The 71,915-nt window shown below is 45.6% G+C and overlaps 1 long non-coding RNA gene and 2 other non-coding genes across 3 annotated transcripts; 1 reads left to right on the top strand and 2 right to left on the bottom strand.

Moving 5' to 3' along the window:
- Nucleotides 1-18,385: 18,385 nt before the first annotated feature.
- On the bottom strand, nt 18,386-18,520 carry LOC119621407 (small nucleolar RNA SNORA15). The gene has a single exon (XR_005237968.2). It is a non-coding gene; the product is annotated as a small nucleolar RNA SNORA15 (small nucleolar RNA).
- Nucleotides 18,521-23,198: 4,678 nt separating this feature from the next.
- On the bottom strand, nt 23,199-23,332 carry LOC119621408 (small nucleolar RNA SNORA22). The gene has a single exon (XR_005237969.1). It is a non-coding gene; the product is annotated as a small nucleolar RNA SNORA22 (small nucleolar RNA).
- Nucleotides 23,333-44,807: 21,475 nt separating this feature from the next.
- On the top strand, nt 44,808-65,855 carry LOC103246564 (uncharacterized). The gene is made up of 5 exons (XR_012091670.1): nt 44,808-45,091; nt 45,316-45,433; nt 46,070-46,256; nt 48,845-49,073; nt 65,731-65,855. It is a non-coding gene; the product is annotated as an uncharacterized lncRNA (long non-coding RNA).
- Nucleotides 65,856-71,915: the final 6,060 nt, after the last annotated feature.

The raw sequence follows: 71,915 nt of genomic DNA, 5'->3' as shown, positions 1-71,915 counted from the left end.
GAGCTGTGATCACGCCACTGCACTCCGCCTGGGTGACAGAGCAAGACTCTGTCTCAAAGGAAAAAAACAAAAAGTCAAGAGCATAGGGAGTATTAAAATCAGACAGAATCAATGGTGTCTCATCTGAACAGCTCCATTTTTTTGCTATCATTATGTGTTAAGGTCTACTTGCTACTAAACATTAATATTTGTACTAAAGTTTCAAGTGTACCACATAACACATTAGTGCTGACTTAGGTTTAATGTCCTTTGCTGTACACTATACTTGAATATTATACTTACATATCACAACAAAAGTATCTTTCTCTAAGGCAATTAATATTAATACTGCTTTAAAATTATAAAATGTGGGCCGGGTGCGGTGACTCATGCCTGTAATCCCAGCACTTTGGGAGGCCAAGGCAGGTAGATCACAAGGTCAAGAGATCAAGACCATCCTGGTCAACGTGGTGAAACCCTGTCTTTACTAAAAGTACAAAAATTACCTGCGCGCGGTGGCACATACCTGTAGTCCCAGCTACTCGCGAGGTTGAGGCAGGAGAATTGCTTGAACCTGGGAGGTGGAGGTTGTGGTGAGCCGAGATTGTGCCATTGCACTCCAGCCAGAACAACAAAAGCAAAACTCCGTCTCAAAAAAAAAAAATTATAAAATGTGAAGATTGTTTTTATAATTTCACAACACCTGAATATAATTGTCTTTAAACTAAATAATAAATCACCATCACAACAAAAGCCTCACAACATAATCTGTTTCACTTTATAAAAAGCACTGACATTTAAAAAATTATCATGGTCAATTTATAAAACTGTAATAGCAAATTATTTTTACTCAGAATAGTACTAAATTAACAATATAACAAAAATATAGACCAGGTGTGGCGGCTCATGCCTGTAATCCCAGAACTTTGTGAGGCCGAGGCAGGTGGACCACTTGAGGTCAGGAGTTCGAGACCAGCCTGGCCAACATGGTGAAATCCTGTCTCCGCAAAAATACAAAAATTAGCTGGGAGTGTTGATGCATGCCTGTAATCCCAGCTACTTGAGAGGATGAGGCAGCAGAATTGCCTGTAATCCCAACTATTCGGGAGGCTGAGGCAGGAGAATCGATTGAACCTGGGAGGCGGAGGTTTCAGTGAGCTGAGATCGTGCCATTACACTGCAGTCTGGGCATCAGTGTGAGACTCTGTCTCAAAAAAAAAAAAAAAAAAAAGATAAAAGTAGAGACAATAGGGGCATCTTGGTGAATACCAAATTTAACAAAGCAGATTAAGAGAAAAAATTAGTTTCAAAAAATAATATTCAATTAAATCCCTAAGATCCAGGGCTTTGCAATAAATATATAAATAAACCCCCAATATCCATGCTGAAAGTTTAAAAGAAATGCTAACGATAATTAAACAAATAGAACTTTTCCTCAGCTTTGCAGTAATCTAGAAACAAAGAATGTTTCTAATATTTAGACAGAAACTACAAAGCAACTTACAAGGAGAGACGTGTAAGGATGGTAGGATTCACCAGCAGCCCTGGGCTTGTCCACAGTACCCCCATGATAAACAATAACTCCATTGTGTATATGAACAAAGTATTACACGACTTTTCCAATTTAAACATATCGTATTTTCTTTCAGACAATTCTTCAACTTATTTACATAGATCAGCGATATGATTATTCCATTTCTCTGAAAACTGAGCAAAAGCTGATTCTCAATAATATGTCCCTAGGTCAGAGTGGCACTAACATATGACTTATTTCCTACATTTTACATACTAACAGTCCATATCATTTTACTGCTTTTGGAAACATTTTTCCCTTTTTTGGTGGTTCTTAGAATTAGTTTAATGGGAGACTATAAGAGAAGTTTTAAAGTTTAGTACCTCTTTTTAACCTTTTAATTTCTGAAAAGCAGGAAGGCAGAAAAGATCAATCAAATTAAACACGACAACAGGGAGGCCACAATGAGGAGGTCTCCGGGGGTCTTTTAGCAAACTTCCTAAAACATGTCTCAGTTGTGTGGAAATAAGATTTTACAGCAGCTGGGTTCAGTGGTGCAGGCCTGTAATCCTAGCACTTTGGGAGCAGAGGTGGGCGGATCACTTTGAGCTCTGGGCAACAAAGCAAAAACCCCCCTCCCCTCCCCAACCCCTTGCCTCCACCCCCATCTCTACCAAAAACACAAAACTTAGCCGGACATGGTGTCAGGTGCCTGTAGTCCCAGCTACTCAGGAGGCTGAGGCAGGAGGATCACGTGAACCCAGGATGCAGATGTTGCAGTGAGCCAAGGCTGCGCCACTGCCAGCCTGGGTGACAGAGCAAGACTCTGTCTCAAAAAAGAAAAAAAGAAAAAAAAAAAAAAGATTAAGTAAGAGGGACCCCAGACCTTAAAAATACAAGTTTAAGAGGGACCCTGACTGAGCGTGGTGGCTCATGCTGGGACATTGGGAGGGCGAGGCAGGCGGATCACCAAGTCAAGAGATCTAGACCATACTGGCCAACATGGTGAAATCCCACCTCTACTGAAAATACAAAAAGTTAGCTGAGGGTGGTAGGTGCGCACCTGTAGTCCCAGTTACTAAGGAAGCTGAGGCAGGAGATTTATGTGAACCCGGCAGGTGGAGGTTGCAGTGAGCCGAGGTAACGCCACTGCACTCTAGCTTGGGCAACAGAGCAAGACTCCATTGAGGCAAGGTTTCTCACTCTCAGGTCCGAGGGGTTCAATAACCAGGCCCTTAGGGAGGTGTGAGCCCCCTGAAACGATGCAAGGTTTTGTGTGGAGAGCGTGCACATGTGTTTCTGGGAAAATGGTCCACAGCTCTCATTCTCAGCAGGCTCCACACAAAAACGGTTAGAACTCTTGCTACAGAGCTGTGGGAGCAGCTAGGTGAGGGGCCTGCCAAGGGCACTCTGGGGACTACCTGGGCAGTCTTGAGCCCACCTGGGCAGTCCTGAGCCCACTGTCGCCTAGGCAGGCTGCGCTGCTTGGCATTTGCAGAGCTGAGGTGATGGGGCATGCAGGGACTGTGAAATCGCCCTGAGATGACCCACAGTCCTCAGCTGGGAAGTGAGGGGTGTGTATCCTGCAGCATCCTCCATCCCTAGGGCCATGGGGCCAGGAGAACTGGCCCTTGCAGCAAGTGAAAAGCCTATTATTGACTCCCTCCCTGGCCATGTAGACAGTGAACCAAAGGCACTCATATCAAGTAAATGCCTTGGTCTCTGTGACCGAGGTGCCCAGTAGGCATTCCCAGGTGCAGGGAAGGTCCTGACACCAACATATGCACCTGGTCACCTAAGGAAAGAGAAAGGACTATCCAAGGGGATGGGGCTGAGCTGGGTGTGGAGTGGTCCTTATGGGTCTTGGTGAGCAGGATGGGGAGGAGCATGAGCCAGGCCTCAGGGCAGGACAACCAGGAGACGGCCTGGAAAAAGTGCTGGACCCACGAGGCTTCAAGGCTGGCCAGAGAGGGAGGCAGGATAGGCTGGGAAGTCCCGAGGTCTGAAGATTGGCCCTGGCAGGCAGAAACCAGGTAAGATGGGCAGTTACCTGCATCCTGGGGGGCCAGATGCATCCTTAGCCCAGAGCAGGTGCCAAGATTTCTGGCTCTGGGTGTGACTTCAGTCTGGGGAAAAGCCCCAACCCCCACCAGGACCACCTGCCCCCCAGAGTACTTCAGATGCTAAGCCCAAGCAGGGGCAGGAAGCTGGACTGATGCCTGGGGTATCCCAACAAAGTCCCTGCTACCCCCAAGCTATGGGGCTAAAGGGGGATTACAGCCCAAACCCCACATGCTGGCTCTCAAACTAACACTGAGCCCTCAGTGCCCAAAGGGAGATTCAATCAGCACACTTTCCAGATGGGAAAATGACCTCAGAGAAGTGGAAGAGCCTTGCCCAATGCCCCAGACCAGGGCTCTAGCCCAGAGTGTTCTTTTGTCACTGTGTCCAGAGGGCAGCAGCTACTCTGATGTACCCACCTGAGCCTGGCAACTTTCTCCAACTTTGGAAGCCCAGGAGCATGGCCCGTGTCCACAGATGCACCTGGCATGAGGCGTACCCAGAGGGACAGAGGCAGATGAGTTTCGCTTTCTCCACTGGATTGTGAGGGCCTCCAAGGAGACAAAGATCTGCTTGTGAAGGCAGCGGACAGTGAGCAACCGGGGGTGGTTTAACTCTAGATGGATCTGAAGTGCCTGGATGGGACCTGTCTCAGACAGAGCTCAGTTCTGCAGGTCACTTCAGGCATGGAAAGGTCACAGCTACCAAGTGTAGGAGTCTGGATTCAAAGCCAACAGCATGACTCCAAAGTCCCTGCCCTAGCCTCTGGACCACCCACCACTTGGAGTCACCCTTGCAAGCTCATCAGATGCTCAGGCCAGCAGCACAGCTGGCCAGGGCAAGGGAAACTTGGGGAACCTCAGAGGACCCCTAGGTATTCCAACCTAATCCTGGCACCACTGCCCCTCACCATCCTTCTTCCTGCGTTAACCTTACCCCCTACACAGAGCCTGGGCCACTTAACTTGGCATCAAACAGATGCCTCAATAAATCAGAGTCTGATCTTCTTGAAAAAAAAAAAAAAGACTTAACAGATATACAGTTGTAAGTTAGAATACTAAAGAACATAAACATACAACAACTTAATGAACATATAAATTCAATATATAGCCAATCATTGTAACTATGACATAATAGAATATTAAAATACTATTTTCAAAATGTATACAAGCTTAATGATCTATTTATATCCAAAATATGAATCATCAACATAATTTGCCACTAATATCTCATTCAGTCCCTTCACAGGACACACGATCCACTAGGAGTTAACAGATTAGCAGCTGACAGGCAGTGACACACAGCAAAAACGAAAATGAAGAGATGAAATAGTTTTGAAATAAAGAAGGTTTTAAAGCTAAGAGAAACCATTGAATTATTAAGTTATTAGCACTAATTTTGAGTCAACTAACTAATTAATGTCAGATGAAACAATGTCCTATGCTTTGGTAAATTCAAACGATGTGGGCCGGGCGCGGTGGCTCAAGCCTGTAATCCCAGCACTTTGGGAGGCCGAGATGGGCGGATCACGAGGTCAGGAGATCGAGACCATCCTGGCTAACATGGTGAAACCCCGTCTCTACTAAAAAATACAAAAAACTAGCTGGGTGAGGTGGCAGGCGCCTGTAGTCCCAGCTACTCGGGAGGCTGAGGCAGGAGAATGGCGTGAACCCGGGAGGCGGAGCTTGCAGTGAGCTGAGATCCGGCCACTGCACTCCAGCCTGGGCGAAACTCCGTCTCAACAAAAAAAAAAAAAAAAAAAAAAAAAAAAATTCAAATGATGTTTAAACAATGTCTATAATGTGACTTTCAAAAAGCTCCTGGCTTTACAAAGGTGACATTATAATGTAGTAATACATGCTAAAGCATGTCCCCCTGCAGATGAGCATGTTGTAACTTTCATCAGTCACACTGAGAGTCCAGAAGATGAAGGAAAAGGTCGTGGATTTCACTGAGAACTTACCAGAGTTGAACTCCCTCACTTTCTGTTGCCCAACATTGGCAGGTTCTGGAACTGGTGGCTGTGGTGGCTCGTTGGTCTTTGGTCTCTTAGAAGATGGAGAATCATCATCGTCTTGCAAAAGAAAATGGTCATTACTGAAGGAATCATCTTAGGTTACAGCCACCTCCTAGTCAATTCCCAACATTCAAAAGGTAAGTGGCTTTAAAACTATTTTGAGTATTAATAATTATTCCTGTATTATGATCATTAGCATACCTTTTTCTAGTTGCATCTGAAATTTTATTTTTTTGGGATGTGCTCGAGTGAATACTGTTTTATCCTCTGTCTTGCTTCATTATTTTTTAGTTTGCTTCATTTGAATCATCATTACAAATCTCCCCTTGCCCTCAAATAACTCTGAAATTGCTGCCAAGAACTATATTCTATTTTAAGGCTTTTCAGAAAAAACTTTCAACAAAGACAGCCACCTAAAGTTATACAAATACAGAAGAAAGGGGATCTAATAAAGCTTAGACTGGAAAAAATATTTAAGCTTATACAAAATTCAAGCATACATAAACAAGGGAAGCTGGATAATTGTATGTTCAAATACTTTTAATAAGTGCAAAACATATATGCTTAAAGAAATAGGGCTGGCCGGGCGTGTTGGCTCATGCCTGTAATTCCAACACTTTGGGAGGCCAAGGCAGGCAGATCACTTGAGGTCAGGAATTCAAGACCATCCTGGCCAACATGGTGAAACCCCATCTCTACTAAAAATACAAAAATTAGGCTGGGCGTGGTGGCTCACACCTGTAATTCCAGCACTTTGGGAAGCTGAGGTGGGCGGATCACCTGAGGTCGGGAGTTCAAGATCAGCCTGACTAACATGGAGAAACCCTCTCTCGATTAAAAATACAAAATTAGCCAGGTATGGTGGCACATGCATGTAATCCCAGCTACTCAGGAGACTGAGGCAGGAGAATCACTTGAACCCAGGAGACGGAGGTTACAGTAAGCCGAGATGATGACATTGTACTCTAGCCTGGGCAACAAGAGCAAACTCTGTCTCAAAAACAAAAACAAAAACAAAAAAATATTAGCCAGATGTGGTGGCGCCTGTAATCCCAACTATCTGGGCAGCTGAGGCAGGAGAATCGCTTGAACCCAGGAGATGGTAGTTACGGCAAGCTGAGATCGTGCCACTTTACTCTAGCCCGGGTAACAGAACGAGACCCTGTCTCAAAAAAAATAGGGCTATATTATTTATGAAACAGATACTGTTGACTCAGTCACCAGAAAGCCAAGGTCGCCAACATTAGACAAATTAGCCGGAGGACCTATGTATGTGCTCTGAAAGACAAAACTGCTTTTGTAAAGAATACTGTATTTTAGAAAAACATAATCACATTAACAACTAATAACACTGTAAAATTAACTATCTAGAGACATAATCTCATTCTATTGCTCAGGATGGAGAGCAGTGGGATGATCAAAGCTCACTGCAGCCTTCAGCTCCTGGCCTCAAGTGATCCTCCTGCCTCAGCCTCTTAAGTAGTTTGGGCCACAGGTAGACACAGGTACACCTGACTCTTTTTTGCTTGTTTTGTAGAAGCAGGGTTTCACTACATTGCCCAGGCTGGTCTCAAGCTCTGGAGTCTCGCTCTGTCGCCCAGACTGGGGTGCAGTGGTGCGATCTCGGCTCACTGCAACCTCCGCCTCCTGGGTTCAAGAGATTCTCCTGTCTTAGCCTCCCGAGTAGCTGGGACTACAGGCATGTGCCATCATGCCTGGCTAATTTTGTATTTTTAGTAGAGATAGGGTTTCTCCATATTGGTCAGGCTGGTCTTGAACTAACCTCAGGTGATCCGCCCACCTCAGCTCCCCAAAATGCTTTGATTACAAGTGTGAGCCACCACACCAGGCCTATTTTTTGTAGAGACTGGGTTTCACCAAGTTGGCAAGGATGGTCTCGAACTCCTGACCTCAGGTGATCCACCCGCCTCACCCTCCCAAAGTGTTGGGATTACAAGCGTGAGCCACCGCACTTTCTTATGTTATTAAATAGCCCAGGAGGGTGCGGTGGCTCAGGCCTGTAATCCCAACAACTTTAAAAGCCAAGGTGAAAACATGCTTGAACCCAGGAGTTAGAGACCGGCCTGGGCAACATAGCAAGACCACCATCTCTACAAAACACACAAAAATTAGGCCAGGCAAGCACGGCGTCCGGCTAATTTTTGTATCTTTTGTAGAGATGGGGTTGCGTCATGCTGCCCAGGCCCGTCTTGAACTTCTGAGCCCAAGCTATTCTCCTGCCTTGGCCTCCCAAAGTGCTGGAATAACAGGGCCCAGGCAGCCTCATGTTTTCTTTAAGCAGTCCCTCCCGGTTGTACACTTGGATAGTTTTCCTTTTCTTTCTTTTTTTTTTTTTTTAATACAGGGTTTACCTCAGTCTCGCAGGCAGGAGTTCTGTGGTGGGATCATAGCTCACTGGAGCCTTGAACCTTGGTGTTCAAGTAGTTGGGAGGCTGAGGTTGGACTACAGAGATGGGGTTGCGCCATATTGCTAGGCTGCTCCTGGCCTGAAGGGATCCTCCCACCCCGGCCGCGCCCGGATATTCTTTTCTATTTTTGACCGACATAAATACTGCGCTGGGTGGGAGTTTATCAGCTACCCCTTTCCAGCCCGCAACACACAAGAACTGGCCGAGAGGTCGCCGTTACCAGGCTCCACTCTGAGAAGCCTCCCCAGCTCCAGGCACTGTACCGCCCGTGACGTGGCAGAACACCCGCCCCTGTGACGTCACCGAAGGCACCCCCCCCCCACCAAGATGGCGCAAAGGCCCGCCCCTCACGCAGAGCCAATCGGAACTCGAGGTGGGAGTGCTGGGTCTTCCAGGAGCGCGCTTGCGCGCGAGGGTGACTACCGGCGGCCGGCTGGTATGTCGTGTCCGCAGGCTTCAATCCAGCGGCTGCCACCCGTAAGCTACCAGGAGGAGCTTTATCACCACCTGGACTACTATACCTGCCTGACTTCCCGGCCTGCGGGGTCCGCGCAGCAAAGACCTGACGCTACTGGAGCAGGCGCTATGCACCTACCGGCTGGCGCCTGGTGGGTACCAGCGCAAGGTCGCCCAGAAGCTCCTCAATGGCCGGCGCAAGCGCCAGCCAGCACCAGCTGCAGCCCCGGCGGCGAACTCGCCTCAGCTGAGCCTGGGTACGTGCACCCCCCAACACTTTCCCCAGCCAGGTTTCGGGAACCTCGGGAGCGTCCCCCACCGCCCGGTGCCACCGGTGCTGGGCAGGGAGGGTTGGCCCCATCTGAGGCTGTCCCGCATTAGGGAGCTGCACCAGCTTGACCTCTGACTGCCGTTGCAATAGCATTAAAACCTTTGGAACTTTGTAGGTGGGTAGAAGGGGCTAGGAAACAAAGAAAACATCTTTTTAAAAATTTATATAAGAGATTGGCCGGGCGCAGTGGCTCACACCTATAATCCCAGCACTTTGTGAGGCCGAGGTGGGTGGATCACGAGGTCAGGAGTTGAAGACCAGCCTGGCCAGCGTGATGAAACCCCGCCTCTACTAAAAATACAAAAATTAGCTGGGCGTGGTGGCGGGCGCCTGTAATCCCAGCTACTCGGGAGGCTGAGGCAGAGAATTGCTTGAACCCGGGAGGCGGAGGTTGCAGTGAGCCGAGATTCGCCTTTGCACTCCAGCCTGGGCAACAAGAGCAAAACTCCGTCTCTAAGTAAGTAAGTAAGTAAGTAAGTAAGTAAAGTAAGTAAGTAAATAAGTAAGTAAGTAAGTAAAGTAAGTAAGTAAATAAATAAGATTTTCAAGGCCAGGCATGGTGGGTCACACCTAAATAAGCAAATAAATTGGACTTTCAAGGCCAGGCATAGGGGGTCATACCTATAATCCCAGCACTTTGGGAGGCCCAGGCAGAAGGATTGCTTGAGCCCAGGAGTTCGAGACTAGTCTGGGCAACAGGGCAAAACCCTGTCTCTACCAAAAGCACAAAATAAGCTGGGCATTGTAGTGCGCACCTGTAGTCTGAGCTACTCAGGAGGCTGAGATGGGAGGATGGTTTGAGCCCGGGAGGCAGAGGCTGCAGTGACCTGAGATCGTACCACTGAACTTCAGCCTGGGTGATGAGCCAGACCCTGTCTCAAAATAATAATAATAATAATAATAATAATAAATTCATACAGTTTGGTATGGTTTAGTAAGTTTCAGCAGGCAGATTGTCAGGGTAAGATGGATTGTTATATATATACTTACATATATAACAATATGTATATTTATATACTTATTTTAGCAGAGATAGGGTCTCCCTATGTTGCCAGGCTGGTCTCAGACTCCTGAGCTCAAGCAGTCCTCCTGCCTTGGCTTCCTAAAGTGCTCACATTGCAGGTGCGAGTGACCATACCTGGCCTATAAGGGGAATTTAAGGGACTCTCTACTATGATGTCCCTTCTCCCAGTCCCTTTCCCCATGTAGAAGAGGGTTCTGCTGAGTGACTGGCATTTGCTTATATTTCTCAGTGCTATGCACAGTGTAATGGAAAATGCACAGACTGGCTCAAGAGCCCAGGGATTTCAGTTCCAGGCCAAGCTCATCCACTGACTGAGTCAGTCAAACCTCTATGGATTTCAGATTCTTCATCTGATTAACATAGATAACACTTATCCCATAGTACACTGCAAAGATGACATGTGATGGTGAACAAGTTAGTTTCCCTTTAAATATTAAGAATTAGGCCAGGTGCAGTGGCTCACACCTGTAACCCCAACACTTTGGGAGGCTGAGGCGAGTGGATCACAAGGTCAGGAGTTCGAGACCAGCCTGGTCAATATGGTGAAACCCCGTCTCTACTAAAAATACAAAAATTAGCTGGGTGTGGTGGTGGGCACCTGTAATCCCAGCTACTTGGGAGGCTGAGGCAAGAGAGTCACTTGAACCCTGGGAGGCGGAGGTTGCAGTGAGCATAATCACACCACTGCACTCCAGCGCCTGGGTGACAGAGTGAGACTTGGTTTCAAAAAAAAAAAGAATAAAAGAAAAAGAATGAGATTGGAGAGGGCCTTCATTCCTCCTAGAAATATGGATTACACTGTCGCCTACCGCACAGGGCCTTCACCATCTCTGCCGTCTGGAGAATTTATTCCCATTGGGAATCTCCCACTTGGCAGTTGGACCATGCTAGTAGCCTGTCCATTTCCTGCAGAGAAAAAAGAGAGTTATTGGTAATACATGCATATATATAAAACAAGTGATAATATTTGGATCGTATACAATACTCATGATAGTATAACAAAACAAAAAACGTGGAGGCTTAAAAATCTGGCTTTAAATTCCTTTTGTGTTTTGTTTGGCTTCACATTCTTGTTCTGTCACTTAATTTGATGGGAAACCTTAGACAAATTACTTAATCTGAGAATCAATTCCTTTTCTTTTTTCTTTTTTTTGTGACAGGATATCACTTGGTTACCCAGGCTGTAGTGCAGTGGTGCAGTCTTGGCTCAGTGCAACCTCTGCCCCCATGGGCTTAAGCAATCTTCCCACCTCAGCCTCCTAAGTAGCTGGGACCACAAGTGTGTACCACCATGCCTGGCTAATTTTTGTATTTTTTGTAGAGATGGGGTTTTGTTATGTTACCCAGGCTGGTCTCAAACTCCTGGGATCAAGTGATCCTTCCACCTCAGCCTCCCAAAGTGCTGGGATTACAGGTGTGAGCCAACACGCCTGGCTGAGATTCAATTTCTTCATCTGAAAAATGGGGATATCTATGGACAACTGTAGCTTGTTCATAAAAGAAAAAAAAATAAGTAACACGGAACCAGGTGCAATGGCTCAGAGACAGGGTACAGAGGCTAAGGCAGGAGGATTGCTTGAGCCCAGGAGTTCAAGGTTGCAATGAGCTATGATCATGTCACTGCACTCCAGCCTGGGTGACAGAGTAAGACCCTGTCTCAAAAAATAAAAAATAAAAAGAAATAAAATAGCATGGGTGAAATGTTGAGCACACGATAGATTTGCACTTACCTCTTTCTTCCTCTACACAAACCCTTGCCCCAGCTAGGCGAATTTAGACACTCTACCCTAAAATGCATTTAGCACTTTCTACCCATCCTTCTGCTCATGCTGTTTCTCTGCCTCTTCCTCTCCACTTACTGAACTCTTATCAGTTCTTAGTGATTCTCACCATTATATGCTCCAGAAGGGAAGTATATAATACATATATTTTTGACAGTATATCCCTGGCCCCTGCCATAAATGCGTAATGATTATCACCAGATAGTTAAATGAGCACCTTTAGACTTGTTTGAATGCCTAAGAAAAATGATAGAATTAAAAAGGACTGGCCCGGCATGGTGGCTTACGTCTTGGAATCCCAGCACTTTGGGAGGCCGAGGCGGGCAGATCACCTGAGTGCAAGAGTTGGAGACCAGCTTGGCCAACATGGCGAAAACCCGTCTCTACTAAAAATACAATAATTAGCCAGGCGCAGTGTCAGGTGCCTGTAATCCCAGGTACTCAGGAGGCTGAGGCAGGAGAATCGCTTGAATCCGCGAGGCGGAGGTTGCAGTGAGCCAAGATCATGCCACTGCATTCCAGCCTGGGTGACAAGAGCAAGACTCCGTCTCAAAAAAAAAGGAAAAAAAAATTAGGCATGATGGTGCACACCAGTAATCCCAGCTACTGGGGAGGCTGAGGCAGGAGAATCACTTGAATCTGGGAGGTTGTAGTGAGCCAAGATTGTGCCGCTGCACTCCAGCTTGGGGGACAGAGTAAGACTCTGTCTCAAATAAAAAAATAAAAAAGGGTCTTTGCTTCAGCCCCCTTATTCCACAGGAGGAAACCAAGACCCAAAAAAGAAATATGACTTAAAATGCTGGTTAACAGGAGACAGGACTGGATTCGGGTCTCTTTACCATGTTGTTTCCAACAGCCCACACTAACTCAGCTTGATGTACCACTTCAGCGTCTTTCCAAGAAAGGATGTCTAAGCACTGTAACTTCTTTCAAGGCAGAGTCCTGGTCTTTTGATGTTCCTTAAGATCCTATCTTTGGCTCTCTTATCCTGACACATTCACACTTATTTCATCCTTTTTTTTTTTCTTTGAGGCAGAGTCTCACTCTGTTGCCCAAGCTGGAGTGCAGTGGCAAGATCTCGGCTCACTGCAACCTCTGCCTCCCAGGTTGAAGCAACTCTCCTGTCTCAGCCTCCTTAGTAGCTAAGATTACAGGTGCGTGCCACCACGCCCAGCTAATTATTTGTATTTTTAGTAGAGATGGGGTTTCACCATATTGGCCAGGCTGGTCTTGAACTCCTGACCTCGTAATCTGCCCACCTTGGCCTCTCAAAATGCTGGGATTACAGTCATGAGCACCGCTCCCGGCCTATTTTCAGTTTCTTCAACAAATACATCTCAAGGGGAAAAAAATGGATCATCCTGGCGTGGTGTCTCAGGCCTGTAATCCCAGCACTTTGGGAAGCTGAGGCAGGGATTGCTTGAGGCCGCAGTGAGCTATGATGGTACCACTGCACTCCAGCCTGGGCAACACGGTGAGACCTTGCCCCCTGCCCCACCAAAAAAAACAAATGAGTAAGTAGGGAAATAATCAGATTGAATCAGAATTAAGAACATACAATTGCAATGTATGAGATTTTGTCCCTAATTCAGCCAGCAAACGTTAAAAACCCTTTATGAGATGATAGATGAATTTGAACAGACTGGATATATTATTAAGCAGCACTGTCAGTTTTTTAGGTGAGAAACGATAATTATTTTTTCATCTAGCTGAAGGTTTAGAATAAAATGGGATACGTCTGGACCCACTTCAAAATGGCTCTAGGAGACGGGGCGAGTACGATTCCGTAGGAGCAGGACTGGCCACAAACTGGCAGCTCTTTAAGCTGGCCGACAAGTACATGGGGGCGGGGGTCATTCCTTGTTACATTCTCCTCTTTCCCTTTTTTTTTTTTTGCGATGAAGTCTCACTCTGTCTCCTAGGCTGGAGTGCAATAGCACAATCTCGGCTCACTGCAACCTCCACCCCCTGGCTTCAAGTGATCCTCCTGTCTCAGCCTCCTGAGTAGCTGGAATTACAGGCCTGTGCCACCATGCCCGGCTAATTTTTTGTATTTTTGTGGAGATGGGGTTTCACCATGTTGGCCAGGCTGGTCTTCAACTCCTGACCTCAAGTGATCCACCCGCCTTGGCCTCCCGAAGTGCTGGAATTATAGGCGAGAGCCACCGCGCCTGGCCTCTCATTCCTTTTCATAGGTTTGAAAGATTCCAGAGCAAGTTGAAAGCACAAGGCGGTGAGGCACCACGCGCACCGAAAGCGACCTCCCCAGCCGGCCGCTGCAGGTGCATCCCGGAAGCGGGCAGAGGGGCCTCAGGCTCAATCCCGCCAGGGCGGAGGGCCCCATCCCCTTTCCCAGTGCCCCCGGGTGACCAGCGGTTCAATGACCTAGCTTGAGCCAGGCACCAACCAGGAGCGACAGCAAGGACAGCAGCAGTGATGAACCCATGCTGGCATCAGGACTGGCGCACCACGCCACGCACACCCATGGCCCTGCTGCTCATCTGCCCTCAGGCACCAGGGTGGCAGTCGCCCCCTGCACACATGCGCGTGCTGCTCCACCACCCGCCCTTCACCCAACAATTCAGCAGGGGGTAACTGACGGAGGCAAGGGGTAGGACTGGCCACACCACCTGCAGGGCCGCCCAGGGAATTAAGGAAAAGCACGTTGAGGGTCCCTAGAGGCCCTTTCACTACTTTTTAAACCTTTGGACAGTTTACACTACCTTTAAAATTGCATTTGTGCATCATACCATTGCAAGACCACAAAGGAAGTTTCAACTTAACATTTATTGCACGCTCACTTCAGGCCACTGCTGAGCCCCCAAAACACACAGCCTAGTAACATCAACATCACCTTCAAGGACTGCAGAGACAGATCAACAACTATATAAATAATATTGTGGAAACGTAGTTATTTGGGTGAGAAAAATATGATGCTAGAGGCTTTGGGATGAATATCTTGCATAAGCAAAAGTTCAGAAACTTGAAAATACAGTTAGCCTACAAATCTCAAATTTAACCCCATAACTGTAGCCCTTAGTCACCACACCTTCCAGCTCTCTCAACTCCCTTGCCTCTAGTTTACTCCTCTTCCCATTTCCTACAACTTAACTTTGTAGGGGGAGCATTTTAGCAAGGCTATTTCAAAAGCATGAAAACTCCAATTGATCCAATGAATTTACTCAGAAATTTACACTAACAGGGATGCTCTCAAAATTTTAAATTACTTAAGCTTTATATTAGCATAAAAAATTTAAAACCAAATGCTTAACAATAGGGTACTGTTGAATAATTTAACATACGTCCACATAAAATTAAACTATTAAAATCTGCTTTTCAAGAAATATTTAATAATGTAGGTAATACATGCTTATCTAACGTGGAATTTTATGTCACTGCTGCTAAAGCAAAACATCCTGTTCACTGGGTGAAAGACCTGCTTTATGTATGTACACTTCAGTGCAACTTTTAAAAGAATACTGTAATTATAATCTCAGAACTTCCGAATTTCAACAGATGCCAGTGTTCTCTTCTTTTCTCATATGGGAAAATTCCTTTGAAACTCATTTGAAGCTTGGACAAAAACTCCACAGCTGTATTCCTCAGGATCACTTTGCAGAGTCTTCAAGACTCAGAGAGGAAGCTTCAATTCAACCTTTCAGAGAAGGCATTCCAGGCTCACATGATCTCATCAACCAAGAGAATGTTGGTGGCAATCACAGCGCTGAAAGGGGGACAAAAATTAGATGGCTCAGATGATTAAAAGCCCTGATTCGACTCAACTTCCCACTTCAACTAAGCTGCACACATTACATCCAATTAAATTTCCCCCTTCCCCTCTACACATCAGAGGGTTAGTTCGGTTTCCACACTTTCAGCTGATTACATTGTTCATGGGGGAAAAGGAGCAACTAAACAGGACACACCAAATGAAAAGAGTATGATGATTCTCTAACAGTTTAGTTTTCAGTTTCCCAAACTTACCAAGAGTGATGAAGCTGTTTCTTTACACAATCGTTATCCCGTAACGCCTACTTCTGCTGCTACCACTGGCTCACCTAGAAGGCAACCAAACCTTAAATAAGTTCAGTCAATAAGAACCAACAATATTGTGTGATTGTGTGTGGCTTTGCTTATCACTGATGACTCATTTCCGCCAGTATTAACTATGAGAATTCAAAGCTTCTCTGTTAGCCCAGTTTTCTACTCTGAACCATGAACCCTGTCCACAATATTTGAGGAGTGTCTGACTTCTACTTAGAAGACCTGAACATCTCTCTCTTCTGGATACATTTCTGTTTACCCATAGTATAGTACTGCGACTATAATCTGGCTAAAATGGACTGATCATTTCCCTCATTCCAGAAACCTTTTTTATTAAATAATAATGTTGACAACAATAGGTCTTGCACATACTGCATGGATGTACCTGTTATCTGTCTTCTACTTTGTACTTAATTTGTGTTGTTTTGTTACAGGGGTCTAAGATCATTTCATTAGATTTCTAGATCCCCTTTTCTGGCACTATTTGCTATCTTTAGCTGTTTTTCACCCATGAATATAATCACCCAATCTATTTTCTTATCATAGTACTTGATTAAAAACTGAGTAAGGTGGCTGGGCGCGGTGGCTCACACCTGTAATCCCAGCACTTTGGGAGGCCGAGGCGGGCAGATCATGAGGTCAGGAGATCGAGACCATCCTGGCTAACACGGTGAAACCCCGTCTCAACTAAAAATACAAAAAATTAGCCGGGTGTGGTGGCAGGCACCTGTAGTCCCAGCTACTCGGGAGGCTAAGGCAGGAGAATGGCATGAACCTGGAAGGCGGCACTTGCAAGTGAGCCGAGATAGCGCCACTGCACTCCAGCCTGGGGGATACAGCAAGACTCCGTCTCAAAAAGAAAAAAACAAAAAACAAACAAAAACCCACTGAGTAAGGCAAACGCAATATGAAAATCCTTCAACAGTAATCTGAACCATCTACCACCACTCAACATCTCCAACAAAATTATCCCAAAATTACTCAGTCTACTCCCTTATTATATCTAATCATTCCATTTTTTATTAATATCCTATTTTATCCCATTTTCAGAACCTAGAGTTCCCTAATAGTACTGGTGTCAAATTGCAAAGCAAAAGATTTTTTTCTGGTCCCCATTTTTAATCTTTCCCGGCTTCAACTCTCATGTATTACATCTAGTTTTCCCTCTACAAAAAGTTGCATTCTCTTACCTGTGTTCAAGTTCACACCCACGAGCTGAACTGATTCTGAATGTTCTGCTTAAATTTTAACTAATGTTTCCTGAAGGTCAGAACCAGAATTCTGAGCAAGAACCTAAAGTAAACAAATTTAATTCTTGAGAAAACAGGAAGTAAGAATTGATAGTTTAAAAAAAAAAAAAAAGGCACGGCTGGGCACGGTGGCTCACGCCCATAATCCCAGCACTTTGGGAGGCCCAGGCGGGTGGCTCATAAGGTCAAGAGATTGAGACTATGCTGGTCAACATGGTGAAACCCCGTCTCTACTAAAAATACAAAAATTAGCTGGGCATTGTGGCACGTACCTGCAGTCCCAGCTAGTCGGGAGGCTGAGGCAGGAGAATTGCTTGAACCCGGGAGGTAGAGGTTGCCGAGCCGAGATCATGCCACTGCACTCCAGCCTGGGCTACAGAGTGAGACTCTGTCTCAAAAAAACAAAACAAAACAAAACAAAACAAAAAAAAAACGCAAAAGAAATCTCAGCTGGATGCAGTGGCTCACGCCTGTAATCCCAGCACTTTGGGAGGCCAAGGCAGGTGGATCACCTGAGGCCAGGAGTTTGAGACCATTCTGGCCAACATGGTGAAACCCCATCTCTACTAAAAATAAAAAAAACACCTAGCCGGGTGTGGTGGCAGGTGTCTGTAATTACAGCTACTGGGGAGGCTGAGGTTGCAGTGGGCCGAGATCACACCACTGCGCTCCAGCCTAGACAACAAAAGCAAAACTTGCAAAGTTCTCAAAAAACAACAACAACAAAAACACAAAAATCTATTGTATGAAGACAGAACATTTATGTTCCCTTCAGAGAATAACCAGACACAAGTTACTGATCAACTCTCTCATCTACCCCAAAGCAAGCAGCAATACACCAGTCATAAACTATACTTCAAAATTAGTATATAATAGAAAACAATGATATCAGTTTAACTAAAACCGAAACAAAAAGCAAGTTTGTACTCAAGTATAACCCCTAATACTGCAAATATTAAACTACAGGTTCTCTCTTGCCATCTGAAACGTCAGCTATTTAGGCCTCCCAGCGAAACCAAATACATCTGGATGATGAGGGATACCTGTTCTAGAGTCAGGAAGAAAACTGATCAAACTTGCTTATCCAAAATCCACATTATCAATAAAGCCTACATTATCAAAAAGGTTTGATGAGCTGAATCTTCTGGAAGATTGACTGTTTAAGGCATGTACACCTTGGGAATAACGAGCAACGCATCAGCAAATGCTTGGACTCCAAGCTGTGCCCTGCCCTTAACACTGAGCTTATATTTAATCACACAGCCTGTTGGATGGGGAAAAAAAAATACTAAGAAAACTGTAGAACTAATTTTATGAATAACAAAATACACATATGAAAGCCATTACTTTCTTACAAATTCACTATGACCACATCAATTTAAGTGCTGCATTTGAAAGCCACAATACAAGCGACTAACATATCAAATAGGAGAATGACTCAACCAGAATGGCTTCACTAGCCACTGGCAGCTCTTTCAACAGATCAGTATTAGTTGATTTATTTGTATTCACCTTTAATAATGATACGCTATGAAAAACCTTAGCATACCATCAGTCATTCTAAAGGGAAGACTGCTTTTGCATGGTGTCTGGCTGTGTAAACTACTGATAAAAGAACACAGTATTCAGCCATGCTTTTCAGACCAGCAAAACAATATAATAGAATTGAAATATGGTAAGGACCTTACCATCATCAATAGCAATTTTGACAGCCCTCAAGCCATCCCTTACTGCATCTTTGATCTAAGTGTGGGCTTATTTGGTCCTTTGATCAATAATGTGACAGAACGAGGGTTGTTAACACTTCTCAATAAAGGTGAACTCCCTATGTGTAGAAGAAACATGACTGGGCAAAGAGTGAAGAGAGAAGAGGAACTTACAGAGAATGACAAGCAGCATATTAATAAGGAACAAACTTGATCACATTAAATCAAATTATCTCTTTTTGAAAAATCACATATAAATGTGATTTCCCCCATCAATGGCTTCCCATTACTACACATAAACCTTCAAAATGTATATAAACAAAAATCTGATCCTGAATTTCAATTAATTTTTCTGCTAAAGACTCCCTGAACCAGGCACAGTGGCTCATGCCTGTAATCTCAGCACGTTGGGAGGCTGAGGGTGAAGGACGGCCTGAGCCCAGGAGTTTAAGACCTGCCTGGGCAACACAATACGACCCTGTTTTCTACAAAAATTACACAAAAAAATTAGCCATGCATGGTAGCACATGTCTGTGGTCCCATTTGCTCAGGGGCCTGAAGCAGGAGGATCACTTGAGCCCAGAAGATGAGGCTGCAGTGAGCTGTGATCTGATCACACTCCAGCCTGGGCAGGAGTGAGACCCTATCTCAAACAAACAAAATAAAAATAATTCATGAGCTAAAAAGTTCTATTGCCCTCAAGAAGAAAATACACTTACCAATGTATACTCACATAAAAGTCCTGCATGTCCCAAGCAGTCAGGACTGAGGTCGTCAAAAGAATTCAGGGCCACCCGACCCCAAGCAAGAGTCAGCCTGACATAGCATTTTAAGGGAGGTGGATAAGCAGTGTTACCACTGAAGTTCAAAGAGAAGACAAGTAATTTTTAGGAAGGAATTTTTCAGAATTACACACAAAAATTACATTTTAAAATGTACTTTAACCTAAGCCTTTTAATTTGCCATCAACCAGCTGAAAACTAGTCTTTTAACCCTCCATTTAAACCACTCTCCCCAAGTCAGCAAATGAAATCTAAAAGTAGAAAAGAGCTCTTTGTTGGCCAGGCATGGTGGCTCACACCTGTAATCCCGGCACTTTGGGAGGTTGAGGTGGGTGGATCACTTGAGGCCAGGAGTTTGAGACCAGTGTAGCCAACATGGCAAAACCCCATCTCTACTAAAAAAGCAAAACAAAACAATTCAGCGGGCATGGGGGCAGACACCCGTAATCCCAGCTACTTGGGAGGCTGAGGCACGAGAATCCTAGAACTCAGGAAGCGGAAGTTGCAGTGAACCAAGATCATACCACTGCACAACAGAGCAAGACTGTCTCAAAAAATAATAATATTTTTTAAAAAACCTTTATTGTGGTGAGCTCTTTGGGAGGAGGTATACTGAATTCAGAGACAAAAAGTAAAATAATGTTTACAAGCGGCAAGAGGGAGGGAGAAATGGGGAGTAACTATTTAACGGGTATACAGTTTCAGTTTGTGGTGATGAAAAAAATTCTAGAGATGTACAGTGCTGACGGGTGCAAAATAATGTGAAGATAGTTAATGTCAATTAATTATACAGTTGAAAAACTCAAAAATAAAGTATAAGAAATAATCCCAATTAATTTGCAAAATAAGTAAAAGTCAAATTACTTGGATAAATCTGCTACTCATACCTCTCCATATTTCTCCTTTTAGCTCTGCGCAGAGCGACTACGCCTTCTCTTGAAAGAGCATCTGAGGAAAAGGGGTCAATTCCCTATAACAAAAATAAAAATTAGTTTCAACATCTTCCACCTTAAAAGTAAAATGGATGATACATACTATTTAGTTTATACAATTTTCATTCTCACCTTTTGATTAATAACAAATCCTTTATCTGAATCACCACAGACTTTCCTTTTCAGTTCTATTATTTAACTCTATCTTCAATGAATTTTCTTTCAGCTTTTATGAGTTTTTCTCTCTTCTGCACTCTTGTAAAAAAAAAAAAAAAAAAAAAAAAAAAGCCAGAATTCACTTCTCTATTAGGGAAAAAAAAAGTTACAGAAAGTAGGGAAACATTTATTTTTTGAGAAGAAAATAGCTTCTGAAACTGGATTAGTCCTAAGATTGAACAAACAGTTCACTGAGCTCCAATCCTGCCCCTTGCACATCTTCAGAAGCTGTTTCCTATAACTCTCCCAAACCAATTTGAGGATTATTGTCCTTACAGTGGGAAATCAAGTTTCACAAAAAAGTATCTCGCCTAAAATACGAAGCTCCTCCATTTCACTGTTAAGGGGCTATAAACTTAAGTTTTTTCATATTCTAATGACATGTTACAAGTGAGGATGTATGCATCCTCCACCCTTTTTTTCTATCAGGATGCTATGCTCCGTGATCCAAAACAAGCCCTCTAATTAAGCTGTTCAAACACACAAAAAATTATGGTTATTGATCTCCAGATGGATGTGTGTTGAAACACTGAACTGAGAAGGTGTTGATAATTTTCATGCAGTCAGCTTTGTTTCTTGAATTACTTGAAGATCCTATGCTGTACAGAAAAGTCTGCAGAGATAGTCTCCCTGGTAGGCTGTCAAACTGTGATGACATCCTTTAAAAATATGTTTTCTGGCCGGGCGCGGTGGCTCAAGCCTGTAATCCCAGCACTTTGGGAGGCTGAGACGGGCGGATCACGAGGTCACAAGATCAAGACCATCCTGGCTAATACGGTGAAACCCCGTCTCTACAAAAAAATACAAAAAACTAGCCGGGCGACGGGGCGGGCACCTGTAATCCCAGCTACTCGGGAGGCTGAGGCAGGAGAATGGCGTGAACCCGGGAGGCGGAGCTTGCAGTAAGCTGAGATCCAGCCACTGCAGTCCAGCCTGGGGGACAGAGCGAGACTCCGTCTCAAAAAAAAAAAAAAAAAAAAAAAAAAAAAAGTTTTCTGCCAAGCGCCTGTAATGTCAGCACTTGGGGAGGCAGAGGTGAGAGGACACCTTAATCCCAGGAATTCAAAACCAGCCTAGGCAGCATAGGGAGACTCCATTCTCCACTAAAAGAAGGGAAAAACGAACACAAACATGTTTTCTAACTAAGTGTTTGAAAAAATTTTTTAATTCCTCTGCTGCTTCTCATTATGCTTTGTACCTAGCAATTCAATAAATGCCAAATGACTGATGTTGTTCACTTTTCAGAACAATTCTAACCATAAATACAACATAACATTCACCGTATTTCAGGAGAAAATATTACTAAAAGTAAAAACAATATTCACCAAGCAATTTATCCAACTTATATCTGCAGGTAAATATATAATATTTTATATGCAAATATATTAAAAATTTTGCCAACAGTATATATTGTACAAAGCACCCTAAATTTCAAAACACATTTTATTTATTTATTTTTTTGAGATAGAGTTTTGCTCGTCACCCAGGCTGGAGTGCAATGGTGTGGTCTTGGCTCACTGCAACCACCGCCTCCCAGGTTCAAGCAATTCTCCTGCCTCAGCCTCCCAAGTAGCTGTGATTACATGCGTCTGCCACCATGCCTGGCTAATTTTTGTAATTTTAGTAGAGACAGGGTTTCCCCATGGTGGCCAGGCTGATCTTGAACTCCTGACCTCAGGTGATCCACCCACCTCGGCTTCCCAAAGTGCTGGGATTACATACAGGCGTTAGCCACCACGCCTGACCATTAGTATTTCAGTCTTCTACCACCTACCTTGTATCAGTTTCAGATTTATGTTTCATCTCCATGATCACAAAACCATGAAGAGATCAATAAGTTCATCTTTTCTTTTAATGGCCAAAATGGAGCCCACTACAGCCTGCAATAGAAGGATAACCATTAAGTAAATTCAATTTGCGGCAGCAGAAATATGTTGCTTTTCAGAAGGCTAAAGTAGACAGTTTCTTCATTTTACAATCTCTACACTGATTTGTCTTCTATAAGCAGATAGAATACATTATATATAAACAGCTGTTACCTTTCTGAAATCTCAATCTGTAATTCACAAACATTAACATTCCTTAATATTAACATTCCTCCTGTTGTTTCATTAAAAATACTGGTAACTGGAAGCTTTCTAATAACAAAATCTCCACTTTATAATCCTTTTAATGAAAGCTCCAATTTTATAACCTGGTTAGGTATACTATTATTTGAATTTCCTCATTTTACTTTTTAGAGACACAGATTAGGTATCACTGTCACAAAAATGAACCTACATAGCACCTTGTAATTGAAATTGGTAATTATATTCATGTTTCTACTATCAGATTTTCTACATAGGTGTACCATAACAGACACACACAAAATTTAATATAGATCTCTGTTAAGACATCTGCAAATTCAGCGTGAACTTTGGTACGAAGAGATGCTCTGGCCACATCTTTAAGTGTTTCCTTGTCCATCTCTCTGCTTACTTTGACTTCTTCCAAAAACTGAAGGGCCTTTTCCTTCACAACTTCAAATCCTTCAGTGATTATTCTGGGATGAAGGTCCTACAATAAACACACAATAACACTCCTATCTTCAATTAGGTGCAACTATAGTTCATGATAAAGTTCAGATAATTCTTGGAGGGATATTCTGAATCATCATACCTTTGAACACGCAGTAACATAATGTGCTGGCTTTCTGAATACATTTAAAAGGATAAATACTCCTTTCAATGCAGAGGAGAAGAACAGACAATGCTCTAGCACAGGGTCAAAGCCAAGGGAACTATAAAGCACACTTGGGTGTTCACTGTGCAAACCACCCCGAATCATGCCAAAACCAACACTGTGTCCCAACAACTCGCAGATGGTAGCGTTATTCTATTTTTTCTATAGGTAATCTCAAACTAATTCACATAATTTACTAATAAAAATAAACACTGTCTGCTCTCTTCTGCCAGAAAATTCTGACAATAGATTCATAGTCCTTGAGGTTTATTTTAAACCTTGGAACTAGTCAGGGCTAAAAAAGTGGAATTTATCCAAATGTAAGCTTTTAGTTGGCTTTTTCCTAACAAATAAATATGTCTAGTCCTAAACATCCCATTTTAAAATCTCAATTATTAATTTACACTAAAGACAGATACAAATCACATAGGCAATTCAACTTGATTATAAAATTATTTTCAGGCCAAAGAAGGTTCCATAACCTGTCCAAGATCACAATTAATTTATTTTAGACCAGGACGAAGACCCAGATTTAAGCCCCCTAATTCTACTCTATGGTCTCAGCTAGTATTAACAACACATCAATTTGTATAAATAAATATCTGACATATCCTATATACAATGAAATATTACAGAAACAAGCTGTGCGCTGGGCGCGGTGGCTCATGCCTATAATCCCAGCACTTTGGGAGGCCAAGATGGGTGGATCACCTGAGGTCAAGAGTTTTGAGACCAGCCTGACCAACGTGGAGAAACCCCATCTCTACCAAAAATACAAAATTAGCTGGGCGTGGTGGCGCATGCCTGTAATATCCCAGCTACTTGGGAGGCTGAGGCTGGGAATTGCTTGAACCCAGGAGGCGGTGGTTGCGGTGAGCCGAGATCACGCCATTGCACTCCAGCCTGGGCAACGAGAGTGAAACCCCATCTCGAAAAACAAAACAAAACAAAAAAGAGTTGTGCATACTTCAGAAATGTACAGATCCGCCTGTTTCAGTAGCTCTCCAATGATTAGGACATTGGAAGTCGTACCATCCCCAGTTATATAATCCTGGGCTGTTGCTACCTTTGCTATTAAGGAAGCTGTTGGGTGTTGAATTTGCTGAAAGTAGAAAAAGAATGAATCACTTAAAACAATATGAAGCAGTCTAAATATACCACAAATAAAATACATGAAGGGCCTCTTTAAGTGCTATCTACTTGAAAAATCTACCCAAGAGTTTGGCTACAAATTGCTAAGATTAAAAAGTCACAATTAGCTATCATGCACATGCAATTATAATGATCAAAACATTTTCATGTGTAATTTACTTCCCAGGTTATCTCTACTTTACAGATGAGGAAGCTTGAGGCTCAGTAAAAGCTTACTCAAGATGACACAGCTAACAGTTAACAGTAACACATAATTTTACATCCTTGCCTCTTTACGGCAAGTATAGGGCTCTAGTGAGAATAAGCCAGGTATCTCCTAAAATGAAAGCTCAGCAGCCTCCACTGTTACTCTGCAATGATCAAATAATTTAAAAGGAAAGGTCAGGTGCGGTAGCTCATGCCTGTAATCCCAGCACTTTGGGAGGCCACTGCAGGTGGATCCCTTGAACTCAGGAATTTGAAACCGGCCTGCGCTACGTGACAAAATCCTGTCTCTTAAAAAAAAAAAAAAAAAATAACGGAAAACATTGTATTTTAGAGGTAAAATGGCATGTCTCCAGTTTAACTTCAAATGATTCAGGGGAAAAATAGAAAAGAAATGGAGCAACATGTAAACAATTGGTGAATCAAGGTAAAGGGTACACACATTATAATCACTATCTTTGTAGGCTTATAATTTTTTCAAAGAAAACTGAAATACAAACTTCTGGAGATGGAAAGAGGTTCCAGTGGGAGGGGACTTCTAAGGTGGTAGCAACAATTTATTTCCTTTTTTTTTTTTTGAGACAGAGTCTTGCTCTGTCACCCAGGCTGGAGTGCAGAGGCCAGATCTCAGCTCACTGCAAGCTCCGCCTCCCGGGATTACGCCATTCTCCTGCTTCAGCCTCCTGAGTAACTGGGACTACAGGCGCCCGCCACCTCGCCCGGCTAGTTTTTTGTATTTTTTAGTAGAGACTGGGTTTCACCATGTTAGCCAGGATGGTCTCGATCTCCTGACCTCGTGATCCGCCCGTCAAAGCCTCCCAAAGTGCTGGGATTACAGGCTTGAGCCACCGCACCCAGCAACAATTTATTTCTTAACTACAGTGGTGGTTGTGTGTGTCCACTTTATAATTATTTCCTAAATTGTAAATGTTCAATGTGCTTCTCTCTACTTATGCTGTATTTCTCACACACTAAAACCCAAATAATTTTTTTTTTCATGTCAGTCTCACTCTGTTGCCTAGGCTGGAGAGTGCAGTGGCACAATCTTGGCTCACTGAAACCTCCGCCTCCTAGGTTCAAGCGATCAATTCTCCTGCCTCAGCCTCTGGAGGAGCTGAGACTACAGGCGTGCAGAACCATGCCCAACTAATTTTTGTGTTTTTAGTAGAGACAGAGTTTCACCATGTTGGCCAGGGCTGATCGTGAACTCCTGGCCTCAAGTGATCCACCTACCTCGGCCTTCCAAAGTGCTGAGATTACAAGCATGAGTCACAGCACCCAGACAATTCTGATGTCAAGTTTAACTATGGTTCCACTTTTTTGCTAATGCAGGCCACCACTGAACCCACTTTAAAAAAAAAAAAAAACTATACCTCCTAGGTTAGCGAGTCTTTGCTAAACGTATTTCATCTGGATGTTGATGGCATGGTATAATACTAGCAAAACACTAATTATTATTCTGTACTCAAACCAGCAGGAAATCATTTCCTTTTCTGGTATTTGAACTGCGAAGTTTTGGGAATTTAGGGATGAGTAAAACACATACTCCCATCAATAATCTCATATTCTCCATCTCTAAGACTTTAAAAATGTTAAAGCAAAGAGATTTCTCTCCCCTCCAGTTGGAGATGGAGATAAGACATTAACAGAGAAATTGCTGTTTTAAAAAGAATAACCGGCCCGATGCGGTGGCTCAGGCCTGGTAATCCCAGCACTTTGGGAGGTTGATTCAGGCAGATCACCTGAAGTCATGAGTTCAAGACCGGCCTGGTCAACATGGTGAAATCCCATCTCTATAAAGAATACAAAAATTAGCTGGGTGTGGTGGAGGGAGCCTGTAATCCCAGCTACTTGGGAAGCTGAGACAGGAGAATCGCTTGAACCCAGGAGGTGGAGGTTGCAGTGAGCCACTGGACTCCAGGTTGGGCGACAGTGAGACTCTGTCTTTAAAAAAAAAAAAAAAAAAAAGCCATAAAGAGAAAAACCATCCTCATGCATTTTGACCATGTGATTGTGTCAACCACCCTTAATTTTTCAAATTTTATTATAATTAATGTACAATTACAATCCTTTAGCCCAGACTGTGAATGGCAAAAAAGCAGGGATTCAAAGACAGGGCTGTCAGACTCCAGGCACTGTCAGTACTATTACTGATTACATGTCACTTCTGAATGTTCTCCTTCCTTGAAAATGAACATGGTAAATCTTTCTACAAAGCAAAAGTTCTATGGAAAATCAAGACATTTCAGACCTAGCAGAGCACCTCTCACCATTTCGTGAAGCAGCACACTGTGCAGGAACATGCCTGACTAATTTTTGTATTTTTAGTAGAGACCGAGTTTCACCGTGTTGGCCAGGGCTGGTCGTCAACTCCTGTGTCTTTAGTAAGCCTGATGTCTCCAACGCGAGAAACAAGCCTGTTTAAGAGACAGAAATGAATCAGATTGTGACAAAAACGAAACTAATTAAAACGAAAACTAAATTCAAAAGTCCCATTAGAAAACGGGCTTTTTCGTCCGGCCGGGTGCCGTGGCTCACGCCTGTAAATCCCGGCACTTTGGGAGACCGAGGCGGGTGGATCACGAGGTCAGGATATCGAGACCATCCTGGCTAACACGGTGAAACCCCATCTCTACTAAAAATACAAAAAAAAAAAAAAAAAAAAAAATTAGCTGGGCGTGGTGGCGGGCGCCTGTAGTCCCAGTTACTCGCGAGGCTGAGGCAGGAGAATGAGGTAAACCCAGGAGGCGGAGCTTGCAGTGAGCCGAGATCGTGCCACTGCACTTCACCCTGCCTGACAGAGCGAGACTCCGTGTCAAAAAACAAAAACAAAAAACAAAACCAAAAACACAAAAAACGGGCTTTTCCCAGATCTCAGGGAGCCGGGGATATGGAGCTAGTTATCAACGAAAACTAAATAAAAAAGTCCCATTAGAAAACGGGCTTTTCCCAGATCTTAGGGAGCCGAGGATATGGAACTAGTTATCTACCGCAGGCTGGACGGCAGGTGTAGTGCCCATCCCGTCCCCGCAGAGATTGTGCAGAGTCCTCAGGGTGCCTGGAAGTCCCAGAAGGCGGGAAACGCCGCGCACTAGAGCCGCTTTTTTCTCCATGGAGACAGCATCCACGCAGAAATAAATGGCCGCGATGGTGGGGCTTAGCAGGGAACAGGACCGGCCCGGGAGGACGCGGGGAAAGGAGGCTGCGGCGCCCCGAGGCGGCGGGCTCGCGTCCGCGGCCCTGGGCCCAGCGCGCGGTGCCCGCCCAGCCCTCCCGCCAGCCCCGCCTTACATCTTGATGGTGCCTTTGGACCCCAGGTTGGTCCTCAGCACGTCCCGCAGACCCCGCGCCGCGCTGACGTTGACCGCCAGCGCTGCTTGCGCTCGGGCCACCTCGGTCTTGGGGTTCACGGTCTTCGCCGCCGCCACAGCTGCTGCAGAGGGGAAAAAGAAAGCCATGCAGCGCGCGGAGAGCTCAGAGCCGGCGCGCCGTGGCCGGGAGGCACTATGCGGTTCTTCCGGAAAAGTTGGCGCGCCCGGCCCGCCCCTAGCGTGCCCGCGCGCCGCCGCCATTGGGCCACGGCCCGTGCGGCACACGCTCATTGGTTCGCGGCTGCATGGTGCCTGCGGTCCCACCCCTCGCGCCGCTGCCGTGACCTCGACGTTATCGCGCAAGGGAGCAACCGGTTCCCAGCAGTCAGTGCTACTAGGTTCCGGCGTTGCGGCTTAGTGGGGCACAGCTTTGCGGACCCAGGAGTTCAGGGTGCAGGCGGGGCTTGTGCTCCGCGCGGGGCAGGGCGTATGGTGGGTCTCCTCCCGCCCCTACTCGCGCGTTTTGCTCCTCAGTCTCCTTCTCTTGCTGCTTTCATGGCTTTCTTTGGAGCTTTCTGGACCTTGCGCTTGACGGTGCTGCAGGTGCCGTGGGGACACACAAGCTAGTCTGATAAGCACTCTCCCCCAGGATCATGCGGTGCTGTAAGGACTAGCGAAGATGAAGATAGAATGCAAGGTAGAAAGTGCTGGATGCCTTTAGAAAGCTGCAGGACTGGTGCGATGGGAGTTGAGTTGTAAGAACCTGTCTGTCCGTAGGACTCAGGATGCTGCTGAGGCCCTGGGCTTCCATGGTAGATTTGAAAACTCACCCTTGTGGAGTCATGGTGTCCAGCCTTTGAGAGGACTCCCTTTTAAGGTAAATTTCCAAAGAGCTACACAATTGTTTCCAGTATCCAGTGCCCGCCAAATACCAGGGATTCAGTAACACGTGATATTTTACTTTATTATTTTTTTTCTTTTTGCAGACACAGGCCTCACTCTGTTGCCCAGGGTGGTCTCAAATTCCTGAGCTCAAGTGATACTCCTGCGCTTAAGTGATCCTCTCGCCTCGGCCTCCCAAAGTGCTGGGGTTACAGCTGGTGTTTTATTTTTAATAGATAAGGGAAATTGTTCTGAATTCAAAAGGCATAAAAGGACATGTGGAAATTAAATCATCCTCCCGCCTCTAGTTCAACACTAGAGACAAGCACGGTTAGCCTTGGATATTCGATGAATTTTCGGAATGCTTTCTGAATTTATAAACTTATATATGAATATAATCATTTCCCCACACAAATCGCAATTCCTAATACATACTGTGGGGTGTGTTATACTTTAAGTGTCTTGGAGAGTGTGCAATATTAAGATGAACGGGAAGTCCTCGTTAACAGCTGCGGGATGTTCTTTGTAAGAATTACACAACTAGGGGCCGGGGCATGGTGGCTCACAACTGTAATCCCGACAATTTGGGAGGCCAAGGGGGGCGGATCACTTGTGCCTGGGAGTTCAAGACCAGCCTGGGCAACACAGTGAGACCCCATCTATACAAAAAGTACAAAAATTAGCTGGGCGTGGTGGTGCACGCCCATGGTCCCAGCTACTCGAGAGGCTGAGGTGGGAGGATTGCCGGAATCTAGGAGGCGGAGGTTGCAGTCTGCTATGGTATTGCCACTGCACTCCAGCCTGGGCGACAGAGCCGACCCTGTCTCAAAAAGAATGACACAATTAACCGTTCATCTACTGACTGATGTTTAAGTTGTTCCCAATCTGCTATTCAGGCTGCAGTGAATATCAGTATATGATGCTTTTAGGAGGGTTTGTGTATTTGAGAATCACAAAAACGTATATATATGTGACTAGAAGCACTGCACAATAGAAGACTAGTTATTAGTTCCATAGGTATTACATGGTGTGCATGCAGATTTATTATAACTGCTGTTAAAAATGTTATGAGGAGACCAGGCGTGGTGGCCCCCGCTTGTAATCCCGGCACTTTGGGAAGCTGAGGCGGGCAGATCACTTGAAGTCAGGAGGTCAAGACCATCCTGGCCAACATGGTGAAACCCTGTCTCTGTAAAAATACAAACATTAGCCCGACCAACATGGTGAAACACCGTCTCTGTAAAAATACAAAAATTAGCCTGGCATGGTGGTGTGCATCTGTGATCCAAGCTACTCAGAGGCTGAGGCATGAGAATTGCATGAACTTTGGAAGGAGAGGTTGTAATGAGCCAAGATCATGCCACTGCACTCCAGCCTAGGTGACAGAGCCAGACTCTGTCTCAAAGAAACAAAAACAAAAAAAAAGGCCGAGCGTGGTGGCTCACGCCTGTAATCCCAGCACTTTGGGAGACCGAGGCGGGTGGATCACGAGATCAGGAGATCAAGACCATCCTGGCTAACGCAGTGAAACCCCGTCTCTACTAAAAAATACAAAAAAAAAAAAAAAAAAAAAAAAAAATTAGCTGGGCGTAATGGTGGGCGCCTGTAGTCCCAGCTACTCGGGAGCCTGAGGCAGGAGAATGGTATAAACCCGGGAGGTGGAGCTTGCAGTGAGCCGGGGGAAAAAAAAAAAAGGGCCGGGCACGGTGGGTCGCGCCTGCAATCCCAACACTTTGTGAGGCTGAGGCAGGCAGATGATTTGAGGTCAGGAGTTCAAGACCAGCCTGGCCAACATGGTGAAACCCCATCTCTACCAAAAATACAAAAAGTTAGCCAGGTGTGGTGGTGCACACCTGTAGTCCCAGCTACTTGGGAGGCTGAGACAGGAGAATCGCTTAAATTCTGTAGCGAGAGGTTGCAGTGAGCCAAGATCATGTTACTGCACTCCAGCCTGGGCGACAGAGCGAGACTCCTCACAAAAAAAAAAAAAAAAAGGCTGGGCATGGTGGTTCACACCTGTGATCCCAGTACTTTGGGTGGATCACCTGAGGTCAGGAGTTCCAGACCAGCCTGGCCAACGTGGTGAAACCCGTCTCTACTAAAAATACAAAAGTTAGCCTGGCATGGTGGCGGCCACCTGTAATCCCAGCTACGCAGGAGGCTGAGGCAGGAGAATCGTTTGAATCCGGGAGTCGGAGGTTACAGTGAGCCGAGATCACACCATTGCACTCCAGCCTGGGCGACAAGAGTGAGACTTGTTGCCCAGGTGACATGATGGAAGTATATTAAATACATAAATAGGTGTTCTTGATAGGGGGAAAAAACATTTTAAATAACATGTATAAGAAGTTCTCACTTTTGAAACATTTCCCATGGGTCTATACAGGGAGGGGAACATCACACACTGGGGCCTGTCGGGGTGGGGGACAAGAGGAGGGAGAGCATTAGGACAAATACCTAATGCAAGCGGGGTTTAAAACCTAGAGGATGGGTTGATGGGTGCAGCAAATCACTATGGCATGTGTATACCTATGTAACAAACCTGCACATTCTGCACATGTATCCCAAACTTAAAGCAAAAAAAAGAGCCTGGTGTGGTGGCGCATGCCTGTAATCCCAGCTACTTAGGTGGCTGAGGCAGAATTGCTTGAACCCGGTAGGCAGAGGTTGCAGTGAGCCAAAATCGCAGCACTGCATTCCCAGCCTGGGCAACAGGGTGAGACCCTGTCTCAAAAATAAAAACAAAAATAATTTGTAAAAAACAGTAAGAAGAATTCCCATACTCTACACTCAGATCCTCCAAATGTAAACATCATATTTAATCCTATAATAAGAAATTAACATTGATGCATGATCCAATCTACAGATTTCATTCAAATTTTGCTAATTATATCATGATTGTTCTATCTCTGGCCCTGGATTCTATTTATCCAGAATTATGCTTCGCATTTAGTTGTCATGTCTGCATGTTTTTAATTATCTTGGCATTGCTTTTAGTACTGGCCAGTTATTTTACAGAATGTCCCTTACTTTAGGGTTATTTGATGTTTCCTTATGAATTTTTTTTTTTTTAATTTTTTTGAGACAGAGTCTCGCCCTTTTGCCCAGGCTGGAGTGCAGTGGCACAATCTCTGCTCACTGCAGCCTCTACCTCGTGGGTTCAAGTGATTCTCCTGCCTCAGCCTCCAGAGTACCTGGGATTACAGGTGCCCACCACCACTCCCGGCTAATTTTTGTATTTTTAGTAGAGATGGGGTTTCACCATTTTGGCCAGGCTGGTCTCTAACTCCTGACCTCAGGTGATCTGCCCGCCTTGGCCTCCCAGAGTTCTGGGATTACAGGCATGAGCCACTGTGCCTGGCCCGACGTTTCCTTATGTTTAAATGCAGGTTGTGGCTGGTCGCAGTGGCTCACGCCTATAATCCCAGGACCCGCTGAGGTGGGTGGATCACATGGTCAAGAGATCGAGACCATCTTGGCCAACATGGTAAAACCCTGTCTCTACTAAAAATATAAAAAATTAGCTGGGTATGGTGGCACGTGCCTGTAATCCCAGCTACTCAGGAGGCTGAGACAGGAGAATCACTTGAACCTGGGAAGCAGACGTTGCAGTAAGCCAAGATCACACAACTGCACTCCAGCCTGGGCAACAGAGCGAGATTCCGTCTCAAAAAAAAAAAAAGCAGATTATTCATATTTGGCAAGAACACCAGAGAAATTATGTGACCTTTTCAAGGCATCACAGGAAGAGTCACATGGTGTCAGTTTTTCCCATTCTGCTATTTTTATTAGAGACAGGGTTTTGCCATGTTGTCCCAGCTGGCCTCCAACTCCTGGCCTCCCAAAGTGCTGGGATTACAGGCGTGAGCCACTCACTGTGCCCAGCGCACTCACATGTTTCTGATGTCTTTCCATGTCCAAATTTTCTCTTCTTACAAGGACACTGATCAGATTAGATTAGGGCTCACTCTACAGACCTCATTTTAACATAATCCCCTCTTAAAAGACCTTGTCTCCGGGACGGGTGAAGTGGCTCATACCTGTAATCTCAGCACTTTGGGACACTGAGGCAGGCAGATTACGAGGTCAAGAGATCAAGACCATTCTGGCCAACATGGTGAAACTCCATCTATACTAAAAATACAAAAATTAGCTGGGCACGGTGGTGGGCACCTGTAGTCCCAGCTACTCAGGAGGCTGAGGCAGGAGAATCGCTTGAACCCAGGAGGTGGAGGTTGCAGTGAGCTGAGATCACACTACTGCACTCCAGCCTGGCAACAGAGCAAGACTCGGTCTCAAACGAACGAACATACAAATGAAAACCTTGTCGCCAAATATAGTCACATTCTGAGGTACTGGGGGTTAAGACTTCAAGATGTGGACTTTGGGGGAGCACAGTTCAGTCCATAACAAAGGTGTCCCTTTCTATTTTCTTTCTTTAATCCATTATAGAATGAGCTGTATTTTCCTGGACTGATCATTTGCAAGGGTCTTCTCTGAAGGAAAGGGACCAGGGTAGTTTTCCAAGCTTCTCAATGCAAATGAAGATTTTCAGCTGCCACAGTCAGACTGTGGCATTCAATGTGGCTCTTGGTGGTTTTTGTGTAGCTCTGCCTCCTTTGCTGTGTACTATTTTTTGTTTTGTTTTGTTTATTTTTATTTTTGTTGTTTCTTTGTACTGTTCTAAACTGGCCCTGTAGGGCTTCTCCTCCCAGTCCAGTACTCCCTAGCATCACCACCAATCACTGCACATAGGGCACACAGCCCCTGCATTTCCTGTGACCTCTTCATCTACTTTCTTCCTTTTTTTTTCTGGAGTGCAGTGGTGCAATCTCAGCTCATTGCAACCTCCACCTCCTGGATTCAAGGGATTCTTGTGCCTCAGCCTCCCAAGTAGCTGGGATTACAGTTGTGAGCCACCGTGTCCGGCTTTTTTGGTATTTTTTTTGTAGAGATGGGGTTTTGCTATGTCACCCGGGCTGGTCTCAAATTCCTGGACTCGAGCAATCCGCCTGCCTTGGCCTCTGAAAGTGCTGGGATTACAGGCGCAAGCGGCTCCTGCTCTCACTGTCTCTCTGTCCTTTTAAGTGATAGAGTCTTAGGGCCAGGTGCAGTGGCTCACGCCTGTAATACTAGCACTTTTGGAGGTCAAGGCAGGTGGATGACGAGGTCAGGAGTTCAAGACCAGCCTGACCAGCATGGTGAAACCCCGTCTCTACTAAAAATACAAAAATTAGCTGGGCATGGTGGCACGTGCATGTAATCCCAGCTACTTGGGAGGCTGAGGCAGGAGAATCACTTGAACCCGGGAGGCAGAGGTTGCAGTAAGTTGAGATCGCACAACTGCAGTCCAGTCTGGGCCACAGAGCAAGCCTCCATCTCAAACAAACAAACAAACAAACAAAAAATCAAAAAAAGAGATAGAGTCTTGCTATGATGACCAGGTTCATCTCAAATTCTTAGGCTCAAGTAATCTTCTTGCCTTAGCTTCCTAAAGTGTTTGGATTATAGGCATGAGCTACTGTGCTGGCCAAAATAGAATATTAGTGACACACCCTACACTGAATTTACCTGGAAGGCTGATTCTTTTCCCACGCCCTCTCTAGGAGAACGAGCTGGGTTTTAGGACCTTAACTCTGCCCATAAGATGCTTAGGCCAGGAGAGATGCCCTTCGCCCCTTGGGTTACAAGGGTTTCAACTCCCTTTCTGCTTGATTGAGACTTGCCCTCAGTTCTTTTTATCCCTGCTCTGCTGTGCTTATTTCAGATAACACATGTTTGCACTGTGGCATGAACAGCTCATCTTCAGAGAGTCTGTTTTAGCAGGAGTTTTTTGGGATCTGCATCTGCCTCTTCCCGTGTAACTTTGGTAGCCCTTGTGCAGGTCTTGGAGTCTCCAGTGACTTTTTGTTTTCTGGTTTTGCTGAATATGGGATTTCTGCCTCATTCACCCCTCAACCACATCTCCCTATCACTTTGCATAATTTCTAGGAGGAGGAAGGGGAAGATTCGGTCAAATATTGCTGCAGTTCTTATACTGTAATCATACCACTTTGTAATATAAAATTTCCCCACTTTTTCCATGATAAAGATAGCTGTAGGCAAGGTGTGGTGGCTCACAACTATAATCCCAGTGCTTGAACCCGGAAGGTAGAGATTTCAGTGAGTTGAGATTGCACCACTGCACTCCAGCCTGGACAGTGACAGAGTCACACACTGTCTCAAAAAAAAAAAAATTAAATAAATAAACAGTGTTTCCTCTTTTATATAGCTATATAGACATAGATATATAACCATATACCATACCTGGATATAGACACACATAGAGATTTCTTTGTTCAAAACTGGGGGCTCAAACAATGTGTATGTTCTGCAACTTCCTTTATTCATGTGACCTGTCATGAGCATATTTCCATGGCGTCACTTATTTTGAATCCCAACGTTTATATTAAATCACATTTTAAACTGTGTTTACTGTATTCTTCTAAGACATTTATGCTATTTTAATGTACTGGTATGTATGTATGTATGTATGTATGTATTTAGCGATAGAGTCTTTCTCTGTCACTAGGCTGGAGTGCAGTGGCATGATCTCGGCTCACTGCAACCTCCGCCTCCTGGGTTCAAGTGATTCCCCTGCCTCAGCCTCCCTAGTAGCTGGGACTACAGGTACATGCCACCATGCCCGGCTGATTTTTTGTATTTTAGTAGAGATGGGGTTTTGCCATGTTGGCCAGGATTGGTCTCGATCTCCTGACATTGTGATCCGCCTGCCCCAGCCTCCCAAAGTGTTGGGATTACAGGCATGAGCTACTGCACCCTGCCAGAAATGTATTGGTATTTAATATATTGATATGAAATATTACATTTGTTAGCAAATATTTTATACACACAGATACAAAAAGCATCTGTATACCTACTGTCGTACTTAAAGGAACATTGTTATTATAATGCCATTGATTAACTCTACATACCTTTTCTGAATCTCATTTCCTTCCTTACTTTCAGAAGTAACTACTGAACTGAATTTTATGTTGGAAGTTATCATTTATGACATTAAATGATATTCTCTTTTTAAAGTTTCCAGTGGCGATTGGAGTACCACAGTAACTGAGAATGTTCATAGTATTGCTGTGAAAATTCTTATATATGTGGCTCCTTGAATCATACAAGTTTCTTCTCTTTTTTTTTTTTGAGATGGAGTTTTGCTCTTGTTGCCCAGGTTGGAGTACAGTGGTGTGATCCCGGGTCACTGCAACCTCAGCCTCCTGGATTCAAGTGAGTCTCCTGCCTCAGCTTCCCAAGTAGCTGGGATTACAGGCCTACGCTGATAACACCTCGCTAATTTTATATTTTTAGTAGAGACGGGGTATCTCCATATTGGTCAGGCTGGTCCCGAACTCCCGGCCTCGGGTGATCTGAACGCCTCAACCTTGCAAAGTGCTGGGATTACAGGCGTGAGCCACTGTTCCCAGCCTCTTTTTTTTTTTCTTTTTGAGACAGAGCCTCACTCTGTCACCCTGGCTGGAGTGCAGTGGTGTGATCTTAGCACAGCCTCAACCTCCCAAGCTCAAGCCATCCTCCCAACTCAGCCTCCCAAGTAGCTGGGACTTGAGGCATGTGCCACCATGTCCAGCTAATTTTGTTTATTTTTTGTAGAGAATAGGCCTCACTATGTTGCCCAGCGTGGTCTTGAACTCCTGGGGTCAAGCGATCCTCCCACCTAGGCCTCCCAAAGTACTAGGAATAGAAGCATGATCCACCCCACCCAGCCTACTTGTGCAAGTTTCTCCTGAGTGTCTTCCTCAGGTGGAATTGCTGGGTCGTAGAAATTGCATGTGTTCAATGTTACTGAATAAACCATATTGTTTTCCAGAGGGCTTGTTCCAATTTACTGTACTTTAGAAGGCTATTAGCACTGAATAACTTTTTTAAAAAGAGTACATGATTCTAACATAATTAGCCATTAGAAAATTTGTGGCTGGGCATGGGGCTCACTCCTGTAATCCCAGCACTTTGGGAGGCTGAGATGGGCAGATCACTTGAAGTCAGGAGTTTGAGACCAGTCCTGCCAACATGGCGAAACCCCATCTCTACTAAAAATACAAAAATTAGCCAGGCATGGTGGTGCACAACTGTAATCACAGCTACTCGGGAGGCTGAGGCAGGAGAATCACTTGAACCTGGGAGGCAGAGGTTGCAAGATTGCTGCTCCACTGCACTCCAGCCTGGGTGACAGAGAGCAAGAGCAAAATATATACAGGTTCTTGACTAGATTGTTATTATTTCAGACCCCGATTAGGCACCCGCCCCCCCATGAATTGTATAATTTTTTTATCTCATTATTTTAAAATGTCAGAATTCATCCTCTGAATCCTTTATCAGAACCACGTCCCACAGACGTGGTGTTATGGTAAACTGAGGAACGGAGAGACTGATATGGGAAAACAGAAGGATATTCATTTTAAGGTATGCACTGGCTCAGTGGATTCACATCTAAAAAGCTGAGCACTGAACAAAGACAGAGCGGGGTTTTTATAAGCAGACTTACAAAAGCAAAACAAAGGCAGTTAATCATATAGTGCATAACTTGTGGCCTTGCATACCTGGTGACCTTGTAGCTGCGTCAAAAGAAAAACAAGAACTGGCTAAATACATCTGTAAAACGTAGTCATGCTTAAGAAGCTAGGGAAAAGAATGGCTGGGCGCAGTGGCTCACGCCTGTAATCCCAGCACTTTGGGAGGCCAAGGAGGGTGGATCACATGCGGTCAGGAGTTCAAGACCAGCCTGGCCAACATGGTGAAACCCTGTTTCTACTAAAAAAAGTACAAAAAAATTAGCCAGGCATGGTGGCACACGCCTTTAATCCCAGCTACTCGGGAGGCTGAGGCAGGAGAATCGCTTGGACCCAGGAGGGAGAGGTTGCAGTGAGCCAAGATCACGCCATTGCACTCCAGCCTGGGCGACAGAGTAAGACTCTGTCTCAAAAAAAAAAAAAAAAAAAAAAAAAGAAGCTAGGGAAAGGAGTAGCAGTAAAGGAATTTGTCTCTCTCTCTCTCTCTTTTTTTCTCTTTCAACATTGCTCTGGAAGCAGGAGAGGTGTCTGGAGCCTATTCCTTTGGCCTTGGCTTTTCAGACAGTGTTATTTTATAACTGTCCTTTAAGTGAGAGGAAAGCTTGTTTCTTTTCTTTTTAACCTTTGTCTTGCCTGTTACTTTTCTTGGAGTGAATGAATGCATATTTATTTTAAAATTTTCTGCCTCACTGGCAGATATTAAACTGGATGTCCCCAAAAACCTGCAATCATTTTCTTACTAATAAAATCTGGAAATATTATTTATTTAGTTAGTTTTATAATAAAGACAGGGCCTTGCTTTGTTGCCCAGGATGGTCTTGAATTCCTAGGCTTAAGCGATTCTCCTGCCTTGGTCTCCCAAAGTGCTGGGATTACAGGCGGGAACACCGAGCCTAGCCTCAAAATCTGAAAGTATTGAATTTAGGACACATCCAATCCAAGAGCATCAGGCCTCTTGTTACTGGATAGAATTGTGTTTTGGTGGCCAGGCATGTTGGCTTATGCCTGTAATCCCAGCAGTTTGGGAGGCCAAGGTGGCCAGATCACTTGAGGTCAGGAGTTCGAGACCAGCCTGGCCAACATGGTGAAACGCTGTCTCTACTAAAAATACAAAAATTAGCTGGCTGTGGTGCCGTGCACTTGTAATCCCAGCTACTGGGGAGGCTGAGACAGGAGAATCACTTGAACCCGGGAGGTGAAGGTTGCAGTGAGCTGAGATCGCACTACTGCACTCCAGCCTGGGTGACAGAGGGAGACTCGGTCTCAAAAAAAAAACAAAAACATTGTGCTTTGGTGGGGAGGGTCCTGTAGCTAAGGGCAGGAACGCTGTGACCAAGTGTCCTGCCCCACGGATTGCATCCTCTGCATGGGTGAGCAACTTAGAGTGAGTCTGGAGTGCAGACTGTCAGCCTCTGAGGTTTCAGGTTGTGTTTTAGACTGGACCTCAATGCCCAGCTCCACCCAGCTAACTCCAGTGGTAAATGTTTGGCGGAAACACCTCTTATTTGTTGCAGTTAACATAGTTAACATACAAGGAGCTGGGCAAGTGATATGGGGGAATAAATTTTTTTTTTTTTTTGAGACAGAGTCTCACTCTATGCCAGGAAACATTGTAGTGCAGTGGCATGATCTCGGTTCATTGCAACCTCCTCCTCCCAGGTTCAATCAATTCTCCTGCCTCAGCCTCCCAAGTAGCTGGGACTACAGGCATGCGCCACCATGCCCGGCTAATTTTTGTATTTTTGCTAGAGACGGAATTTTGCCATGTTGTCCAGGCTGCTCACAAACTCCTGATCTCAGGTAATCCGCCTGCCTCGGCCTCCCAAAGTGCCGGGATTACAGGCTTGAGCCACCATGCTCAGCCGGGAAATTTTTTAAAAGAAAGAAATAGGCTGGTCGCGGTAGCTCACATCTGTAATCCCAACACTTTGGGAGGCCGAGGAGGGAGGCTCACTTGAGCCCAGGAGTTCAAGCACAGCCTGGGAAACACAGTGAGACCCCCCCCCCATCTCTATTTAAAAACATAAATAAAAATTAAATAAAATTAAAAACAAAAACATGGTGCAAAGACTCATTTTGTTACTCATGGTTGCATTTTAATTAAGAATATAAGTAGTCTTTGAAGTTCTTTTGGGACCTACACTGCTACAAGCGCATAATGTCAAACGTAGATTTCAAAAGAGGCCCCCCACGGGGGGTTCATTAATTGCAAAATCAGAGCAGAGGTTCCTTACTTCACTCACTTTCCCTTATCCTAAGTGGTGGTGGCGGCAGCGCGGAGCAGCTTCTGAAAGTTCGGGAGCTCTTTTATTCCTCCTCTGCAAAGCAAAGGTGTCACAGGGCGCGGCTTTGCCAGAAAGCGCACTCCGAACCGTTCACTTCTCAGTCTGCAGGCGCTGAGCCCCCGGAGGAGGAGGGGCGGGGCCAAGGCCTCCTCCCAGCCCGGCTTTGCAGAGCAGAGATCTGATGTCTGGAGTCTACAGAAGCACTTGCAGAACTGATAAGAAGCCACCCCGCTTATCGGCAGATCTTAGGAAAGTGTTCGGTGGAGGCCCTGCAGATCTGCGCAGCTCACCTCCCTGGGAACTGCTCGCCTGAGCGTCGGAGCCGGCGCTGGCACCCTGCAGTCAGAAAGTTGCAGCCGCGGGAGCCCCGGATGCCTAGGACGCAAGGTAAGTCGCGACCTTTTGCCTTCCCTTCGCCAACTTTCAGATTTCGCCGACTTTACTTTTCCTCTTCCAGGCTTGCTCTCTGAGTCTACATTTATTCTTCTTAATCGCATAGGCAAATTATTTCCTAGAATCTTCAGGCTTTCTTTCTATTGGTTTATTTTTTGGGTAGCTTCACTGTCTAATCTCACAGCCGCTGCCTGTTTCCAAACAGCACGAATGAATGATACAGTCCTGCACAGGAGCACCCTCAGTGCAAGACTGGGGCAATCTCAAACTCAGAGTTGAAGTGTCCGACTTTGTCGTCGTCTCCTTTCCCATTAGAATTAGAATTTTAAAATAAGTACTTACCAGGTACATTGTTATAACGATACAATTTCAAGTTGAGAATTAAATAAATCATGCTTTCATTCATTAAATGTATTTACTGTCTTTTCTTTTCTTTCTTTTTTGAGGCAGAGTCTCGCCCTGTCGCCCAGGCTGGAGTGCAGTGGCGCGATCTTGGCTCACTGCAACCTCCCCCTACTGCGTTCAAGGGATTCTCCTGCCTCAGCCTCCCGAGTGCTGGGCACATGCCACCATGCCCAGATAATTTTTATATTTGTAGTAGAGACAGGATTTCACCATGTTAGCCAGGCTTGTCTCAAACTCCTGGGCTCAAGCGATCCACCCGCCTCAGCCTCCCAAAGTGCTGGGATTACAGGCATGAGCCACCGTACCTGGCTGCTATATTTTCTTTATGTATGTTTGCATATTATTACTTTTTAAATATTTGATGACTGATAATTGGAATGAGAATCAGGGAGGAAAATAATAAAATCCAATATTCCTGTATTACAGTGCCAGGTAGGTTTTCAATATCATGACCCATAGTCCTGTCACTTTCATGTTGGTGAAACAAAGTAGTCAGGACTTTAAAAATTTTCAAATGATTTAATATATGCTTGATGCCTACCTTCCTTTCCTTCCTTCTTTTCTTTGTTGTTTTAAGAGACAGGGTCTCACCTGGTCACCCAGGCTGGAGTGCAGCGGTGCAATCATAGCTTATTGCAATCTCAAACTCCTGAGCTCAAGTGATCCTCCTGCCTCAGTCTGCCAAGTAGCTGGGACTACAAGTATGCAACCACCATGCCTGGCTCATTTATTTTATTTTTTGTAGAGATGGCATCTCACTGTGTTGCCCAGGCTGGTCTTAAACACCTGGGCTCAAGCAATCCTCCCACCTCAGCCTCCCAAAGTACTGGGATTAGAGGGGTGAGCCCCCATGCCTGGCCTTTTTTAATTTTATTTTTTAGAAAATACTTGGACTAGCTGGGCATGGTGGCTCGCGTGTGTAATCCCAGCACTTTGGGAGGCTGAGGCGGGCGGAACACCTGAGGTCAGGAGTTCGAGACCAGCCTGGCCAGTATTGTGAAACCCTGTCTCTACTAAAAATACAAAGTTAGCCGGGCATGGTGGTGCATGCCTGTAATCCCAACTCTCGGGAGGCTGAGGCAGGAGAATTGCGTGAACCTAGGAGGTGGAAACTGCAGTGAGCTGAGATTGCGTCATTGCACTCCAGCCTGGGCGACAAGAGTGAGACTCCATCTCAAAAAAAAAAAAAAAAAAAAGAAAGAAAGAAAATATTTGGACTAGAATTAGGGTGAAAGGGATCTCAAGTTTGCCTAGACCAGCCTGTTATCAAAGACTTTTTTAAAGCCGGTGTTTTATTGCTATATAACTAAATACAATAAAATGCACTTTTCAAGTGCACATTTCGATGAGTTTTGACAAATTTATTTGTACTTGTAATCATCACCACAATAACATTTCCATCACCCAGAAGTTTCCTAGGGCCTCTTTCTAGTCAGCCCCCTGTTGCAACCCCTATCCCTACTGATCTGATCGTTGTCATTACAACGTTTGTATTTTCTAGTGTTTCATATAACTCAGACAGTATGTGCTCTTGTGTCTGGCTCCTTTCCATCAGTATAATTTTTTTTTTTTTTTTTTTTTTTTTTTTTTTTTTTGAGATGGAGTTTTGCTCTTGTTGCCCAGGCTGGAGTGCAGTCTCAGCTCACTGCTACCTCCGCCTTACAGGTTCAAGTGATTCTCCTGGCTCAGCCTCCTGAATAGCTGGGATTATAGGCAAGGGCCACCACACCGGCTAACTTTCTATTTTTAGTAGAGACAGGGTTTCACCATGTTGGTCAGGCTGGTCACTGCTGACCTTAGGTGATCTGCCCACCTTGGCCTCCCAAAGTACTGGGATTACAGGTGTGAGCCACCGTGCCTGGCCTTCCATTGGTATAATTGTTTTTTTTTTTTTTTTAGACTGAGTCTCCCTGTGTCCCCCAGGTTGGAGTGCAGTGGCGCAATCTCGGCTCACTGCAACCTCTGCCTCCTGGGTTCTAGCGTTTCTCCTGCCTCAGCCTCCCAAGTAGCTGGGACTACAGGCATGTGCCACCATGCCCGGCTAATTTTTTGTATTTTTAGTATAGACGGGGTTTCACTGTGTTAGCTAGGATGGTCTCAATCTCCTGATCTCATGATCCGCCCATCTCAGCCTCCCAAAGTGCTGGGATTATAGGCATGAGTCACCAGACCCAGCCCTATTGGTATAATTTTAAAAATATTTATCCATGTTGTAGCATGTGTCAGTAATTCATTTTTTTTATTACTGAGTAGTGTTCCATTGTAGGGATATACCACAATGTGTTTAGCTATTTATTTGTTGATGAACATTTGGATTTTTTTCTAGTGTCGGGCAGTCACAAATAAAGCTGCTATGGATATGTTTTCATTTCTTTCTAATAAAACTTCAAGATTGGGATTGCTGAGTTTTTTTTTTTTCTTCTGAGATGGAGTCTCGCTCTGTCGCCCAGGCTGGAGTGCAGTGGCCGGATCTCAGCTCACTGCAAGCTCCGCCTCCCGGGTTGACGCCATTCTCCTGCCTCAGCCTCCTGAGTAGCTGGGACTACAGGCGCCCGCCACCTCGCCCGGCTAGTTTTTTGTATTTTTTTTTAGTAGAGACGGGGTTTCACTGTGTTAGCCAGGATGGAATGGGCTGGGTTTTTTAAAAATTTTTATTTTTTGAGATGAAGTTTCACTCTTGTTGCCCAGGCTGGAGTGCAATGGCGCAATCTTGGCTTACTGCAACCTCTGCCCTCTGGGTTCAAGCAATTCTCCTGCCTTAGCCTCCCTAGTAGCTGGGATTACAGGCATGTGCCATCATGCCTGGAAATTTTGTATTTTTAGTAGAGATGGGGGTTTCACCATGTTGGTTAGGCTGGTTTTGAACTCCTGACCTCAGGTGATCCACCTGCCTCAGCCTCCGAAAGTGCTGGGATTACAGTCATGAGCCACCGCGCCTGGCCTTGCTGGGTCTTATGGTAAGTGTATGTTTAACTTTATAAGAAACTGCAGGCCCAGTGTGGTGACTCATGGCTGTCATCTCAGCACTTTGGGAGGCTGATGTGGGAGGATCCCTTGAGGCCATGAGTTTAAGGTTAGCCTGGGCAACATAGTGAGACCCTGTTTCTACCAAAAAAAAAAAAAATTAGCTGGACCTGGTGGTGTGCATCTGTAGTCCCCGCTACTCAGGAGGCTGAGGCAGAAGGATTGTTTAAGCCCAGGAGTTCTAGGCTGCAGTGAGCTATGATTGCACTGCTGCACTCCAGCCTGGGCGACAAAGACCGTGTCTCAGACGCGCGCACACACACACACACACACACACACACACACACACACACACAGAGCTGTTGTCTCTGCTCCCTTGTAATTGGGCAGCAGATCCTGTCTCTGATTCATCATGGAATGCTGTTGTCTCTGTCCCGTTTTTATTTATTTATTTATTTATTTATTATTTTTGAGACGGAGTCTCGCTCTATCACCTAGGCTGCAGAGCAGAGGCACGATCTCGGCTCACCGCCAACTCCGCCTCTGGGATTCAAGCAATTCTCCTTCCTCAGCCTCCCGAGTAGCTGGCACCGCAGGCATGTGCAACCATACCCAGTGAATTTTTTTTTTTTCTTTTCTTTTGAAACGGAGTGTCTCTCTGTTGCCCAGGCTGGAGTGCAATGGCATGATCTGGGCTCACTGCAACCTCTACCCACTGGATTCAGCGATTCTCCTGCCTCAGCCTCCCAAATAGTTGGGATTACTGGCATGTGCTGCACCGCCTGGCTAATATTTTTGTATTTTTAGTAAAGATGGGGTTTCACCATGTTGGCCAGGCTGGTCTGGAACTCCTGACCTCAAGTGATCCACCAGCCTTGGCCTCCTAAAGTGCTGGGATTACATGCATGAGCCACTGAGCCCTTCTGAGTCTGCTTCTTTGTCTATGCATTTAGTTCTCCCAAGAGATTCTCTTTCCTTCTCCCTCTCCCTTGTCTTTGTACCCTGCTAATCAGGTATATGTGATTTCCTATCAGACCTGAACCTTGCAGAATTGAAGCTACAGAAAAGAATACATTGACTTTGCAGTGCTTGAAGGGGGTAAAAGTAAAGCATTACCCAGAGGAAGCAGGGTTAGGAAATTTTGCTTCTGACCCATTTTTGTGCCAGTCCCACCAGGAGAGAGTGAAGCCAGATAGTCTCCCTCTTTCCTGTTTTGTGTCTGGACTTTGATGTTCATTTCCTCATTCTTTCTTTCTAGGCTCTTGCTCTTGCAGAATCCACATGTCTTTCTTGAAGAAATCTGTAGTCAGAACTTTGTGCTGCATTTTTATCTAGGGAAGGAACAGGACAAGAGTGTGGTCTCCTAGAAATCTAGCACTGGAGAAACGTGAGTCTGATTTGTCTTTTTTTGGTCTTGTTTTGGTTTTTTTGCTGTCATTGTAATATTTTTATGCATTGGACTGTTATATGTTACACTGTTACACTATGTTGGCTAGACTGGTCTCGAACTCCTGACCTCGTGATCCACCCGCCTCAGCCTCTCAAAGTGCTAGGATTACAGATATGAGCCACCATGCCCAGCCTTGCCTCTTGGCTGTTACCAAAGGATGTTTGCTTCTAAAGAAGCTGGAAGCTGCGGCCCCAATGAGCCTTTGCAGGGGAGCAAGAGAGCCACAGGTAAGGACAACTGAGTTAGACAGGTGGGACAGGGCCTATGGGGAGGGCAGAGTGCATCACATTCCCCCACCCAGACTCACGGGCCATGGCATCATGGCCCCATGCAAGGCCCCACTCCTGTGTGTCTGATTGTGTGATTCCCAGTTATTCCCATTCCCCCAACAGATAAACACTCCAATGGGTTCAATGCATACACTTTTATTAAATCTCACTCTGTCACCCAGGCTGGAGTGCAGTGATGTGATCATAGCTCACTGCAGCCTCCAACTCCCAGGCTCAAGTGATCCTCCCATCTCAACCTTCTGAATAGATGTGATCTCAGGTACACACCACCATACTCAGGTAAATTTTAATTTTTTGTAGGGACAGGGTCTTGCTATGTTGTCCAGGCTTGTCTCGAATTCCTGACCTCAAGTGATCCTCCCACCTCAGCCTCCCACAATACTGCGATTACAGGGATGAGCCACTGCCCTTGGCCTAAATGTGCTCTTAAACACCTGTGTTGTTACTTTGTATGTGGGTATTTTAATGTACACAAATGACAATGAGTTGTGGCCTTATGGCATTGCTTTCTGTTTTCAGGCAGCACTAAGCTTTTTTTTTTTTTTTTTTGAGATGGAGTCTCGCTCTGTTGCCTGGGCGGGAGTGCAGTGGCATGATCTCGGCTCACTGCAACCTCTGCCTCACAGGTTCAAGCGATTCTCCTCAGCCTCCTGTGTAGCTGGGACTACAGGTATGCACTACCAGGCCCAGCTAATTTTTTTTTGTATTTTTAGTAGAAACAGGGTTTCACCATGTTGGTCAGGCTGATCATGAACTCCTGACCTCAAATGATCCACCTACCTTGGCCTCCCAAAGTGCTGGGTTTACAGGCATGAGCCACTGCGTCCAGCCAACACTAAGCTTTTTAAATGATGCTGTGTGTGCATCTAGCCTGTCATGTCTCACTGCTATACCACCTTCTGTGTTTCTACCCAGCTCACCTGCCCACTCTCCTGGTGAGGAACCCCCAGGGCACCTCCATCTCCCAGAGCACAAATGTCATTGAGATGAGCAGCTTGGGACATGGTATGGACCCATGCAGAGGTGACCCTAGGTAATGATGGCATCAGAGTGAGAGGCTGGACGACAGTGCAGCTGGGGGAGCTTCGAGGTGCTGTGATGTGTAAGAGATCATCAATTCCAGGATGTCACCGCGAGGAGAATATGCGTGGACCAAAGATGAGGGGTCCCCAGGAGGGTGCACCAATAGTGAGCCCCCAGATTCCATCCCTAGTCAGGTTCCCTGCTAAGTGGCAATTAGAAAAATTCCTCTTTACAGAAAATAGAAGGCCAATTAGGTCCCCAACCACAGAGCCAGTTCTCTATCCTCTAGTGAAAGCTTCCAGTGGACAAGAAAAGCTTGGGAAAGCCAGAAGCAATAGGAACCACAGCTCAGGCCAGGCAGCGGCTTCATAAATCACAAGGACGATTCTTTTTTGTTGTTGTTGTTAAAGAGATAAGGTCTCACTGCATCACCAGGCTGATGTGCAGTGATCCAATCACGGCTCACTGCAGCCTTGAACTTGTGGGCTCAAGTGATCCTCCCAGCTCAGCCTCCTGAGTAGCTGGGACCACAGGTGCACACCACCACGCCTTGCTAACTTTTATTTTTATTTTTATTTTTGAGAGGCAGTCTCGCTCTGTCACCCTGACTGGAGTGCAATGGTGCATTCTTGGCTCACTGCAACCTCCACCTCCCAGGTTCAAGTGATCCTCCTGCTTTGGCCTCCCAAGTAGCTGGAATTACAGGTGCAAGCCACCAGGCCCAGCTAATTTTTGTATTTTTATAGAGACAGGGTTTCACCATGTTGCCAGGCTGGTCTTGAACTCCTGACCTCAGGTGATCCGCCCACCTCAGCCTCCCAAAGTGCTGGGATTACAGGTGTGACCCACCGTACCTGGCACCTTGCTAATTTTTAAACATTTTTTGTAGAGATGGAGTCTCACTATGTTTCCCAGGCTGGTCTCAAGCTCCTAGCCTCAAGCAGTCCTACCACCTCAGTCTCCCAAAGTGCTGGGATTATAGGCATGAGCCACTATGCCCAGCCCCAGAAGGGCAATTAGTACATAGTAACAGTGGAAGGAACAGAGACACAGTCGGTGGGTGGTGGGAAGATAAGAACATTCACTCTGAGGGCTTCTAGTAATGTTGGAGAAGTGAGCATCAGCTGAGCAGAAGGGAGGGAGGGAAGGAAGCACAGGAGGTTTGAGGAGAGAGAGAGGAAGTATGAAATTGCTGTTTTTAAACCTCCTGGGGAAATGTAGAGGGGTTGCCAGGCAGCCCACTTGAAGTCTGTGAATTTAAAGTGAAAGCCCAGCCAGGCTGGGCACGGTGGCTCACGCCTGTAATCCCAGCACTTTGAAGGCAATGACCACAGAGAGAGAGGATCATCTGAGGCCAGGAGTTCCAGACCAGCCTGGCCAACATGGTGAAACCCCATCTCTACTTAAAATATAAGAATTAAATGGGCATGGTTGTGGGCACCTGTAATCCCAGCTACTCAGGAGGCTGAGGTGTGAGAATCACTTGAACCCAGGAGACAGAGGTTGCAGTGAGCTGAGATTGTACCATTGCACTCCAGCATGGGCGACAAGAGCAAAACTCCGTCTCAAAAAAAAAAAAAAAAAAAAAAAGTGAAAGTACAGCCAGACATGGTGGCTCAAACCTACAATCCCAGCACTTTGGTGGTTGAGGTGAGGAGGATTGCTTGAGGCCAGGAGTTCAAGAGCAGCCTAGGCAACATGGTGAGACGTCATCTCTACAAAAAATTAGAAAATTATCTGGGTGTGGTGTGGTACACATCTGTGATCCCAGCTCCCAGGGAGGCTGAGGAGGGAGGATCGTTTAGCCCAGGAGATGGAGGCTGCAGTGAGCTCTGATCACACCACTGCACTCCAGCCTGGGTGACAGAGTGAGACCTTGTCACTAAAATAAATAAATAAGTAAATGAATAAATAGATGAATAAATAAAGTGAAAGTTCAGCTGAGTGCATGCTTTCCCAGTGAGACTTGACTGTCCAGGTGCAGATGCAAGAGTTCCAGCCTGTTCATGTCACCCTCGCTCAGGGGAACAATGTCAGGGGACAAAGGAGTTGATTTTTTTTTCCTTCCTCTTTTTTTGAGATGGAGTCTCCCTCTGTTGCCCAGGCTAGAGTACAGTGGTGTGATCTCGGCTCACTGCAAACTTCACCTCCCAGATTCAAGCGATTCTCCTGCCTCAGCCTCCCTAGCAGCTGGGATTAGAGGCACCTGCCACCACACCTGGCTAATTTTTGTATTTTCGGTAGAGACGGGGGTTTCGCCATTTTGGGCAGGCTGGTCTCAAACTCCTGACCTCAAGTGATCCACCCACTTCGGCCTCCCAAAGTGCTGGGATTACAGGTGTGAACCACCTCGCCCTGCAGGAGTTGATTTTAATTATGAACCATGATTAAGGAAGGCAATGACCGCAGAGAGAATAACAGTGAGGTGGGGAGGCCAAGTGGAGAGTTCTGGGTTGAGAGGAGAGGTCAGCGGGGAGCTGTCCGAAGCCTCCTCTCTGGGTGATGGAGGGTCCCAGGTGTGACTGCAGACAGGGAGGGGTAGCTGAGAGGCACATTGGAAAAGCTCACTGGAGCTACAGCAGTCCTGGTGCCCAGAGAGATGGGGAGTAGCCTGACCTGTCTACGTGGGTGATGACGCCAACGTCTTGTATGAAATCACTGTTGCAGACCTCCTGGGGGAATGTAGAGAGGTTGCTGCTCTACAAGACAGCAAGAAGGATGGAGAACACAGTCAACTAGGAGCCCAAGTCCTCAGTGGATGAGGAGGTGCAAGCGGAAGACTAGCAGACAGCAGTCACCGAGAGGGACAGCAAGTGACTCCGCTGCCTTTGAAAGAGAAAGGTCTTGGACATGACCAGGAAGCATGGAGGATATAGACCCTACCTTAGATTCTACGGTATGTGGGGTATAGAAGAAAAAAGAGTCCCTGCACCAGACAGTGCCAGGGGATGTGGGGTCCTGAGGGTTGGAGGGAAGAGACCCTCCTGCAAGAGGCTGAGTGGAGGCTCGAGAGCCAATGATGTCATCAGAGGACCTGGGGCAGGATGTAGGGTGAGGAGGAGGGTCCAGTCATGTTAGGCAATACACAGATCTGGGGGGAGGGCCCATGGCACAGAGGCTGTGTCCTTTGAGGGTGAGTGAACCAACAGGGGAAAGTGAGGCATGATGAAAACAGCCGTGGATGGCCGGCTGTGGTGGCTCATGCCTGTAATCCCAGCACTTTGGGAGGCCGAGGAGGGTGGATCACCAGAGGTCAGGAGTTCAAGACCAGCCTGACCAACATGGGGAAGCCCATCTCTACTAAAAATACAAAATTAGCCAGGCATGATGGTGCGCACCTGTAATCCCAGCTACTTGGGAGACTGAGGCAGGAGAATCACTTGAACCCAGGAGGGAGAGGTTGCAGTGAGCCGAGATCGCGCCACTGCACTCCAGCCTGGGCAACAAGAGCGAAACTCCATTGGGAAGGGGAGTGGGGGGGAGGGGAGGGGAGAAGGAAGGAAGGATTGAAAGAAAGATAGAAAGAAATAACGGAGGGGGAGAGAGAGAGAGAGAAAAAAAGGAAGGAAGGAAGGAAAAGAAAGAAAAAGAGGAAGGAGGGAGGGAGGGAGGAAGGAAGGGAAGGAGGGGAGGGAAGGAAGGGAGGGAGGGAAGGCAGGGAGGGAAGGGAAGGGAGGGAGGGAAGGAAGGGAAGGAAGGGAGGGAGGGAAGGGAAGGGAGGGAGGGAGGGAGGGAGGGAAAGGAAGAAAGAAAATAACCGTGGATGACCTCAGACAGCCAGGTGACATTTCAAGCTGTGAGTTTGGAGAGTGTGGACGCTCCAGGCAACTGTGAGGTGGCTGCTCCCCCTGGTGGTCATATATGACTAAAGCAAGTACAAGTCCAGAATCACACCTGGAGAACAGGTGCCATCGCCTGAAAGCAACAGTAGCCACGACAATAAGGCCAGGTGCAGAACCCAGGTCTCCCCACTTTATTAGAACCTGTGGAGAGATCATGAACGTATTCCCCAATAAGTTCATTTTCAGAGGTAAAAAATCACAACAATCTCCCACAGTGTCACTTCTCCCGGGAACATGTGTATGTGAATGGCTTAAAAACTGTTGCCTTTGACAAAGAAATGTACCAATTTCCAATGGTAGAATATTTAATTGAGGAAATGTCTCATTAACAGATGTTAAGTGTAGGGTCTCAGCATCAGAATTTCCCTTGAATGTTTCATTATAAAAACGTTTGAGGTGTGGGGCTTACACCTGTAATCCTAACACTTTGGGAGGCCGAGGTGGGAGGATCACTTGAGGACAAGAGTTTGAGACCAGCCTGGGTAATTAGCCAAGTGCGGTGGAGCACACTTGTAGTCCCAGCTTCCTGGGAGCTGAGAAGGGAGCGTCCCTTCAGCCCAGGAGTTCAAGGCTGCAGTGAGCTAGGATAACATCACTGCACTCCAGCCTGGGAAACAGAGCAAGACCCTGTCTCTAAAAAATAAATGAATTAATGTTTTTAAGAAATGTTCAAACTCAATGAAAAATTGAAAGAATTTTGCAGTGAACATCCACACCCACCCCTGAAGTCTACAATTAACATTTCATTATGCTCAGTTTATCGTATAATCTATTCAACTATCCATCCCTCAAACCATTCTATTTGGAGGCATTTGAAAATGAATTGTGGCATTAGTACATTTTACCCCTAAACACTTCAGCACACATATTATAACAAGACTCTCATATTTATTTATAGTCCTTTTTTCTTTGGACATAAAATATGCTCACGCCTGTAATCCCAGCACTTTGGGAGGCCGAAGTGGGCAGATCACTTGAGCTCAGGAGTTCAAGATCAGCCTGGGCAATGCCCAGGCGCAGTGGCTTGCGCCTGTAATCCCAGCACTTTGGGAAGCCAAGGCAGGCGGATCACGATGTCAGGAGATCGAGACCATCCTGGCTAACACGGTGAAACCTTGTCTCTACTAAAAATACAAAAAATTAGCCGGGTGTGGTGGCACGCACCTGTAGTCCCAGCTACTTGGGAGGCTGAGGCAAGAGAATCACTTGAGCCCGGAAGGCGGAAGTTGCAGTGAGGTGAGATCGCACCACTGCATTCCAGCCTGGGCAAGAGAGTAAGACTCCATCTCAAAAAAAAAAAAAAAAAAAAAAAAAAAGAGATCTGTCTGGGTAATATAGTGAAACCCCGTTTCTACTAAAAATACAAAAACTACCTGGGCATGGTGGCACATGCCTGTGGTCCCAGCTACTCAAGAGGTTGAGGTATGAGACTCACTTGAACCCAGGAGGCAGAGGTTGCAGTGAGCCAAGATCACACCACTGCACTCCAGCCTGGATGACAGAGCAAGACCCTGTCTCAAAAAAAGAGAGAAAGCACATAAGTCTCTTCCTTTTTGCTTCAATGTGTTCCTGAGGATCACATTGCAATGTAGATCATATTTTTCCAATGAATAAACTTGCATTCCAGACCAGAGACAGAGAATCATCTAAATCATGGCTTTAAATAATAACATAGCATGAAAGAAAAGAATCAATATTCTAGGCTGGGCACGATGGCTTAGGAAATCCCAGCACCTTGGGAAGCCAAGGCGGGAGCCCAGGAGTTCAAGACCAGCCTGGGCAACATAGTGAGATCCCTGTCTCTACAAAAAATAACAAATAAAAAAAAAATCTTAATGCATATAGTAAAATGTACAAATCTTATGTGTACCCCTCAATGAATTCTAACAAATGCATGCACCCATGTAACCCATATTGCCATCAAGACAGAACATCATTATCATCCCCAAAAACCTTCCCCTGTGTACCTTCTCAGTCGATCCACTCCCACCCTCCAATCAGGCAACCATTGATCTGATCATTCCTGTTATAAATTAGTTTCAGCCTGTTCTACAACTTAATGTAAACTGAATTGTAAAGTATGGACTCTGGTGTAGCAGCATCAGAATTCAAAAAGCTACCCAGAGGCCAGGTGCAGTGGCTCATGCCTGTAATCCCAGCACTTTGGGAGGCCACGATGGGTGGATCGCTTGAGTCAGGAGTTTGAGACCAACCTTGTCAATATGGTGAAACCCCATCTCTACTAAAAATACAAAAATTAGTCAGGTGTAATAGTGTGTGCCTGTAGTCTCAGCTACTCAGGAGGCTGACATGAGAGAATTACTTGAACCTGGGAGGCAGAGGTTGTGGTGAGCTGAGATCACACCACTGCACTTCAGCCTGGGTAACAGAATGAGACCCTGTCTCAAAATAAATAAGTAAATAGATAAATAAATAAATAAATAAATAAATAAATTTTAAAAAAGACCCCCAGGTGTTTCTAGGCTGGGAACTTTTGCTCAGACCCAGGCCTTTTCCCACATTCTAGAAGACAGCAATTTGGCTCTGGTCTGAGGTCATAGCTGATTGACTACAGATCTGTGACTAGATGTCAGGTCTCCTTGCTGTTCACCCTCTGTTTACTGTACAACAGGGTTTCTTCCAGAACAGTGGTTCTCAATGTTAACATCCATTATAATCTCTGGAGGAATATACCTCTGGGATAGGGCTCAATAATCTGCATTTTTGGCCAGGCGCAGTGACTCACACCTGTAATCCCAGCACTTTGGGAGGCCGAGGTGGGAGGATTGCTTGAGCCCAGAAGTTTGAGACCAGCCTGGGCAACACCATGAAACCCCATCTCAACTGAAAATACAAAATTAGCCGGGCATGGTGGTGCACACCTGTAAGCCCAGCTACTTGGGAGGCCGAGGCAGGAGAATTGCTTGAACCCGGGAGGCAGAGGTTGCAGTGAGCTGAGATCGTGCCTCTGTACTCCAGCCTGGACAACAGAGTGAGAGTCCATCTCAAAAAAATAAAAATAAAAATAAAAGCCAATTGCAATTACTGTTGGATTTCTATTGGAATGACTGTTGGGAATCCACCTGTCATTTCTACGTCACAACAAGAAAGAATTGGGGTGAGCTATTTGCTAATGGTGACCATGTAACAGTGAGGTGTCCTCACCCCATGCTTTCTGAAGATATTTCTTAATGTCCCTGCTCAGCAATCATTCAACAAGAGCTCTTTGCATATGTTTCAGCAAAAGTATTCCCACCTTGCCTCATTTTCTCTTTTTTTTTTCTTTTTTTTTGAGACAGAGCCTCGCTCTGTCGCCCAGGCTGGAGTGCAGTGGTGCAATCTCGGCTCACTGCAAGCTGTGCCTCCCGGGTTCACGCCATTCTCCTGCCTCAGCCTCCCGAGTAGCTGGGACTATAGGCGCATGCCACCTCGCCCAGCCAAGTTTTTGTATTTTTAGTAGAGACGGGGTTTCACAGTGTTCGCCAGGATGGTCTCGATCTCCTGACCTTGTGATCCGCCTGCCTCGGCCTCCCAAAGTGCTGGGATTACAGGTGTGAGCCACCGTGTCCAGATTTCTCTTTTTAAAAAAATTTTTATTTATTTATTTTTTGAGACGGAATTTCACTCTTGTTGTCCAGGCTGGAGTGCAATGATGCGATCTCGGCTCACTGCAACCCCTGCCTCCTGGGTTCAAGTGATTCTCCTGCCTTGGCCTCCCGAGTAGCTGGGATCACAGGCGTGCGCAACCACGCCCGGTTAATTTTCTATTTTCAGTAGAAACGGGGTTTCTCCGTGTTGGCCAGGCTGGTCATAAACTCCTGACCTCAGGTGATCCACCTGGCTCAGCTTCCCAAAGTGCTAGGATTACAGGCGTGAGACACCAGACCCGGCCAGCCTCATTTTCTCTTTAACTGGGGGGAGTCTTCCTCCTCTCTCTGCTGACTCATTGACATGTGTATCTCACTGTGGCCAGGTTTCCTCCTCCATTCAGCCTAGTTAGTCTACTTCCAAGGGCTGAGAGCAGCCCAGTGCATACTTATCCCCCAGGACAGAGCCCCCCACCACTGTTCCATGGGCAACATAGGGTGAAAGAGATAGTTTTAGGGTAATACACTATACTTATTTATTTATTTATTTATTGAGTTGGAGTCTCGTTCTGTTGCCAAGGCTGGAGTGCGGTGGTGTGATCTCGGCTCACTGCAACCTCTGCCTCCTGAGTTCAAGTGATTCTCCCACCTCAGCCTCCAGAGTAGCTGGGACTATAGGCACACATCACCATGCCCGGCTAATTTTTGTATTTTTAGTAGAGACAGGGTTTCACCATGTTGGCCAGGCTAATATCAAACTCCTGACCTCAGGTGATCCTCCCACCTTAGCCTCCCAAAGTGCTGGGATTACAGGCGTGAGTTACCGCGCCCAGCCCCATACTTTTTTTTTTTTTTTAATACTTATGAATTGATTTTAGTGTGCCTTAGGAAAATAGCAAACCCATGAATTCACACATACTATATATTATTTAAGTTGTTTCCTCTCTAAATAAATTTAAGTTGAAAAAAGAAATTGATTGGAAAGACCAGTATTGATGGACTTGTAAAAACAGTGGCCTGAGCTGGGCCCAGTTGCTCACACCTATAATCTAAGGGCTCTGACAGGCTGAGACAGGAAGACTTCTTGAGGCCAGGAGTTTCAGACCAGCCTGGGCAACATAGCAAGACTCCGTTTCTTCCGAAAGACATAAAAAATATTAGCTGGGCATGTTGGCTATGTCTAGTCCCAGCTAGTCAGGAGGCTGAGGAGGGAGGATTCCTTGGGCCCAGGAGGTCGAGGCTGCAGTGGGTTATGATCGCACCACTTCACTCCAGCCTGGGCAACAGAGCAAGACCTTGTCTCAAAAACAACAACAACAACAAAAACAGAGACTTACAGGGATGTCAGAAAGTGAAAGGATAAGAGCTTGCCCATGATCTGAGAATTCCTGCTTCAGTGGATTCCAGGGAAAGGTGAACGTGGAGACTCAAAGAGTGGCGTCTCCTGTTAGGAAAACTCATGTTCTTTTCCTGCAGCTTTAAGTCATTTCATGAAGACATAAAAGCAATTCTAGTTATTTTGCATTTGTATTTTGTGACTTCTTTTGCATATTATTCTTGATAACTCACAATAGCATACTTACTTGCCTTAAAATATGTGAATTTACATAGATTCTGCCATTTTAAAGTATAATTTTTATAACATTTTGGGACTAGAATTCTTTTTCCTGAAGGGACACGTTTTCTGTTTTATAATGAAAGTCAGCTGGAACATAAGATTCTGCACATAACAATTTACTTTAGAGACAAATTTTCAGTATCTTTTTGCTTATAAACGAGTTGTGTTATTAAAAAGCAACTTTATTTAATTATGTTTATTTCTTTATTTTATACTCTGCCTCATTTCTTGTTGATCTGAGACAACTTACAGTGAGAATACATATGATAAAATAAAAATTAAAAAAACAAAAACTGGGAGTTAAAAGTAAGAAGTCAAGGTAAGGGGAAATAAAACGAACACAAACTGTCCAGACCCAAGCGGTTAAGAGTTGACTTTCAGGCTAGGGACAGTGGCTCATGCCTGTAATCCCAGCACTCTGGGAGGCCAAGTTGGGCGGATCAAGAGGTCAGGAGATCAAGACCATCCTGGCCAAGATGATGAAACCTCATCTGTACTAAAAATACAAAAATTAGCTGGGCGTGGTGGTGCTTGCCTGTAATCCCAGCTACTAGGGAGGCTGAGGCAGGAGAATCGTTTGAACCCAGGAGTCAGAGGTTGTGGTGAGCCGAGATCGAACCACTGCACTCCAGCCTGGCTACAGAGCGAGACTCCATCTCAAAAAAAAAAAAAAAAAAAAAAAAAAAAAAAAGAAAAAGAAAAAGTTTATCTGTATAAAGAGAACAATGGGGTTTTTGTTTTGTTTTGTTTTGTTTTGTTTGAGACAGAGTTTCGCTCTTGTTACCCAAGCTGGAGTGCAGTGGCGCGATCTGGTCTCGAATTCCTGACCTCATGATCTGCTCGCCTCAGTCTTCCAAAGTGTTGGGATGACAGGCATGAGCCACCGCACCCGGCCCCAGTGGTATAATTTTGAAAATATTTATCCATGTTGTAGCATGTATCAGTAATTCATTTCTTTTTATTACTGAGTAGTGTTCCATTGTAGGGATATACAACAATTTGTTTAGCTATTTATCTGTTGATGAACATTTGGGTTTTTTCTAGTGTTGGGAAGTCACAAAGCTGCTGTGATTATGTTTTCATTTCTCTTGGATAAAACTCTAAGATTGGGATTGCTGGGTCTTTTTTGTTTTTGTTTTGTTTTGTTTTGTTTTGAGATGGCGTTTCACTCTTGTTGCCCAGGTTGGAGTGCAATGGCACAATCTTGGCTCACTGCAACTTCTGCCTTCCGGGTTCAAGCCATTCTCCTGCCTCAGCCTCCCTAATAGCTGGGATTACAGGCATACGCGACCATGCCCAGCTAATTTTCTATTTTCAGTAGAGACAGGGTTACACTATGTTGGTCAGGCTGGTTTTGAACTCCTGACCTCAGGTGATCCGCCTGCCTCAGCCTCCCAAAATTTTGGGATTACAGGCATGAGCCACCACACCCAGCCTTATACGTATATGTTTAGCTTTATAAGAAACTGCAGGCCCAGTGTGGTGGCTCACAGCTGTCATCTCGGCACTTTGGGAGGCCTATGTGGGAGGATCCCTTGAGGCCATGAGTTCAAGGTTAGCCTGGGCAACATAGTGAGACCCTGTTTCTAGAAAAAATAAAAAATTAGCTAGACATGGTGGTGTGCATCTGTAGTCCCCACTACTCAGGAAGCTAAGACTGGAGTGCAGTAGCGTGATCTTGGCTTACTGCAACCTCTACCTCCTGGGTTCAAGTGATTCTCCTGTCTCAGCCTCCTGAGTAGCTGGGATTACAGGTGCGGGCCACCACACCTGGCTAATTTTTGTATGTTTAGTAGAGACAGGGTTTTGCCACGTTGGCCAGGCTGCTCTTGAATTCCCGACCTCAGGTAATCCACCTCAACCTCCCAAAGTGCTGGGTTTTCAGGCGTGAGACGCCATGCCTGGCCAGCAGTTTACTCCTCACCTTAATTTTAAAAATCAGTGTCAACTATGTGGCATGCAGAAGATCACAGCTTCCCAGAATAGCCGGTTATATATCATTTCAATTTCAACTTCTACCTCAGCTTCAAGGAGTACGTGTGCAAGTTTGTTATATGGGTATATCACACGATGCTGAGGTTTGGGGTACGAGTGACCCCATCACCCAGGGTTTGAGCACAGTACCCAATAGGTAGTTTCTCAGTCCTTGCCCTCCTTCCCCTGCCTTCTTGCAGTCCTTAGTATCTTTTTTGTTTTGTTTTGTTGGTTTTTTTTTTTTCTTTTTTTTTTTAATGTGGAGTCTTGCTCTGTTGCCCAGGTTGGAGTGCAATGGTGTGATCTCGGCCTCCGCCTCCCGGGTTCAAGTGATTCTCCTGCCTCAGCCTCCTGAGTAGCTGGGATTACAGGTGCCTGCCACTATGCCTCACTAATTTTTGTATTTTTAGTAGAGACGGGGTTTTACCATGTTGACCAGGCTGGTCTTGAGCTCCTAATCTCAGGTGATTCACCTGCCTTGGCCTCCCAAACACTGAGATTACAGGTGTGAGATACCGCATCTGGCCATTAGTGTGTGTTTTCAGAATCTACTATGTACTCTTTCAGTGCCTGGGGACCTGAACAAATTTATCCCTACTACCAAAGCAAGTAAGCTTGGTTCTTGCAACTATGTGTGACCTTCACAACCTCTGTACCAGCTTTTATTTTTTCTTACACAAGTGAAGACAAGAGGTCAGTTCTAACAAAAGGTGAAGGAAGCAAGGTGACCTTAGACGTCTCTTGAAAGATACAGAGATTGAGAAGTTGGGAAAGCGTTTGTTTGGGCAAGGAACTTTTTTTTTTTTCCTCTTACCCAAAATCAGGCCTCCAAAGGCTGGTCCTGCAGGAAAACTTGCTTTTGTACTTTGGAACTAGGGGCGAGAAGGCCTTGTCAGCAGTAGTTTTTTTTTTTTTTTTTCTAAAATCAGTTGTCCCTTTGCTTGCCCCACATGAACTAGCTGGAGCAAGCCAGGCAGAAGTTCTGTGTTCTGTTCTGAGCTGCAGAAGGCTGTGGTCCGGATGGGGCCTGGGAGCCGCTGTGTCTGAGAATCTGAGAATAGACCTACCCACCAGGATGTCTTCTACCCCTGGCCCTGCCCACTCCCTCCCTGTTAGAGCCAAATATGAAGAATCCAGAGTCCAGTCTCCGGCAATGATTTTTCTGTGTGTGGAATTCTAATGTACACAATTTACTTTGAAGCAACTGAAACTTACTCAGCAGATTTTTTTCCCCTACAGCCACAAGAATTTTAAATATGCAGGAATTGTGAGTCACTCCTGGTGGAAACAATGAAAAGAGGAGGAAAATGGCCAGGCGTGGTGGCTCACACCAGTCATTCCATCACTTTGGGAGGCCGAGGCAGGTGGATCACTTGAGGTCAGGAGTTTGAGACCAGCCTGGCCAACATGGTGAAGCCCTGTCTCTATTAAAAATACAAAAGAATTAGCCAGGCGTGGTGGCAGGCGCCTGTAATCCCAGCTACTCGGGAGGTAAGAGAATCACTTGAACCTAGGAGGCAGAGGTTGCAGTGATCTGAGATCACATCACTGTACTCCAGCCTGGACGACAGAGTGAGACCCTGTCTCGAAATAAAAATAAAAATAGAAATAGAAATAAAAACGAGGAAATCAGAAGTGTACAGGGAAGTAAAGCATTTTGCAGAGCAGGATGGGAAGCGCAAAAAGGAGCTGTGGCTGAGTTTCCTGTGCTGCTCAATCAAACAGGGAGGGCGTTGATACTCTTGTAACCCAACAGGTGAAGGCCGTCTCCCCTGGCCTGACCATTTCATGGGCAGAATTAAGGTCCTAAAATCCTGCTCGCTCTCCTAGGGAGGGTGTGGGAAAAGAATCAGACTTTCAAGTAAATTCAATGTAAAGTGAGTCTCTAACATTCTATTTTGGCCAGCACGGTGGCTCACACTTGTAATCCCAGCACTTTGGGAAGCCAAGATGGGAGGATCACTTGAGGCCAGGAATTCAAGACCAGCCTGGGTAACACAGTAAGACCTCATCTCTATAATAATAATAATAATAATAACTTAGCTGGTGTGGTGGTGCATGCCTGTAGTCTCTGCTACTCAGTAGGCTGAGGCGGGAGGATCACTTCAGCCCAGGAGGTTGAGGCTGCAGGGAGCTATGATTAGACCATTGGCACTCCAGTATGGGTGACGAGTGAGACCTTGTCTCTAAAAAAGCCAAAAATATTCTGTTTTCTCCTTGAGACCACATTACAACCCAGGAGGCAGGTGTCAAGAATTCTGACTCGTAAATCAGGCCTAGTGTTCAGCTGGGGATGTGTAAATCAGTTCTTACCTTCACTGGAGGAAATGTACATTTCCTTTCAAATTCAAGGCTGATGGTCTTGTTTTTTTTTTTTTTTTTTTTTTGGAGACAGGGTCTCACTCTGTCGCTGAAGTGCTGAGGCCTGATCTCAGCTCTCTGCACCTTTGAACTCCTGGGCTCAAGCTATCCTCCCACCTCAGGCTCTTGAGCGTCTGGGACCACAGACATGCACCACCATGCCCCACCAAGTTTTTTTTTTTGTTTTTTTTTTTGTTTTTTTTTTTAAGAGAAGGAATCTTGCTATATTCTCCAGGCTGGTCTCAAACTCCTGGGCTCAAGCGATCCTTCTGTCTCAGCCTCCCAAAGTGAGACACACTTGTGGGCTTATTACAAGTGGGAGCCACTGCACCTGGCCAATCTCATTGAAGCTATTGCTAGTGTCAGTGGTTGGAAAGAGGCTCAAGTACCTGTTTTTTTGTTCATTTATTTGTTTGTTTTGAGATGGAGTCTCACTCTTGTTGCCCAGGCTGGAGTGCAGTGGTGCAATCTCGGCTCACAGCAACCTCCGCCTCCCGGGTTCAAGCGATTCTCCTGCCTCAGCCTCCTCCTGAGTAGCTGGGATTACAGGCGCCTGGCTAATTTTTGTACTTGTAGTGGAGACAGGGTTTTTCCATGTTGGCCAGGCTGGTCTCGAACTCCTGACCGCCTCAGCCTCACAAAGTGATGGGATTACAGGTGTGAGCCACCACGTCCAGCCAAAGTACCTGGTTTTTCAAACATGTCCAGTAATTATTTGTCTGATCATCTCAACAAGACTGGAATCTTCTTGAAGTTGGTGCACATGCATTCCTCTCTCAGGTCTTTTGTCAGGGTTCCTGGGGACTGGTTTTGAGGTTCTGGTACCTTCAGTCATTCTCAGGAGCATTGCCCATTCTTAGTTATGTTGTGTTGCTTCTTGCACCTTCTGTTTTTTGTTGTTTTTTTTTAAATTTTTTTCCGAGACGGAGTTTTGCTCTTGTTGCCCAGGCTGAAGTGCAATGGCGCGATCTCGGCTCACTGCAAACTCCGCTTCCCAGGTTCAAGTGATTCTCCTGCCTCAGCCTCCCAAGTAGCTGGGGTTACAGGCATGCACCACCATGTCCAGCTAATTTTGTATTTTTAGTAGAGACGGGGTTTCTCCCTGTTGGTCAGGCTTGTCTCAAACTCCTGACCGCAGGTGATCCACCCGCCTTGGCCTCCCTAAGTGCTGGAATTACAGCTGTGAGCCACCACGCCTGGCCTGCTCAGGCACTTTCTTAAAAAGTGCTTTAGCTTGTCCCGCTTATCTCATTTTAGCTCCTTTTACACCATTTGTCTGTTTCTGACTTCCTCTTCACTCACTTGTGGTTCATTCTCCACACTTAGTGGAATTGCACTACAGTAAGCCCTGCTTCTCTGCCGATAGACCTGCTGACTTCAAGCTCTTTGCAGTGAGCCTGCCTGTATGAATTAGCTTGATTCCTGCTGGACCAAAGTCAAATGAGTGGTTTATTTTATTTTTTTCTTTTTATTTTTAATCTTTTTTTTAATAGAGACAGGGTTTCACCATATTGGCCAGGCTGGTCTTGAATGCCTAGCCTTAAACAATCCCCTGTCTTGGCCTCCCAAAGTGCTGGGATTACAGTCATGAGCCACCACGCCGGCCCTTTTTGAGTTTTTTTTCTTTTTTAGATGGTGGCTCGCTCTGTCACCCAGGCTGGAGTGCAGTGCAGTGGTACGATCTTGGCTCATTGCAACCTCCACCTCCCGGGTTTAAGTGATTCTCTCACCTCAGCCTCCTGAGTAGCTGAGACCAGCCTGGGCAACATGACAAAACACTGTCTCTACTAAAAATACAAAAAATTAGCTGGGCCTCATGGTGCATGCCTATAGTCCCAACTGCTCAGGAGGCTGAAGTGGGAGAATCGCTTGAGCCAGGGAGGCAGAGGTTGCAGTGAGCTGAGATTATACCACTGTACTCCAGCCTGGGTGACAGAATGAGGCCTTAACTCAAAAAAAAAAAAAAAAAAAAATGCATGTGTGTGCGTGTGATTAATGTGTGTGTATAAAAATGTGTGTGTGTGTGTATGTGTATTTGTAGGGAATGTGGTTGGTAAAATACATAGGCATAGGAGCCAAATCATGAAGGGCATAAATTGTGTAATAATGACATTATGTTAATTGGCTGGGTGCAGTGGCTGTGGTGGGGCCCGGTGGCTCACATGTGTAATCCCAGCACTTTGGGAGGCTGAGGCAGGCAGATCACTTGAGGTCAGGAGTTCGAGACCAGCCTGGCCAACATGGTGAAACCCCATCTCTACTACAAACACAAAAATTAGATGGGCATGGTGGCAGGTGCCTGTAATCCCAGCTACTTGGGAGGCTGAGGCAGGAGAATTGCTTAAACCTGGGAGGCAGAAGTTGCAGTGAGTCAAAATTGTGCCATTGCACTCCAGCCTGGGTGACAGAGTGAGACTCCTTCTCAAAAAAAAAAAAAAAAAAAAAAAAAAAAAAAAAAAAATTAGTAGACATTGAAATTTGAATTTCATTTTTATTAATTATTATTATTATTATTGCTTTTAAGACAGGGTCTCTCTGTCACCCAGGCTGGAGTGCAGTGTCATGGCTGTAGCTCACTGCAGTCTCAAACTCCTGTGCTCAAGCAGTCCTTCTGCCTCAGTCTCCTGAGTAGCTAGGTCTATAGGCGCATGCCACCACACCTGGCTCATTGAAAAAATACTTTTGTAGAGATGGAGTCTTGCTGTGTTGTCCAGACTGATATTGAACTCCTGGCTTCAAGTAATCCTCCTGCCTCAGCCTCCCTAAGTGCTAGGGTACAGGTGTGAGCCACTGCGGCCAGCCTGAAATTTGAATTTCGTTAATTTTTACATGTTAAAAAATATTATTCTTCTATTGATTTTTTCCCCCAACTGTTTAAAATGTAAAAGTCAGCCAGGCATGGTGGCTCACACCTGTAGTCCCAGCTACTAGAGAGGCCAAGATGGAAGGATCACTTGAGCCCAGGAGTTTGAGGCTGTAGTGAGCTATGATGTCACCACTGCACTCCAGCCTGGGTGACAGAAAAAAAGAAGTAAAATAAAATGTAAAAATCATTCTTACTTGTGAGCCATACAAAACCAGATGGCAGGGTGGATTTGGCCTACAAGCCATAGCTTGCTGACCCTTGACTTAAAAGATTTTTTTTTTCCAGGTCGACTTTAAATGGCATATTCTGCCAACTGCATTGGTTGGAAATCAGTTGAGCAGTGGGTTGGTCAGCTGCTTTGAGTCTGTTTTTAACCACAGTCTATTCTAAATATAGACTACTTACGTCATCTGTGTAGCCTTGTATATGACATATTAGTCTCTGATGGGAGGCTGGTCTAGGCCACCTTGAGGATCCCTTTCACCCTAATTCTAGTCCAAAGATTTTCTAAAAAATAAAGGCCAGGCATGGGGGCTTATACCTGTAATCCCAGCACTTTGGGAGACCTAGGTGGGAGGATTGCTTGAGTCCAGGAGTTCAAGACCAGTCTGACCAGTCTGGTCATAGCAAGACCCCCATCTCTACAAAAAAAATTTTAAAAATTAGCCTGGTGTAGTGGTGTGTGCCTGTAGTCCCAACTACTTGGGAGGCTGAGGCAGGAAGATCGCTTGAGCCCAGGAGTTGGAGGCTGCAATGAGTCATGATCTCACCACTGCACTCCAGCCTGGGTGACAGAGTGAGAACTTGTCTCAAAAAAAAATTCTTTTTGAATCTCTGTCCTCTGCAGCTTGTGCAGCAGTGTGCCTCCCAGAATTTTTTCCTGTAACTTCACCATTTTCCTTCTCCTGCCCGGGTTCAAATCAGGATGTAAAGGTGGTGGTCCTGCAGGCTCTGTCCTTAGCGCTCTTCTCTTCTCCCTCTCTCTAGTCTCCCTGGTCTTTATTTTTATTATTATTATTTTTCTTTTTCTTTTTTTTTTGAGATAGAGTCTCGCTCTGTCGCCCAGACAGGAGTACAGTGGCACGATCTTGGCTGACTGCAAGCTTTGCCTCCCAGGTTAGGTGATTCTCCTGCCTCAGCCTCCTGAGTAGCTGGGACTATGGGCGCCCGCCACCATGCCCAGCTAATTTTTTGTATTTTTAGTAAAGATGGGGTTTCACCGTGTTAGCCAGGATGGTTTTGATGTCCTGACCTCGTGATCTGCCCGCCTTGGCCTCCCAAAGTGCTGGGATTACAGGTGTGAGCCACCGCGCCTAGCCTATTTTTTATTATTTTTTATTTTCTTGAGACAGGGTCTCATTCTGTCGCCCATGCTGGAGTGCAGTGGTATGATCTTGGCTCACTGCAATCTCTGCCTTCCAGGTTCAAGCGATTCTCCTGCCTCGGCCTCCCGAGTAGCTGGGACTGCAGGTGCACACCACCCTGCCTGGCTAATTTTTGTATTTTTAGTAGAGGTGGGGTTCTGTCATATTGACCAAGCTGGTCTTGAACTGCTGTCCTCAAGTGATCCTCCCGCCTCAGCCTCCCAGAGTGCTGGGATTACAGGCGTGAGCCACTGTGCCTGGCTTCTCCCTGGACTTTAATCAGATCACATCTTCAACTAACACCGCTACATTGGCAACATTATGTATGTTTAGCCCTTATACTTAGCTCTGACCTTTCTTCTGAGGCTTAGAGCCTTTCCCAATATCCGGAAGTTAAAGTCTAAACTCCTTAGCTTGGCTCTAGGATCTGCTGAGTCTGAACTCCTGATGCACTGCCAGGCTCCCGGGCCAAGTCACAGGGTAGCTGCCAGCAGGTCATCTGCTTCTTCCTCCTCCTTGTCTTTGCTCACGCTCCTCCCTCTGCCATCACAAGCCTCTCTCCTTGTCTCCACCTCCCTCCCTCTCCTCCCAGTACACACCAAGTCAATGCCCTGCCCTTCGACAACCCACTCAGAGGACCACTTACCTGTCAGATTCAGCTCAAATATCTGTGCCTCCTTGAAGCCTTTTCTTTTTTCTCTGCTTTTCTTTTCTCTTCTTTTGTTAGAGTCAGGGTCTTGCTCTGTTGCCTAGGCTGGAGTGCAGTGGCGTGATCTCAGCTCACTGCAGCCTCCACCTCCTGGGTTCAAGTGATTCTCCTGCCTCAGCCTCCCAAGTAGCTGGGATTACAGGCTTGCACCACCACCGCCAGCTAATTTTTTGCATTATTATTTTTAGTAGAGACTCGGTTTCTGTATGTTGCCCAGGCTGGTCTCGAACTCCTGGCCTCAAACAATCCTCCTGCCTTTGCCTCCCAAAGTGCTGGGATTACAGGCAAGAGACATCATGCCCAGTCTGAAGCCCTGTTTCATAGATAAGGCTAAACATTTTTCCTGTGTGCCCATAAAGCCTTATGCACATCTCCACTTTAATGCTTGCTTGCAACAATTAGGTTAAAAATAATTGAATATTGGTTCAACATTATATATATACACACACACACATATGTGTGTGTGTGTGTGTGTGTGTGTGGTTTCTCTGCCTCAGCCTCCTGGTTTCCAGTGATTCTCCTGCCTCAGCCTCCTGGGTAGCTGGGATTACCGGCACATGCCACCACACCCGGCTAATTTTTACTTTTTTATTTTTAGTAGAGAAGGGGTTTCACCATGTTGGCCAAGCTGGTCTGGAACTCCTGACCTCAGCTTCCCAAAGTGCTAGGATTACAGGCATGAGCCACCGTGCCCGGCCTCAACATCAAATATATTTAAAAGTTGGTACCAGCCGGGCACTGTGGTTCATGCCTATAATCCCAACATTTTGGGAGGCCAAGGTGGGCAGATCGCCTGAGGTCAGGAGTTTGAGACCAGCCTGGCCAACATGGTGAAACCCATCTCTACTAAAAATAAAAATAAAAAAATTAGCCGGGTGTGGTGGCACGTTCCTGTAATCCCAGCTACTCAGAAGGCTGAGGCACGAGAATCACTTAAACCTGGGAAGTGGAGGTTGCATTAAGCTGAGATCATACCACTGCCCTCCAGCCTGGGCAACAGAGTAAGACTCCATCAAGAAAAAAAAAAGAAGAAGAAGAAAAAAGAAATTGGTGTCATGTGGGAAGTAAAAAAAAAAAAAAAAAAAGGAAAAAGAAATGAATGAATTCATGAGTACACTCTTATGTGGCCTGCACTGACTTTCACACAAATTAGATTGGCTTAGTAGGCAAGATGGGATATTTTCGTAATTTTATTTGATGTCTTTAAATGCATTTATCTTTTTTTTCTGTAGGAGGAAAATTCTTCCAAGGATGGTCTCCCACTCAGAGCTGAGGAAGCTTTTCTACTCAGCAGATGCAGTGTGTTTTGATGTTGACAGCACAGTCATCAGAGAAGAAGGAATCAGTGAGCTAGCCAAAATCTGTGGCGTTGAGGACATGGTGTCAGAAATGTAGGGATAGCATTTATTCACTTTATGAAATGATGAAGAATTTCTAAAGAGTGACTGTTTTGGATGAAGTGCTAGACCCTGGCTATGGAACATGAGCACTAGGCTTTTTCTTTCATTCCTTAGAGCTGAATTTGATATATTCATTCATTTATATAAATATTTATGGCAAATAAATATGGATAAGACATGTTCTTAGCTTGATCAGGGGAATGATGACCGTCACTAACCAAAGAAGATGGCTTGGGGGGCAGGGCCCAAGTGTCCAGCGGCTTTGTGTCATGGTTGAAAGTGTGGCCTTAGTGCTTCCCTGGAAAGGCTCAGAGCCTCTTGGTGGATCCTGGGTCAGAGGTCCTCCCTCTCTCCTGCCCTCCTGTCCTGCAGCTGGGCACCTCCCTCCACAGCCCCAGTCCCTCAGTCAGCACCATGTCATTTTCTTTTTCTTTTTTTTTTTTTGAGATGGAGTGTCACTCTGTCGCCAGGCTGGAGTGCAGTGGCGCAATCTCAGCTCACTGCAACCTCTGCCTCCCAGGTTCAAGTGATTATCCTGCCTCAGCCTCCTGAGTAGCTGGGACTACAGACGCCCGCCACCAGACCCAGCTAATTTCTGTATTTTCAGTGGAGACAGGATTACACCAAGTTGGCCAGGATGGTCTCTAACTCCTAACTTCGTGATCTGCCCACCTCAGCCTCCCAAAGTGTTGGGATTACAGGTATTAGCCACCGTGCCCGGCCTTTTTTTTTTTTTTTCTAAGACAGTCTGGCTCTGTTGCCCAGGCTGGAATACAGCAGTGGAATCTTGGCTAACTGCAACCTCTGCCTCCCGGATTCAAACAATTATCCTGCCTCAGCCTCCTGAGTACTTGGGATTACAGGCGTGCACCACCACGCCCAGCTAATTTTTGTGTTTTTAGTAGAGATGGGGTTTCACCATGTTGCCAGGCTGGTCTCAAACTCCTGACCTCGTGATCTGCCCACCTTGGCCTCCCAAAGTGCTGGGATTACAGGCATGAGCCAACGTGTCCGGCCAACATTTCATTTTCAACTGCCTTTCGTGGAAGAACGTTTAGCTTTTGGTATCTTTCTGGATTTATGACAGCTCATGACTTTCAAGAAAACTACCTGTGGATAGGCTGTGTGACTTTTTTTTTTTTGAGATGGAGTCTCACTCTGTCATCCAGGCTGGGGTGCAGTGGCATTATCTTGGCTCACTGCAACCTCCACCTCTCAGGTTCCAGCAATTCTCCTGTCTCAGCCTCCCAAGTAGCTGGGATTACAGGTGTTCACTACCATGCCCGGCTAATTTTTGCATTTTTTTAGTAGAGATGGGGTTTCACCATATTGGCCAGGCTCGTCTCCAACTCCTGGCTTCAGGTGATCTGCCTACCTTAACTTCCCAAAGTTTTGGGATTATAAGCATGAGTCACTGCACCTGGCCTGTTAATGTTATTTTTCAAGCAAACTTTCAAAAGTTTATTCCAAGGCCTTGCTCTCATAGCATCAGAGCCTGTCTGTTGTACAGTGGGGCTCTTGGTAGCATCTTCCTTTTGGTGGATGTTGTGCAGACCCGGGGCAATAAAGCATGTTAACCTCGAACACAGTGGACCTGGCTGGACTGACTGTTGGGTCTCCCTCCTAGGACACGGCCAGCCATGGGCAGGGCAGTGCCTTTCAAAGCTGCGTTTATGGATCGCTTAGCCCTCATCCAGCCCTCCAGGGAGCAGGTGCAGAGACTCACAGCAGAGCACCTTCCACACCTGACACCCGGCATAAGGTAAGTGGAGCCCCTGCTCCAGGTGTATTTCAGCACCAGTGTTGGGGGGGCACATCCTCCTGAAAGCATTTAACTGTTGCTTTAGAGCGCCCTCTGGGTGGTTTATTTATTTTCATTTTTATTTTTTAATTTTTTAATTATTTTTAATTAATTAATTAATTAATTAATTAATTGTTTATTTTTTGGAGGCAGAGTCTCACTCTGTCACCTAGGCTGGAGTGCAATGGTGTGATCTCAGCTCACTGCAACTTGCACCTCCCAGGTTCAAGTGATTCTCCTGCCTCAGCCTCCCGAGTAGTTGGGATTTCAGGTGCCCACCACCATGCCAGGCTAGTTTTTGTATTTTTAGTAGAGACGGGGTTTTACCATGTTGATCCAGCTAGTCTCAAACTCCTGACCTCAGGTGATCCTCCCACCTCAGCCTCCCAAAGTGCTGCGATCACAGTTGTGAGCCACCGCACTCAGCAAAATCTTATGTATTTATTTTTTTGAGACAGTCTCGCTCTGTTGTCCTGGCTGGAGTGCAGTGGTGCAGTCTCAGCTCACTGCAAGTTCTACATCCTAGGTTCATGCAATTCTCCTGCCTCAGCCTCCGGACTACCTGGGATTACAGGCGCCCACCACCACACCTGGCTAATTTTTGTATTTTTAGTAGAGACGGATTTTGCCATGTTGTCCAGGCTGGTCTCAAACTCTTGACCTCAAGTGATCCACCTGCCTCAGCCTCCCAAAGTGCTGGGATTACAGATGTGAGCCACTGCACTTGGCCTATTATTATTTTTTTAGAGTCAGAGTCTCATTCTGTTGCCCAGGTTGGAGTACAGTGGTATAATCATGGCTCACTGCAGCCTCAAACTCCTGAGGTCAAGTGGCTCTCCCACCTTAGCCTCCTTAGTAGTGGGGACTACAGGTGCATGCCACCATGCCCAGCTAATTAAAAAAAATTTTTTTTGAGACAGGGTCTCACTTTGTCACCCAGGCTGGAGTGCAGTGGCATGAACACAGCTCATTGCAGCATCAAACTTCTAGGTTCAAGGGATCTTCCTGTCTCAGTTTCCTAAGTACCTGGGAGTACAGACATAGGCCACCATGCCCAATTTTTTTTTTTTTTTTAATTTATAGACACAGGATCTCACTGTGTCGCCCAGGCTAGTCTTGGACTTGTGACCTCAAGTGATCAATTTTCTCACCTCAGCCTCCCAAAGTGTTGGAATCATAGGTTTGAGCCACTATACCCATCCTTTAAAACATTTTTTGTAGAGATGGGGTCTTGCTATGTTGCCCAGGCTATTCTCAAGCTCCTGGCCTCAAGTGATTTTCTACCTCGGCCTCCCAAAGTGCTGGAATCAAAGGCGCGGTCTGTGTGGTTCTTTTGGCACTTACACATGGTGTTGTCTGGCCAGTTGTCTGGTCCTGTCTGTTTCTACCTTTCCGCTTTCTCCAGGGAAAACCTAAGCTTTCCTTGTTTGTCCTCATCTTATGTTTTTCTGGGTCTATGGGCAGAGTAGAGTTGTGGAATGGTTTCCTAAAGGAGCCAAGCCCTACCCATTGATTTCTAAGTGCATATAGAAAAACACATATAAGGCCGGCCGTGGTAACCTTAGCACTTGTAATCCCAGCACTTTGGGAGGCCGAGGCAGGCGGATCACGAGGTCAAGAGTTTGAGACCAGCCTGATGAACATGGTGAAACCCTGTCTTTACTAAAATACAAAAATTAGGCCGGGCACCATGGCTCATGCCTGTAATCCCAACACTGGGAGGCCGAGGTGGGTGGATCACTTGAGGTCAGGAGTTTGAGACCAGCCTGACGAACATGGTAAAACCCCAACTCTACTAAAAAAAATACAAAAATTAGCCAGGCGTGGTGGTGGGTACTTGTAATCCCAGCAACTCAGGAGACTGAGGCAAGAGAATTGCTTGAATCCAGGTGGCAGAGGATGCAGTGAGCTGAGATTGAGCCACTGCACTCCAGCCGGAGCAACAGAGTGAGACCCTGTCTCAAAAAAAAAAAAAAAAATTCACTATCAGTCACTCCTTGATATAGGTGGAGATCTGAGATAATATAACAGCTGTGGCACCATTACGGACCAGAGAGGGGACAGGAGGCTTCCACAAGGGCAGCTGTAGTTCAGTAATCCGTTAACAAAAGTCTCCCTTCTAAAGTCTCTACCTTTTTTTTTTTTTTTTTTTAAAGACAGAGTCTCACCCTGTCACCCAGGCTGGAAGTGCAGTGGTGTGATCTGGGCTCACTGCAGCCTCCACCTCCCAGCTTCAAGTGATTCTCCTGCCTCAGGCTCTCAAGTAGCTGGGACTACAGGAATGCACCGGCCTCCGAAAGTGCTGGGGTTACAGGTATGAGCCACGACACTTGGCCAAGGGGGCTGATATTATTAAAACGAAATATTTTTAAAATGTAAATATGTTAATAGAACATTCTTGAATGGTCTAGAGATAGAGATCATTGAAAAAAGAAGTCAAGGCTGGGCACGATGGCTCATGCTTACAATCACAGCACTTTGGGAGGCCGAGGAAGGCAGATTGCCTGAGATAAGGAGTTCGAGATCAGCCTGACCAACATAGTGAAACCCCGTCTCCATTAAAAATACAAAAATTAGCCAGGCATGGTGGCGGGCACTTGTAATCACAGCTACTCATGAGGCTAAGGCAGGAAAGTTGCTTAAACCTGGGAGGCAGAGGTTGCAGTGAGCCAAGATAGCGCCACTGCACTCCAGCCTGGGTGACAGAGTGAGACTCTGTCTCAAAAAAAAAAAAAAAAAAAGAAAAAGAAAAAAGAAGTCAAGACTGAGTGTGGTAATTACTGTAAGAATAGAAATAATCGACCAAAAATAAGCTGAATTTCCTCTTGGGTGACATTATATATTAACATTTTAAATTTAATATATTAAGGCTGGGCACGGTGGCTCACCTGTAATCCTGGAACTCTGGGAGGCTGAGGAGAGTGTATCACCTGAGGTCAGAAATTTGAGACCAGCCTGGCCAATGTGGTGAAACCCCATCTCTACTGAAAATACAAAACTTAGCCAGTGTGGTGGCATGCGCCTGTAATCCCAGCTACTGGGGAGGCTGAGACACGAGAATGGCTTGAACCTGGGAAGCGGAGGTTGCAGTGAGCTGAGATCACACCATTGCACTCCAGCCTGGGCAACAGAGCAAGACTCTGTCCCCAGAATAAATAAATAAATAAATAAATACATTTTATATATTACTATTTTATGATGTTCTACCACCTCAACAAGGTTTGAGAATTACTGGAAGCTTAAAGGATACAACAAATTCACCCCTAGGTATTTATGACCTCATAGAGCCATCTCTACAATTGATATTTGTAATTTAAAGGCAAAGGTTGGCTGGGTGTGGTGGCTCACACCTGTAATCCTAGCACTTTGGGAGGCCGAGGCAGGAGGATCACATGAGTCTAGGAGTTCCAGACCAACCTGGGCAACATATCAATACCCCATTTCTATAATCATAATCATAATATAAAAGGAAATAAAAGAAAACCGAAGCTTGTTTATTCCCAGGAACAGGTATGGAGCTCCAGGCTGTGCGACTTTACCGAGAGCCATTTTTTGCCTTCTCAGTGACATGTAAGTGAAGATATCATCTATGCAGAAAGCTGGCACTGGTAAGATACTTCTGTGGATCTTTAACCCTGTTTTTACTGCTCTTTTAAGGTGGATATGCAGGTTTTGATGACACGCAGCCAATAGCCAGATCTGCTGGAAAAGGAAAAGTGATTCGACTTTTAAAGGAAAAATTTCATTTTAAGAAAATAATCATGATTGGAGATGGAGCTGCAGACATGGAAGCCTGTCCTCCTGCTGTATGAAGGGTACTAATTTTTTTTTTTTCAGGTTGTGCTTTTGTTTTATTTATTTATTTATTTATTATTTCTTCATTTTTTTTTGAGATGGAGTTCACTCTTGTTGTCCAGGCTGGAGTGTATTGGTGCCATCTCGACTCACTGCAACCTCCGCCTCCTGGGTTTTTAAGCAATTCTTGTGCCTTAGCCTCCCAAGTAGTTGGGATTATAGGCACCCACCACCACGCCTGGCTGATTTTTGTATTTTTAGTAGAAACAGGGTTTCACCATGTTGACCAGGCTGGTCTCGAACTCCTGACTTCAGATGATCTGCCTTCCTCGGCCTCCCAAAGTGCTGTGATTACAGGCATGAGCCACCGTGCCCAGCTGTATTTTTGTTTTAGACAGCAGATTTATCCTATAATCCCAGC

This window comes from Chlorocebus sabaeus, chromosome 28 (genome assembly GCF_047675955.1).
Source record: "Chlorocebus sabaeus isolate Y175 chromosome 28, mChlSab1.0.hap1, whole genome shotgun sequence".
NCBI lineage: Eukaryota > Metazoa > Chordata > Mammalia > Primates > Cercopithecidae > Chlorocebus > Chlorocebus sabaeus.
The sequence above is the reverse complement of the archived record's forward strand: the minus strand, read 5'-3'. Positions and strand labels throughout refer to the sequence as shown.